The sequence below is a fragment of the Neomonachus schauinslandi genome, chromosome 3 (assembly GCF_002201575.2).
Source record: "Neomonachus schauinslandi chromosome 3, ASM220157v2, whole genome shotgun sequence".
NCBI classification, from domain to species: domain Eukaryota; kingdom Metazoa; phylum Chordata; class Mammalia; order Carnivora; family Phocidae; genus Neomonachus; species Neomonachus schauinslandi.
In genome coordinates, this window is record NC_058405.1 from 27598358 (window position 1) to 27670446 (window position 72089).

The 72089-nt window shown below is 38.6% G+C and overlaps 1 protein-coding gene across 4 annotated transcripts; it reads left to right on the top strand.

Moving 5' to 3' along the window:
• The first annotated feature begins 15885 nt into the window (after positions 1–15885).
• On the top strand, positions 15886–22509 carry SPRY2 (sprouty RTK signaling antagonist 2). 4 transcript variants are annotated; one of them, XM_021697901.2, is made up of 3 exons: positions 15886–16015; positions 17606–17902; positions 20706–22509. In XM_021697901.2, the coding sequence occupies exon 3, from the start codon at positions 20757–20759 to the stop codon at positions 21702–21704; it is 948 nt and encodes a 315-aa protein (XP_021553576.1). In that variant the 5' UTR covers positions 15886–16015; positions 17606–17902; positions 20706–20756; the 3' UTR covers positions 21705–22509. The 4 variants fall into 4 exon arrangements, with proteins under 4 accessions (XP_021553576.1, XP_044769085.1, XP_044769086.1 ...); XM_044913150.1 differs by lacking the exons at positions 15886–16015; positions 17606–17902 and adding an exon at positions 18087–18118; XM_044913151.1 differs by lacking the exons at positions 15886–16015; positions 17606–17902 and adding an exon at positions 18275–18321.
• Positions 22510–72089: the final 49580 nt, after the last annotated feature.

Below are 72089 nucleotides of genomic sequence, written 5' to 3' on the forward strand. Positions count from 1 at the left end.
GACTGTCTTTTTTCCATAGATTTTTAAACACTTTATCAAGATTGGCAAAACCCTTGTAAAATACAAATATGATTTGTGACTGCTAAATTTTCTCTCTGTTTTTATTAAATCAGTATTGAAACATTTTCTTTATTAATGTTTTATTTAAGAAAGTAATACATTTTATACAAAGTGAAACAAACTTTAAAAAAGCTTAAAAAGTGAATAACCTCCTACCTCCCCTTCAGATCCTGTTTATAAACAGACTGGTATGTGTCTTTTCATATCCTTCTAATTAAAACAAGTAGAAAAAAAAAATATGTAGGAGTTCTTCACTTGCTTGGGTTTTTTGTTTTTTGTTTTGTTTTGTTTTGTTTTATGGGGTCCCACTAAAAAAACCCTTTCTGTAGGTAGCAAAATAGCATGAAACATCCATGAATATGCAGTGGATTCAAGAGGAAATATCAAATAAACACAATGTCAAGCCATATAGAAACCATGTGTGTACAGAGGGTCAAAGCATACAATACTGAAATGATATCACTGCCTTCCAAATGAAAAAAACCTAAACATGTCTGAATGAACGTGTGGATCTGGAAAAACAAATAAACACAAGCCAGAATGTGCAATGCCCTGCTTTGCCATGAGGAATACTAGGTGAATTAATTTCTGGCATACAATTTATATTATCAACCTCTTCACAAAACAAAAGGAAAATAAAATAACAGCAATACTTAAAAAAAAAAAGGAGAATGTATTAAAATGCATTTTTTTTTCAAATTCACAAGATTTCACATAATCCAATTGAATTAGGGGACCAAATCCTTTTCCATTCAAAGCGATATTCTATTCAGTTGCATAATTTAACTGAAAACGAAAGAGGGTGTAGCCATAGATGTGGCCAGAAGAGGCCCTCCATCCCATCCCATTGAGAGAATCCCTGGATTTTACATGGGTTCCTATCCTGATCCAACCTCATCTCTTTGCAAAGAGAACCTTCTGAATAAGTGGTTCCAGATCCCAGAGACCCATCTAGCCACCTGGTAACTGTTTCTGAAAGTTTATCTTTGTAAGCCCAGGAAATTTGCAGAAGCTTCCATAGCCCTGGCTGTCACTCCCCATCCAGTTTCCTCAAAGTGTCTTCCTTGTTTTCCTCTGTGTCTCTGAATACCCACATTGGACATAACCTACTAGAGGTGTCACCTCTGCCAATTCCTAGGCACCCTGATCTCATAGCAGGCTGCTATTAAGGAAGCATTGCAGGGGTGGAGGGAAAGGGAAAGAGAGCAATAAAAAGAGAGAGGGGAAGAGAAGGATAAAAAGAGCAAAAGAGGGGTGCCTGGGTGGCTCAGTCGGTTAAGTGTCTGCCTTTGACTCAGGTCATGATCCCGGGGTCCTGGGATCGAGCCCCGCATGGAGCTCCCTACTCAGCGAGGAGTCTGCTTCTCCCTCTTCCTCTGTCCTCACCCCACTTGTATGCTCTCTCTCTTTCTCTCTCTCAAATAAATAAATAAAAATCTTAAAAAAAAAAAAAAAAAGAGCAAAAGAAAAGGCTGAGGGCAAGCTGACAAGGATAGGAGGAGAAATTCCCTACATGGAGGATATTAGAGAGAATTCCTTCTGGGAGTGGGGAGTAATTAATCAGCTGTGGCTTCCTTTCCATCTCCCCAAAGCAGAAAAAGATCATTTTATCTGATCTATTTTTTCCCCTTTTGCTAAGGGATTTAGGGATATCAAAAATTTTTCAATAGCCACACCTTTGTGAGAAAATAAGAGAACACAGCGTACTGCTCCTCATTTGATAGAGGAGGAGAACTGAGGAATGGAGAGGTCAAAAGCCTGGCTCAAGGTCACAGGAAAGGCAGTTACCAAGTTAGGATAAGACCCTGGGTTCTTGACTCCAGCCCTTTACTTTATCCACAAAGTCAACACAAGCAGTCTAGATTTGTTATCTCGCCCCCTTCTTTCTCAAAGGCTGAGTGACAAAGAGTGCTTAGTGTGATACTGAGTGTAAATGACAGCACAGGAAGTCCATTCTCAGGGCAAGCTGTGAGACTGGCAGCTGATCGGGGAGCTAGAAAGCAAGTCTGTACAGAGCACTTTCAGTCTACACTCGCTATCTCGCCCCTACTGTGGCCAGAGTCCACCAGGGCCATGGGGAGGAGTTGTGAGGCTGGGGGGTGGGGGGGGGTGGGGGAAACACCAGCAGGTTCAAAATCCACCTAACTCATCAACTCCTGAGCATCTCTTAGCAAAGTGAAAGGCTGTGACTTAACATGGAGGAAACGAGTCATCTACAGAACTGGGTATTTCGTATCATTTTAAAAGTTATGTATATCATAATTCACATATGAATTATAAACTGTACTCTATAATCATTTATACGATCATGTATATATAATTATTGGGCAGATATTCGAGGAACATTGTTTTCCTACATGGTACTAACCTTAGAATTCAACTCTTTGAAACATAGTAATACAGTTCTCAAGGAAGTCTATCCAGTCACGTATCACATGTTTGAAGCTTAAAATGCTGAAAGTAGAGAAATGTTCCATCAAAACAGGTTCAGTATGAATATCAACCATATATGGAAGAAACATTTCACACCCACTGCTGCATTCACAGTTGTTTCAGCTAAGACATGGTGTAAAGTGTGTTGGTCTAGCTTATAGCACAAAGATGGGTTTATTTGTGCTGTTACAGCACTGTTATTTACTCGAAATACAAAGGAAAAGAAGTAGATGAAGAATAGAAATAGAAAAGAAGCCTATAGTGACTTAATTCTACTGTAAACTGAATTTCATTATTATCTTCCTGTAAACATACCTTTGATTACAAGTGTTTTATGACCAATGTATTAAAATGCATTTAGCATTTTAACAAAAAGCTAAATTATCTCTTTAACAAAATGAAGGAGAAAAATACACTTATTGAAGGACAGCATCCCAAAATATAATTTATAATTTCTCACCTAATGCTAAATTGTGACCACGAATTCTTTTTTAAATTTTTAAGTAGCAGTCAAAATATTGTATGAAAGGGACGTTTTACATAATCTTTATATCTAATCTTGACTGTTTAATTATATTTAATTGAAAGAGATGTCGTGTACCACGATCTTACAGATCCTCAAATACCCTTCTTTCTTAATTCTAAATTGTCCACAAGTTGTGAAAAGCTAATCTCTAACATGAACACTCTGACGGATCATAAAATATTTCCATATAGAATGGATCTGTTCAAAATATCAGTCATCTGTAAAATAAAATAAATATAAATAAAGATAATAGTAATCATCACAGACAGGAATTGTTTTACGTTACCTATTTATATTCAAATTTCTAATTATTCTTCAGGTCAAGAAGTTGGCAGATTTTTCCAGAATCTAGAGGGCAAACATAGTCAATGAGGGAGACACACACAGAGACACAAAGAGACAGAAAAAGTCCAAAATGTACTTTCTTAAAATACCAGACTACTTCAGTTACGACATATGTACTAGCTTGGGGTTTCTAAATCAACAGACTGAAGAAAAACTGCCTTGTCATCAGAACTCCAAAATATATGGATCTCACAAGAAACAAATATGTGAAGCTATAGATCTAAATCCAAACTCTCTCTGTGAAAGAAAACAAATTTTAGCCGTACAAGTTGAGCGACTTGACCAGTAACATTAGAAATTACACCGAAACTCTTCTGACAGGATAGTAAACTCGTTTTCCTTTCAAAAGTGAGGTGAGAACAGATAAGGGACACTCATGGAAGCAAACGGAATGCAAAACTGAAAAGCCTAAATAAAAAAGACTGATGAAAGCATAACATTAAAAAGAGAAGTGTTTAGCTGTTAAATCATCCAAATTGCTTTGCCAAATTTTGACATGCTTGATTTCCTATAGTAAAAAAAAAAACAAAAAAACCTCTTTTTTTTGGTCTTTGAAAAAAAAAAGTGGGGAAAAATAACCAGCTGTTCCTTGTATAGTTCAGGAAACAAGTTTGATTTATTACTTTAAGGTTATTTTTGAATGAGCTTCTTGTGGCGGCCAAAGTGCAAGAAAAGTCACTGAGGCTTGTCCACTTGAAGGGCTCAAACTGTTTCCTGAACAGTCCTTCTTGACTCTGCACCTCCGACGGCTATTATTGACAACGTGTGACTGGGGCCTTCCAGGATTTTAAAACAGCAGGGGTCCCGGCCAAACAATCAGCCTGTCAATTACCTTTTCCCCTGTTGTGAAAAAGGGACCCAAGACAATGCAACTTCTCAGCAGGGAGGTGCGCAGCTCCGAGTCTGTAACCCACTCCGGCACCGGGCTGCATTCAAACCTGAGTAAATGGTTGGTGCCTTCACTTTTGTCTTCGTGCGTCAGCTCAGACCAGAATGACTGCAAGGTAGATGTCTCCATGGAAGGATTTTTACCTTCTTGCTAGGGCAAAATTGACTCTGTCTGTTGTTGTCTCTGCCTCTTATGGACACTTTTTTTCCTGAGATCCGAACAGACACAAAGACTACCCCGCTCCCAGCCCGCTTCTGCAGGCTTGTCCTCCGGGAACGCCCAACTCTCTCTACCTATATTGTGGCTTTAAAAACTTCCTGTGGGCATTGATGACTTGCTGTGAGGACTGTCCATCATCCCGCCCCTTTGTCTGGCAATCACTTCCATTCGAATTTGACTGACTGAGGAAGCCTGAGTTATTTGTAAAGAACAACAAGGCTTTTCATTCATAATTTTAGTAGGGGGACAGGGTGCTAATGACTGAGCTTGAATAACTAGGGAATGTGGTATTCAAGGCAGGAAGAAGCCCAACTGGCTGCCAAATGAGGGAAAGAGGGGATGTAGGTGAAAAGTGCCTGGGTAAAAAGCCAAACAATGACAGGAGGATCGCACGTCTATACAAATACAAATCAAGTTTTTAAAAGGTGAGACAATCAAAAAGGTGGAAGCAGGAAGGAGGACAGGGAAAATCTAACAGGATTTCATTAGCTTTGGGGTCAAGTTACATGGCAGAGTTTACAGAATCCGAAACCCATAAAGTGTCTACGGAGGAAGTGATCTTTTCTTCCACTGCTGGTTCTCCTACAAAAACAAAAAGCTAAAAAAAAAAAAAAAAAAAGTAAAACTGGTTTTCACTCTCTTTTGGTACCTTTCATATGTTCAGACAAAGAGAGTTTGTTTTCCAAGGGTATTCAGCCTGGCAATCAAGTCTGGGTTCCAAAGAGCTTACTTTCGGGGGTTTCTACTCATTTTTATGTGCATGCAGCATAAACACAATATGTAATAATTTTACATACCTGCTGCTTTCCAGGAGGAGAAATTATAAAAATGTAAATTTCGAGTTGAATTTAACTGTGTAACTAAGTATTATGAGATTTATTTTTCTTACTACAATAATAACATTGTGGTTTGAGTTTTTTTATTAAGAAACTTAAAAAGTATCACATTGACATTTTTATATGCATGATTTTATACATGGATTCATAGGAAATAATCCAAAATAACAATGTTGCACATTTTAAATCTATTACGAAGTAGCAGAATGATGCAAGCTACTTTTTTCAAAACCAGTATAATTTCCTAAGTGAAGAATGTTTCAGTCATTATTAGAAAATGTTTACTATGTCTCTTTTGTTAAAGCAAGTCAAATAAAGGTAAAATTGAACAATAACAAATGCTGATTTATGTGGAAGTCAGCACAAATAGATTTTCAGGCAGGGAGACGCTTTAGGTCTCTCTAGCTCTACTGAGTCTCTTAGGACTAGCGGTCTTAAGGAGTACTAAGGCCAGAAGACAAAGCTGAGACTCTGGGCTGGGTTCCTAACTTACCCTAAGTTCATAGGTCACAAACTGACCCAACAAATATTCTTTAAAACTGAGGTGCTAACTACAACCACCATGCGGTTATAACCCATTATCTCATTTCATTCTGACAACCAGCCTGTTCTGATCAATAAGGAAACTGAGGCGCATAGACATTCCAGTACTTTCCAATACTTTCCAACTATTTTCACTTGAGTACCCAACAAAGGCAAAGGACTGTAAACATGCTCCTGGAGCGTTCCAAAACTAGCCTCACGTAGGGCTCAAGTGGGATTTCATCGTCATCGGGTCCTCCTCATCGTTGTCACCATTGTCATTGTCATCCTTGTCATCATCATTATTAGCTGCTGTGTCTTAAGAATCTAAGGGAATTGAAACAAGGGCACCATGTTTATCTTGTGGCTTCCTGTGCCCCTGGTATATCCTGCAAATCCTTAGTGTTTTTTTCCCCCAGTTTTATTGAGGTATAATTGAAAAATTGTAATATATTTAAAGTATACAACGTGATGCTTTGATATATGTATCCATTGTGAAATGATTCCCATGGTTTCTGGTTTTTTTGTTTTTTTTTTTGGTGAAAACACTTAAGATTTACTCTCTTAGCAAATTTCAAGTATACCGTACACTCTTATTAACTATAGTCATCATGCTCTATATTCGATCCTGAGAACTTATTCATCCTATAAATGAAAGTTTCTACCCTTTGACCAATGTTTTCCCATTTTCTCCATCCCCCAGCCCTCTGGAAACCACCATTCTTCTCTTCGTTTATACGAGTTCAAATCCTTAGGTTTTTGAGAACAGGTTTAAATAATTTACCTCAAAACTCAGAATTAATGATTAATTAAGAGTTCAATCATATTCTAATGATTCTAGATTCAAAACCAGGCAAAGATCACCATTGTCTTTGATTTACCACCCCTTGGGACCCAAAGCTTGGACCGTCGGACCATGAATGACAGATGCCATGATTGGCCAGGACCATTTCCAGGCCAAATCATGAAGCTTGTATATTTTGTTTCTCACTCCAGACTTCCTTGTCAACTGTGTTGGCCCCCTCATGTGGATATAAATGTTAATAACTAAATCTCTGGGGTACAAAAAAGAAAAGAAAATCTTGATTTTAGCATTTGGAGATTTCTGTGTTGTAACTATATCCACGTTGGCTGATTTTCAAACCTAATGTCACTAAGTGTAGAGATGAGAAGAGATATCCATGATCAGCTCTTGCAAGCAGGTATGAACCTGTTCTAGCATCTTCATCTATCTATGCTTTGTTTGATGTCTATTCCATTTTCCGTTCTTGTTCTCAGTGAGCTATGAATCTCCATAATGGTTTCATTATAATAATATAATGACTTTCATTTATTGAAGAGTTATTATAAGTCAGACTTCTTCTAACACTCTACATGCATTATTCATTTAATCCTCACAATGATGCTTGGACATAGGAATATTTTTATCCCCACTTTTTATTACCACTATGGGGAAGGAAACTAAGGCAGTAGAAGATTGGAAAATTTATAAAAGTCCTCTCTCTGAAATCAACCTGAATCAGGCTCTATGTAAAAGATCTTATCATCTGATTTTTTTTTTTTTTTTAATCTCCCAGTAGAATTCTAATATGCAGCCAGGGCTGAAAACCACTGATTTTGAAAAAAAAAAAAAACAAGGACCCTTACTACTTGAAAAAATATATATAACAACTTCCCAATTGAATGTGGCTAATTATATGTTAGGTCTTGGATAAAGCTTAATTCACACTTCTATAAAGAATTTTTAAAATAAATATTCATCAGCTATTAAACATAAGTGGGATTTGATGAAAAGTGGTCATCAAAATATACTAGAGATTTTGGGTAAAATCTCCACTCTATTACTGAAGTCCACTCAGTCCTTCCCAATCCCAGCTGATTTGATTTATACTACTTGCTGAGCTGTAATGCTAGATGATCACTACTGAGACATGGAAAAGACATGGAAGATGTCTTTTGCCCCTTAAGTACCATGGGCTCAGGATATTTGGTATTATCTTAAATTTCAGAAGTATCATGATCCACTCATAATTGGAAAAGTAGTCAAGAAGGTAGGGCATAAAAACAACTTATTTTAACAATTCTATAAAGTTCTTGAGAAAAGCATGCCAAATACATGAAGAAAATCATTTTTTGCCAAAAACCTGGTCCTGCCTGAGTTTGAAATGCCCCTATGATGTCTTGAATATACTTACAGATTTCTTTAGTGCCATTAAAATATTTCACCTTCTATCTAGAACTGTCTTAGCTGAACTCTCCTATAAAGTTACAGTACTACAGACAAAAGGGCCTTTTTCACCCACACTCTCAGTATATATTCAGAGAAATGTTACTTCTTTTTTTTTTAAAGATTTTATTTATTCATTTGAAAGAGAGAGAGAGAGAGAGAGAGAGCACGAGCTGGGGGAGGGGCAGAGAGAGAAGCAGACTCCCCACTGAGCGGGGAGCCCAATGCAGGGCTCTATCCCAGGACCCTGAGATCATGACCTGAGCAGAAGTCACACACTTAACTGACAGAGCCACCTAAGTACCCTGAGAAATGTTACTTATTAATAAAACACATAAAATTTGTACTGCCAAAATAAGAAAACGACACACCTGTAACCTGGGGCCCAAAGAGATGGATTAGCCCACGGCCTTGCTCAGAGGCTGCCTCCTTCATGAACCTTCTTAGCATTACCTCCACTGGTCAATACACCCTCAAGCATCAAGAGCACCCAGTTGAAAACTGGCTTAGCAGATTCTCTCCAATGGCTCTCTGGTATCTTCATGGCTACCTGCCTCATCTCCTCATTTAGATTGTCAGCCCCTTGCTGTCAGAAACTAGCTGGTTCTCAGACATCTCAGACCCATTGAGCAAAGTGATAGAGCCAGCAGCTCCCGGGCCTAGGCCATGAAGACAGGAGTTCTGCTCCTAGAAGGCCACACCATGTTGATATTAAATAAGAGTACTTGATAGGTACTTGCTGATATTAAATAAGAGAGAATACTTGATATCTACTTGATTTCCCAGAATGCTGTAGACTAAGACTTATTACATAATGCAAGACTCTAAACCTAAGAATTACGTTTGATTGTTATTTTTTTTTAAAGATTTTATTTATTTATTTGACAGAAAGAAACATAGCGAGAGAGGGAACACAAGCAGGGGGAGTGGGAGAGGGAGAGCAGGGAGCTTCCTGAGGAGCAGGGAGCCCGATGAGGGGCTCGATCCCAGGACCCTGGGACCATGACTTGAGCCGAAAGCAGACGCTTAACGACTGAGCCACTGAGGCGCCCCATGTTTGATTGTTATTATTCTGGGCCATGTGTGAATTCATCTCTACATGATCACAACAATCTAAAGAATTTAGGACAGTGAAATATCATAGCATTCTAGTGTACAACAAATACCTCCTCTGCACATATCATTTAATGTATGTGAACATACAACTTCCTCCAAACAAGAGATGGAGCTTCAATACCATTTCAGACACAAGGCTCCATCCCCAAAATATACAGTTAAATTCAGTGTGGGACAAGAGCCCAAATGTTGAAGCCAATCTCAAATAAGAAGGAACTCACATTTCTCAAGCCTGCAGATTTCTTAAACAAGGAATTCAAAGAGTACACATTCCAGTCAGAAACAACCACATCAGCTAAATAGGTCCCTTCTTCCCTAAAGTGCTTTACCTACTTTGAAGAGGTCATACATGAAAACAAGAAATCAATGTAAGGTTAAGGCTTCTATTGAAGTACTATTAATAGCTGAATATAGCTAAATACAGTCATTAAAACTTGTTCTAAACCTGGATTCTTATTTCCACATAAGTACAAACAAATAAGATACATAAAATAAAGCAAATTGTGCTTATTTTAAAACTTTTTGAAAATATGAAGGCAAAACAACTAATTCTATCAAATAAACTACCAAACCCAAGTTAATTGAAATGATCATGGTGACTTACTGAGAGTGCCCCATATGGTAGGCTTTCTAGAGATACTTTATATCATCCAATCCTTCCAGCAACCCCTTTCCAGATGGGAACTAAAGTTAATTATCCCATTCATTCTTCATTCATTCACTCATTGCATTTAAAAATCATGTCTGAGTTCCTTAATTGTGCCAGGCCCTTTAGTGCTGTGGGTAAAATGGTAGGCAAAATCTGCTTGGATTCCAGACCTCATGGAGCTTAGAATATAGTGAAGGGAACAGTTATTAATCAATCGCCTAATCACATGTATGTTTGTAACAGAGACGGTCAGGAGAGGAAAAGGGAGATTTGACCCTACTCAGAGAGGTCAGAAAAGCTTCCCTGAGAACAAGACAACTGATATATGAAAAAGTACTAGGAATTAATATGGGAATGGCCAGAAAAGTGAAGGGAGGGGGAGGAATAGCATATACAAAGGTCCTGTGGCAGGAGAGATGTACTTTGGAGCAATTAAAAGGTAGTACTAGCTGTGTGGTGGACAGTAGATGAATGTGGTATACCAGGAGGCTGAGATGGGAAAGGGGCTGGATGGTAGGATCTTGAAGTTGGGTTAAGGACTTGGATCTTTATCCTAGGAGTAACAAGAAGCCAGGGTGGAATTTAAGCATTAGGGGAGAGTGATCAGAGTTACCCAAAGTAGCCTAGATCAAATCCAAATCCAGATCTCTTGAACTCCCAAAGCCTCCAGAACCTATTAGGATACTTCAGATTTCAACCTGCAGTATCATTTTCTTTTAGGAATTACAGTTTAAAAAAACAAAGATTAATAATTTTGAAGATTTCATTTCTAATTTTTCAAGTGCATGATTTTAGTACCTTTTAGGGTATAATGGAAGTATGTCTCTGCCTGGTGTCAAACCAGGGTGAGAAGAATATTTCTCAAAATGGCAAAGAGATTTTCACGTAGAACATGAAGGTCAGAATTGTTCACTAATTGGTGGCTTTCTTGCAACTGTGTTTAAAATGTGTTCTTGGGGGGCGCCTGGGTGGCTCAGTCGTTAAGCGTCTGCCTTCGGCTCAGGTCATGGTCCCAGGGTCCTGGGATCGAGTCCCACATCGGGCTCCCCTCAGCAGGAAGCCTGCTTCTCCCTCTCCCGCTCCCCCTGCTTGTGTTCCTGCTCTCGCTGTCTCTCTGTCAAATAAATAAATAAAATCTTTAAAAAAAAAAAATGTGTTCTTGGAAGTTAACAAAGTGCTAACTTCTTTTTTTTTTTAAGTTTGCATATTTATTTATTTTTATTTTTGTTTTAAGATTATTTATTTATTTGACAGAAAGAGAGCACAAGCAGGTGGAGGGGCAGAGGGATAGGGAGAAGCAGGCTCTCCGCTGAGCAGGGAGCCCAATGCGGGGCTGATCCCAGGACCCTGGGATCATGACCTGAGCCGAAGGCAGACGTTTAACCGACTGAGCTACCCAGGCGCCCCCGTATTTATTTATTTTTAAGTAATCTCAACACCCAACATGGCGCTCGAACTTACAACCCTGAGATCAAGAGTCATATGCCCTGCTGACTGAGCCAGCCCAGCACCCCAGTGCTTTTTTTTTTTAAGATTTTATTTATTTATTTGTCAGAGAGAGAGCACAAGCACAAGCAGGGGAAGCGGCAGGCAGAGGGAGAAGTAGGCTCCTTGCTGAGCAAGAAGCCTGATAATGGGACTCAACTCAATCCCAGGACCCTGGGATCATGACCTGAGCCGAAGGCAGACGCTCAACCGACTGAGCCATCCAGGCGTCCACCCAGTGCTAACTTCTTAACTTGAAACTACAGATTAGTACTTAATTTTAATTATTAATATAATAATACTTTTGCCAAATGCACTTTTCAAAGTAAAAATTTCGTAAGAGTTTACTTTCACCTATATTTTCTAACTACCCATCATCAGCCTGTTTACTAATTGCTTTATTAAATAGTTTAAGAATAGATGTTCCCTACAAGCTTCCTTCCTATTGCATAATACTTCCATAAAGACTTATTCTTTAACTTTATAATATTTACTATTTCAGTGATTAAAAGTCATGGCCTTAACAAACTTGTTTCAGTCACTTCCTGATAATTATGCAAAACACAATGATAATTCCCAGGCTAGTGCAATGACTCTTAAACTGTCATTAAAAAAATTCAAAAACTCTTAATTTGCTGTTACAAAATTAAGACAAAAGTATTTACTTATTTTAATTACATTCATTCATTGAAATGTACTATTGAGCGTCTAAGGTTTACAAAGATCTTTTAAGATTGAGAAGGTGAAGAATCTTTCTACTTTAGTTTCAGGCCCATAACAAGAAAAAAGTACATGGAAGCTCTGATACACACTCCCCAGATCCTTGGAATAGTCTATCCTTTTAAAGACTTACACTCAACACAGAGTGTGTATAGAAAAGCAGTTCTATATAACACCACAATAGTCTCAAATGATTCACAATTCCTTGTAACTTCAAAATACTTCCTGTCCAAAGAAACAAACAAATTAAATTTGCATGCACTCTTATTCCATTTAACAAATTAAACATTTTTAGATTTGACTTGTTAACTGAAATTAAGTCAGGGCTTGCTGGCATCCTCTATATTGTGGCATCTGGACCAACAGAATGACTTTAGTGGAATCTGTTTGACTCTATCTTCCTTAGAGAACAAGTTGAACTTCCTATGCTCTTTTGATCAAGTGTCCACATAATGAAAAATGTAAAACCCAAACCTCCTATTTGTTCAGAGTTTAAAATCTTCCTACTGCTATTAGGCTTGGCCAGTAATATCCAAATACTCATTTTAATTTATGGTTTTCACTTATAAGCTTATAACCCAAGCTTTAGCATTGGTTTTAAAAGATTCCCAAACAAATGGATCATATGTTAAAAACAAACAGAAAAACAAATAAACATCAGGCTATTCAAGTAAAGGCAAAGCAACAATGCAGTTTTTTCACTGATTAGAATTTCTTTGCATGCATCAGTCCTACAAAGGAAAAAGCTTAATCTTGAGTTCAAGGGACAAATATACTAGAAATATTGATGAAGGATAATTGGAAGGCAGGCAGGCAGGGACAAGGGGCCCCTGCCCTAAAAGGAAACCACCCTTAAAAAGATTTTACACCACCCTAGAAGGAGCCTGCCACCCTTTCCCATATGATAATTAGGTGACAAAAATCTGATTGGATGACAGGCACAGGGAAGATTAATCAGATTGAAATAGCCCGCCAACAAGCCCATAAAAACCCCTAGACTTAGAAACTCCCATGGCAACCCCTTCGGGTCCCCTCCTTCCTTGGGAGCTTTGTACTATCACTTCGCTATCTCTCAATAAACCTTGCTTTGCTGCCCACCACTCTGTCTGGTCTACCTCTTCATTCTTTGAAGTGGCATGACCAAGAACCACGGGCCCCGACAAAGGAAAAAAATCCTGCAACAATATAATGAGAAAAATCATGTTGGCCAGCAAAGAAATTCTGTTTTGCCTTGTTAGAGAACTTCAGTCCACATCTGACTTTGCATAAGTTGTAGTAGTAATGTGCATGGATATAGCAGGAAGATTGATTAACCAGTAGAAATCACCAGGTGGATTCAGGTTGAATGTAAGATCTCTGGAAAAAGGCAAGACTACAGGAGCTGGAGTCCAGTTCAAAGTCAACTCATCAAGACTCCACTCCTCGTACCCTGGGATAACTCCAGATCTTTGAGTTTGGTTAGGGATAAGGGACATCATCAAAGAAGGTTAGATGCAGAGATAAACTGTTTCCAGTTCTTCGGGCTATATAGATAAGAACTCTAGTGGTCTATTTTGAATTCCTTTGCAACTTTTAGTGTAGCTACTCCCAACCCCTCCTAGAGGCAGTATCAATAGAATTTGGAAAATCAAAGCAATTCAAAAAATGAATGACCACAACCAAGGTCACCAAATCAAAAGGTCCATTATTGCAAAGCCCTTTAATTTAGGAAGGTCCCTCCTAGAAGAAACCATGCATAAATTAAGTTTTCTATTACATTTGGGATGTAAGGAGAAATGATGGTTGAAAGACCTAAACTCTTGGAAGCAGTATACACTATTGTGTTCTGGGCCAGTTTTAAGTGTGAATACATAAATAAATTGCCTTGGTTATAAAACTAACAAAACAACCAAATAATCAATAACTATTAATTTTTCTTTGTCTCAAAAACACATCATATCACTGCAAGATTTCTCTTTGGTTATCAAAACTGGGTCTGAACCCAGTAAGGCCAAGTGGTTTGGTCACTCTCACAAAGAAACTGGAACTAGAGTTGTTTAAAGCTATGTTTTCCCATGACTATGACATGAAGCAGAAGCTTAGATGAGGAAATGCAACCTTGGAATTCTGACTTAACTCAGCCAACATTCCTACTGGTAAAGAAGCATGTCTACACTGTCTCTATTGATGCCTTCCACCAAAAATTAGAGGAGGCAAACTTCACAAAGCTTTATACACAGCCTCACTAAAAAAAGAAATTGAGGATATTATATTTGTAAAATGAAGTAAACCCAAATAAATGAATGCAGAAAATAAAATGAGTGCAGGGATGAGATCCTAACTGTATGACACACGGTCCTGTTCAATAGCTGGGACTCAGAAAGCATGTTACTTGGTGCAACCTGAGAACTTAGGAGTAAGTATGGGTGCAGCAAGAGTTTCCATGGATTCAGTATTTTTCAACATTCAGCAAATGGCAATGCCTGTTCATACATCAGGGCTCCCTCCCTAGAACTTTGCACAACACCTTTGAAAATGGGACTTCACTGTGAAGTTTTACATAATGTTTTTTTCATAATTCTGAAGTATCTTCCAAAATGAATCCCAGTTATAATTTTGGAATGCAATATGACAATTAATTTGGGTACGCGTTCCAAGAGCTGCACCAAACACTTCATTATGTGTCTATACACACATGCAGACACACAGACATCATTCCTCTCCGGGATTATAATTCACTAAGTACATTTTGGGCAACAATACATTGTTGCATACATTACATCTGAAAAAAAATAATTTCACTAAATAAAATAAATAATAAAAAGTAAGTTAGAAAGAATGCAACAGGTTCTTGTTTTTACCTTGTGCTTAAGTTATAGGTTAAATGTTTTTCCAGTCAATCAGGCTGGAGGCTGTGGGGGAAGGAGGGGAGAGTTGGATTACATGGGATTCTTTCTAGCTCATGAAAGATAAATATAAATTCCTAGATTCTTCCCTACTGACTCAATAAAAATATAAGGTGCTCTGACCAGCCAGAAGCTCCTAATTCAAATTCCAGTTTATGCTTTGATCCAGAACAGTGTGTCTTCGCAAAGGTCCTGCAGCGCTGGGAGAGTTGCATGGGCACAAGTGTCTCCTAAGGAGCAGCCATTGGGTGCAGGGGTTTGAGAAGACGAAGGGAAGGCGTGTCTTCCACCTGCTCTGCCAGAGACTTGCTGCCCTCAAAGGGGGAAGCGAGTTCCCCACCAGCCTTGCACAACTTGGCTTTGGCCCCCAACTCCTTCCCATTGGTAATAGCTGGAGTTCTTACGAACCTAGGTACCTCATCTCGTATTCCACACGTTAGGTGTCCCAGGAGATGGTAGGAAAAGCTGTTTTTTTATTCATTTTGAACCAGCCGGACTAATGCACATCTTAGACAGCAACCTCCCTCCCCTGCCCTCGTCCTGTACTGGGCAAGAAGACTGCACCAGCCCCCGCCGCAGGCCCGCGCCGGGCGGGCGCCCCCTGGTGGCCGGATGGGCCATAAGCGCAGCGGCGCCTGCGTTCACCCCGAGGCTCAAAGGACTCGGGCGCTGGGCGAGCTGCCCAGGCCGTGGAGGCCGGGTCGTCCTTTGCCCTCAGCCCCGGGGACACGGCGGAGCTGACCGAAGTAGCCTCGTCCACCCTCACCGAGGGGTGGAGGGTGGGGGACGTAGGCCAGCACCCGGAAATAACGCATGCCACTTCCCCTGCCATCTCTTTTTCCAAACCCAGGGCGAGTGGGGAGAGCCCTAGAGAAACATGGAGAAGGCAGGGCTAGAGCGCAGCGCGGCGGGGAGCGCGCCCGAGACATTCTAGAGCTCGAGCTCGAGAGGAGGCAGCGAGCGTCAGGGTAGTTGCAAACGGATGTGAGCTGGAGCTGGACGCGGGGAATCAAGCAACACGGTTTCCTAGCACTGTTTCAAGAACTCTAACCCCGCACAAGGGCAGGTGCTATTCGGGAGATTTGACCGTACTTCCCTGTGAAGTAAAAACATTCTGTAAATTATTAGAATCCAATATGAGGAGTGTGTGCGGGTGGGTGGGGAGGGTTAATTTCCCACCGGTGCTCCCACGTGCAAGCACGTTTCTTAGTAAATGAATGGCAATTAGAGCACTGCATATCTATGCATTTTCTAGCTTTATATTTCTACTTTTTTTGAGTGGGAAAATGCAGACCATCTTCAAAATGTACAATAGGATCTTCTTGGGAAATGTTCTAGGTGACAAGGAGAGTCAGAAATGAAGGATGACTTCTGGTTAAGTGAAGGAAATCTGCAGTGGAACAGTGAGCCCCCTACCATTTCTGAAGCCCGTCATGTCGACCTTGAGTTATCGTGTCTGTGTTATTAACTAATTTTAAAAAGGCTTAGACTGTAGAATTTCCTTCAGCTATTGTGTCAAACAAAACTGATCTTCAAAAAACCTCCATCTGTAGCTAACTCTCCTTGAAAAATATAAAATCTAATGTTAAACTAAAAACTACAGAGCGACACAATCAAAAGCAAATCTCGGTCAGAGCATAAAGTACTTGAAACCCGAATCTGCATTCCGTTCCTCTCCTACACGGCTCTGAGGTGGGGGAGGCGGTTTGTGCTGGTGCCTGGTGTATAATCGGGTTAATCCAGTAGACAAAGAATAAACCAATAGCCCTCCCACCTCACTTCCCGCTCCCCTTCCCCTCCCCCTCTCCTCTCCCCGTCGCCCCCTCGAGGGGGAACAGAAAAGGGGAGAGGTGGGCTTGGATGGATTCCGAATAAACTCTTAAAACCTGCAACTTGTTGTTCTAATGCTAACACTGCGTGTCCGGATTAGTTTTCAAGGTTCATTCCCTTTTCCTAATGGCAAGGAGAAAGTTCCATAAGTCAGTCCGAGCCTAAGGCTCGTCCACATGGCCTCTGGGGAAACCTTAAGGTCAGTGTTTCCTTGAAACTAGATAAACTGACCCCGCCGTGCCCAGCCCGGCCCCGCGGGCGCCCCGCGTGACGGCGCCCGGGCGGCAGGACCGGCCTGGGGACGCGCGGGGCGGCGCGGTTGCCCTTTTGAATGCCTCCTGCGGCTCGGAGCGCTGGCGGGCGCTGAAGTGTGAGTGAATGTAGCCCCGCGGAGCCAATGAGCTGGGACCGGATGCGATATATCCTCTGGGACAACAACTGCTCTGTTCCGCCTCGGATCCACATGACGCCATTTACTGCTGCCGCGGCCGCCGCAGAGCTCCCTGCCTCCGGAAAGGCGAGGGCGCAGGCCAACGGCGAGCCCCCCCCGCCCCCGGCCGGGCCCCAGACCCTCCTCCTCCTCCTCCTCCTCCTCCCTCACCTCCTCCTCCGCACCCACCGCCCCCGCCTCGGCCTCGCCGCCGCGCCTCCACAACGCCCAGTCTGCACCGTTGAGAGCCGCGCGGCGCAGCGCGAGCGGAGGAGAGGGGCCGGCGGAGCGCGCAGCGCCCAGGCCCCCGCGCCCGCCCGGCCCGGCCCGCGCCCCCGCGCCGCCTCAGCTGCGACGCGGCCGGAGGACTTGGCCATCTGGCTTTACATTCTCTCTGAGGCGGTTTTCTTTTTCTCCTTCGTTCATCTGCCAGGAAAAGAGACTAGCCGTTGGCGCTTCGGCCTCCAGTTCATTGAGAAAAAGGAAATACTCCGCGTGCGTTTCTAGAAGGGGGGTCGCCCCCAGCCCCGAACCCCGGAGTGTTAATCGGCTGGGGACTTGGCTCTGGATTTTCCTCTCCTTTTTTCCTCCCGCCGATTGCTCGGAACTTGGACTGAAGCAGAGTTTGGAAAGAAGGGACGAAAAGTTTGCATCGGGGCTGGATTTTATTTGCACATCGCAGGAAGACGAGAATCCAACGGAGAGGGGTTGGTGCAAAGCCGCGATCACGGTGAGGCACGTTTGGCTCTTCCCCTCCTGGCGCCTTGGCCGGCGCGTTGTGGGCAACATGGAGTAGGTGCAGCCGGACCAGGAGTGGGGTCTGTCTCTTCCTCAGGCCTCCCTTTCTCTAACCCCGCAGGTTCCCCGCGGGGATCCAGGGAACTGCCCGTGGAGCTGCCTTGCCCCGGGCTCGGCCTGCCTCGGCTGGGGCTGGAGTGCGCGCCGGGTACGGTGTCCCCAGCCCTAGGACCCCACGCGCCCGCGCTCTGGGGGGTTGGGGTGGCGGACTGCTCGTCGCGAGTCGGCTGCTGGCCCTGCATTGGCCGCGAATTCGGCGCTGAGAGCAGGAGAGGGAGGGGGAACACTTTTGTGTTTTCCAGGTCCGCGTTGTAGGCGCCCGCATTTCTAACCTGTTCTTCTCCGGGGAAGGCAAGTCCTGGGTGAGACTGTCCTGAGGCAGGGGCGCCAGCGGGACCGAGGGCGCGCGGGTCGCTCGCCTCACGGGGGCAGCGAGACCCCGCGGCTGAAAAATGGGCAGGGTGCCGGGTACAGAGGCGAGCCGGTGCGGGTGGAAGCGTCGCCCCACCGGGCGCCGCGTCTGCGGTTCGGAAGTGCGGCGCTCTCTTTTTTCCGTTCTCTGTGGTCGGCTTGGGTCACGCTTTTTTTATTTTTGGAAGATTGGGCTGACCTAGCACAGGAAGAAAGTCATCAAGCGGTCGCGATCCTTTTCCATTACCTGAAAATAGGTGGCAAAAGAGGCTAGTTTTTTTGTTGTTAATTTCCTTTGATGGGCTGATCTACTTGTTTGTTGCTACTGCCTTGAATTCGGAATCTTGTGCGTTTTTACAAAGCGGTTTCTGTTTGCCCCACCCTCGTGCTGAAGTCCTTTCCCCTTAATCCTTAGTCTGATCACAGGGTGTTCTTAATGGGGGTTTCTAAGCATTTTCCGGGTGGGGAATGGGGGAGCGTGGGGGGTGGGCGGCGGCAGCTGCAAAGGAGGCTAGGAATGGGCAGTAATCATTTTTGTTTAAAAAAAAAAAAAAAATTCTCCCCCTCCCCGCAAAGATGCTACTTTCCACTGCAAGCAAATCTTCGCGGAAAGTTTCCAGCCTAGGGATCTGCGTCCTGCACGCCTGGCTTGTGCAGTGGGGCCCTGGGAATTGCCCTTTCTAAGCAATTTTCCTTTCAGTTTTTCTCTCCATCCAAAAGGAGATGGGGTGTGCAGATTGCAGGCAGTGCCCCTTCGGTCAGTGCATGGTGGAGTCGACCAGTGTGCGTGGGTTAGACTCTGCCCTGGCAGGGTGTCGTCTAAGGCATGGCTTTCGGCGTCAGGGGCTTGAAACCTGTGCCCGGACATTCGAGGGCCTTTGCCAGAACGCCCCGCGGTGGGCTGCGTGACCTCTGCCTGGGGGTGGAGTGGCTCCCTCTTGGACTGGGAGGCAGTTCTCTGGGGTGGAGTATATTTTACCCGGGAGGTAGGGAGGGGGAAGTGTGAGCGTTTCAAGGCACGTCCCCTTCGGAGGAGCCCGCACCCCCGCCCCTCGCCTTCTAAGCAGTCTTGGGATTGTGTGCAGGGGGAGGGCTGCTTGGCCCCTGGGCTGTGTCAGTCTCCCCGGAGGAAAGTCCCCCGGGGCTCTGACTGTGTCCCACCTGCTGGGGACGGTGTTGGGACGCTGATAGAGCCGATAAACGGAGTGAAAGCAAAGATCAACGTCGTCTTGTCCGCCTTTTCTGTGGGAAGTGAGATCCGGTTTCCAGCTCTGCCTTGTTCCGAATTGGGAGGCGTGTGTCACCTGCCTGTGTCTCTTTTATAAAAATCGGAGACTGGATAAAGGTCCACTTTTTCCCGTTTTTGTTCATTGTAGACTTGGCAAAGGGGGTGATAGTTTTGAAATTTATAGAGGGTTTGCAGTTTAAGCAATTACATGTCAGAATGATAGATTTGAGACGTGACAGGAATTTTTGAAACACTTCCTGTTATCCCCAGTCAGTTTAGGTTCTGAACTATTAAGTTTTTGGAAACAGGCAAAGCAGTTAATATTTTTGACATAATTTATTTCTAAAACAGAACAGTCTTTTAGGTACAGAATTAAAGATGCTTTCTCAGGCTATCAAGCTGTAAAATATTTGAGCCACAAGTTGTTGAGAAGTTGAAAATAAGTTCCTGTCTTGTTGCTGGTTGTTCTTGTGTTCCTGGCACCTAATAGGATTTGAATGGATTTGTTTTTAATTTATAACTTTTGCTACTGTATAGTTAATAACGCATGACTGTTGTGAAATTTATAACATCCTTGGGGGGGCGAATATTTGCTTTTTCGCAAGTCACATTCATTCTATGGTATTCTAAAAAGTTGCAGGATACTGGCTAAAATATAGTTAAAGGTATTTGATGTAAAAGCAGACAAAGTAAGAACCAAGAATTTCTGGGCTGCATTTATTGATGTTTAAGGCAAAAATGACTACGACAAAGTTAAACCTATCTCGATTTTTAATCCTTTGGCAGCAGTGTTGTGTTCTAACGTTATTTTCTTTCAATCTTTACCTTGAACCTGAACCTTGCAGTTTTATGATTGAAACAAAGATTAGCTTTGTGTTACTATACATCGCAAGATTAAAGAATTGTCAGTACCCGGTCCTAATTTTTACTTTTTGGTATGGCATCGATCGTATGGCTATTCTAAAACCCTCCATGGCCACTGCATTTCAAATCCTGTTCCTCTGGGGGGAGTAGAAATCGAAGAGTTAATTCAGGTGGGCGGAGAGTGGGAAGTATCCTGGAGTGTAAACCAGCTCTTTCCTCTTGGTTTCTGCAGGAATTCAGATGTGTTCTAAGCCCGCTGGAGTGACCACACTTCCCAGACCTGATGGAGGCCAGAGCTCAGAGTGGCAGCGGGTCGCCGTCCTTGCTGCAGGCACCCCGTGACATTGGCAGGCAGCGTGGGGAGCCCGACCCCAGAGAAGCCCTCACCCAGCAGGTACACGTGTTGTCTCTGGATCAGATCAGAGCCATCCGAAACACCAATGAGTACACAGAGGGGCCTACTGTGGTCCCGAGACCTGGGCTCAAGCCGGCTCCTCGCCCCTCCGCTCAGCACAAACATGAGAGGCTCCACGGTCTGCCCGAGCACCGCCAGCCTCCCAGGCTCCAGCACCCACAGGTGCATTCTTCTGCACGAGCCCCTCTGTCCAGGTCCATCAGCACAGTCAGCTCGGGGTCTCGGAGCAGTACAAGGACAAGTACCAGCAGCAGTTCCTCTGAACAGAGACTGTTAGGACCATCTTTCTCCTCGGGGCCTGTTGCTGATGGGATAATCCGTGTGCAGCCCAAATCGGAGCTCAAGCCAGGTGAGCTTAAGCCCCTGAGCAAGGAAGATTTGGGCCTGCATGCCTACAGGTGTGAGGACTGTGGCAAGTGCAAGTGTAAGGAGTGCACCTACCCTAGGCCTCTGCCATCAGACTGGATCTGTGACAAGCAGTGCCTTTGCTCAGCCCAAAACGTGATTGACTATGGGACTTGTGTGTGCTGTGTGAAAGGTCTCTTCTATCACTGTTCTAATGATGATGAGGACAACTGTGCTGACAACCCGTGTTCTTGCAGCCAGTCTCACTGTTGTACACGTTGGTCTGCCATGGGCGTCATGTCTCTCTTTTTGCCTTGTTTATGGTGTTACCTTCCAGCCAAGGGTTGCCTTAAATTGTGCCAGGGGTGTTATGACCGGGTTAACAGGCCTGGATGCCGCTGTAAAAACTCAAACACAGTTTGCTGCAAAGTTCCCACTGTCCCACCCAGGAACTTTGAAAAACCAACATAGCACCATTAATCAGGAATAGGACAGTAATAAGGATTGTTCCCTTTTTTTTTTTTTTTTAACACATATGCAACCAACTAAACAGTTAGAATCTTGGCACTGTTAATAATAGAGGGTTGGGATATCCTTTGCTGTTTGCAGTGAAATGCTTTTTGTCCGTGTGCCATTTTAACTGATATGCTTGTTAGAACTCAGCTAATGGAGCTCAAAGTATGGGATACAGAACTTGGGGACCCATGTGTTGCATAAGCTAAAGCAACAGACACTCCTAGGCACAGTTTTTGTTTGTGAATAGTTACTTGCAAAATTTGTAAATTAGTAAATGACTTTTTTCCCATTGTTTTCTCCAGAGATAATGTGCTATATTTTTGTATATACAATAATATTTGCAACTGTGAAAAACAAGTTGTGCCATGCCATGTGGCACAGTCACAAAATATTATACTAATATGTTGTACATTCGGAAGAATGTGAACCAATCAGTATGTTTTTAGATTGTATTTTGCCTTACAGAAAGCCTTTATTGTAAGACTCTGATTTCCCTTTGGACTTCATGTATATTGTACAGTTACAGTAAAATTCAACCTTTATTTTCTAATTTTTCAACATATTGTTTAGTGTAAAGAATATTTATTTGAAGTTTTATTATTTTATAAAAAAGAATATTTATTTTAAGAGGCATCTTACAAATTTTGCCCCTTTTATGAGGATGTGCTAGTTGCTGCAAATGAGGGGTTACAGATGCATATGTTCAATATAAAATAGAAAATATATTAACGTTTGAAATTAAACGAACTGTTTTGTCTTATTTTACCTTTTCTTTGTTTTTGTTTTTTTTTTTGAAGTGAAAAAACCCACATTTTATGTGAAGACTAGCATTTCAATGAAATAGTTGCACTTATCTACAAGGTTCTTTAAAGGGGAGATTCAGTGATTTCTTTTTTTTTTTTTCTCCAGAACTAATTCTAGTAATTGGGAGGGAAATAACTGAGCATTTGACTCGGCTGTATTAATCCTGAGATCATTGTTCCTGTTCTTCCCTTTTACAGATCTGTTGGCTTTCCTTTGTTTTGCATGTTTAAAAAAAAAAAGTCTTAAACTAATTCATTCTGGAGACTTCCCTAAAAGATTAACAATTAGGTTTTTTTCTTTACATACGGAATTAAGTATTAAGAATAGCCAGCCATGAGGTTAATTCAAGACCAGAAAAACGAGTTTAGTTCAACATTTATTGAATGTCCTCAGTGTCAGGTATGCGGTATACACAGATCAATGCTTGTAACTGAGGCAAAAATGTTTTCTTGACAGCTGATTATGGCTATGTGTTTTCCAGCCTATATGGTTTTAGACTTAATTTATCACCGTGATACCGGAAGTTTGTTATGTTAGAAAAGACAGGAAAATTATAACTTGGTTTGATTCAGGTGTTGGGTATCATAAAATCTCATCCTATATTGGCCTAATAATTGAAGCCCAAGGAAGCCAATTGAGAGACCTGGTCTTATTTAATCAAATTATCCAGAAAATTGTTAAATTCCACTTTGGGAAAAAGACGCAATACCCCAAAAAGCCAGTGTGTTTGCATTTGTCTTTTGGGAGCAAATACACGCTAAGCTGCTACAGCCCAGCTCGACAAATAACTAGGTTTTCTTACTTGTAATAAGTCACTTAATCCATTAGTTTGTGGGTGATGATTTTTTTCTTCTGAAGCACAACCTCTTGCTGCCAAGAATCACCGGAAGTCTAGAAAATGATTTACCTATCATTGTTTAATCTTGTTTCCTGTTCTGAGGCTCCTTCTCTTAAGAGGTCTTATCCTAGTACAGATCATCTTCTGTTTTGTTTTTTAAAATTAGCTTTCAAGGAAATATACAGCCTCTTAAACCAAGGCATTGCTCTAAGGACCTTGGGAGTCCTCTAAACTTTCTCCAAAAAACACAAGGTTAAATTAAGTTAGACATTATTTACTCTAGTTTCAACTTTGGGATACTGAGCATTGCAATTCTAATACTCTTAGATTTAACCCTGATGATCTACGAGAAATTAATGTTGGAAAACAAGGCAGGGCTTCTTATTCATTGTACCGTTGTCAGGATTTGTAAAGCACAAACATTTTGACTAATTAGCTTTATTCCTCAACAACTGCCCTATGCACTGATAGGACTTCTTTAGTATAGAAATTGCAAGTCGTTTTTTTCAACATACAAACAGCTTTCCAAGTGTTCTATAGACACATTGCATCAAATGCAATCGGGTGTTTATTGAAGAACTAGATTAAGAGCCCTTCCCCGTGGTTATTCAGAGTTGTATGGTGTGGCCTAGGAATTTGTATTTTTAAAAAATCACTCCACTAGTCAAGCGTAGTTTGAGAACTACTGACTTAGGAATTGATTCCTAATTTAGCACTTTTTTTTTAATGGGATAGATGTAAAGCATAATTCCCTAGTTTGAATGTAGAACGTAGTAATAAGCCACTGAAGTTAGAAGATTTGTGTAAGTATATATTAAGTCCTGATGAAAATTACTTAAAGATAAATAGGAATATTGGATTCCTCAAGAAGCTTCCAATGAAACTACTAAATGTTCAGTATTTATATATACTGTATAAAATTCATTTTCAGAATATGGAAAATTAAGTGTTTATATCTAAACAGACTGAAAACAGCTGGTACCCATAACTTGAGTGTGTGAAAGATTTTTTAAATGTTGCAGGTCATCTCATTGAGATGGAGGAATAACCAGTTCAGGTTTTTAATCTCTGTAAAGTTCATGGAGATTCATATATAAATACCATGAGTTTATAATCCAATGGCCATTATTTTGATATCATGATAGGTTAAAAGTAGAATGATAGAGCAAACATGTCAATTGATTGCTATGCATTTAGGGAGATCTTAGCTATGTTTTCTGGTTTCTTCCCTCCCCCCATTTTTTTTTTTTAAGAAACCTGTACATTCTCTATATTGAGATTGATTTAAGAATGACAACATGATCGTTGTTAGTTAAAACATCCATTTATGTGTATTGAAGAGGAGATTTTTTTTAAGGCCCTGTCAGATTTCTACCATGTTGGAGCATGCTCTGGGAATTGTCAGTGAAAGAAAGCCAAAACCAAGTGCAGGTACTCCCAACCAAACTTTTGGCATAGCTTCTTTCTCCAACACACTTTTGTCTCAAATATCACTTGTCTCCAGGATGTATAAGTTAAGACATTGATGATGCCAGATAAAAGAATTTGATCTTTGCACAGTGTTGTGAGGTAACTGATGAGCAGTTGATGGGTTTAATGTAATTTATTAACTCGAGCAGATAGGTCACTCTTTTCAAAGGTTTAATGGGTCTAGAGTTTCACTTGCATTTATATCCACAATTGGCCATTTGCCTCCCTCTCTTAAATGTGCACACGGACCAGATAATACGTGCAAAAGTCCCAACTTTGAAAACTGGTTAAGCTGTAGATCAAAAACAGTTTGTCATCTTGTGCAGTGTAGTTCCTGCTATTTTAGTAAAGAAAAATAAAAATAGGGCATTAACTTGTTACATCAATATTGTATCAACATTGGTTTTTGATATTCATTATGGCAAAAGTTATGCTAATTTCTATTTTAATTAAGACAGTTGCCTTATTTCTCTGTGACATACCAAGGGTGGGTCTCCATCCATTGAAGACCAGAGCAGAATTTTATAAACAAAGCCTAACTGATCAGAGCGAAGTTATACATCTGGAATATTTCATCACTGGTTTGGTCATTCATGGGAGGATAAAGCTGGCAGACTATATTCATCCTACACTTCTGATCTTATTTGGGTGCCACACCACCGCCCTCCATACATCATGAGACAACCATGTGAATAATGAGAGACAAAATGTGAACACCACTAAGGGTACTGTCCCTCTAGTCAAAACTAAACTTGAAATACTCAGGTCAAAAAAGAATAAAGAAGATAGAAATACAGCAAATAAGAAAAGATTAGCATTGAAATTTACCTGTGGCTAGAAAATGTTTCACATTTTTATCTAAAACTGCATTTTGATTTACCTGAAGAATTTTTAAGAGTCAGGCTTATTTGGCAACTAACTTCTTCTTTCTTTTTTTTAAATAAGCTGCTAAAGGAAATTAGAATGAAGCCTGTCACCTAGGCCTCTGGTTTGGCTAGAGGAGGCAAGTAAGACTTCAGCATACCTTAAAGGAGTTTATTTCTCAAAACAATTCTAATGCACAGAGAAGAATAAATAATTTGGCTTAATACAAGGACCCACTTGGAATGGAATTTGGGCACCAAAATAATTTGGCATTTCAATTCATTTGAATGTCTACTCTTCACAAATCACAGGACTAGTTGATGCGATACAAAAGGAAAGTGTTAGCGACTTTAATGTGAGACAGGACTTTCGTAGCCAAGGCAAGAGCAAGGCACTATGAGAGTAGAGAAATTGGAAAAGCACTGATGGGTTCTCATTAGTGGGTTTGGTCTCCAGATCTTTGCAATGGTTACAGCTACTGAAATGCCAGTTTTGCTAAGAGAGATGCAACAGAATTGGTGTTACTCATTATTCAAAACTATGTTCACCAAGCTTATATACCAAATCCTAAGTGAAACGTAGCGATACTTGATTAATATTTAAACAGCTATATCTTGCTATGTTTCTTCTTAATTTTAAGATTCATGATTCACTAAAACCCTTCCCTAAAAAAAAAAAGATAAAAAATACATTTTTAAGATCTACAACTAAGAAATAGGTTGAAACGACTTTTCTTCCAGTGTTTGCTGAAATTTACCTCTTGTCATTAACCTGTATTTTTAGCTTGCTTTGGTACCTAGAGAAGGATAAGTACTTCTGAAGAACAAATTGGGGATAATCAAGCAGAGAAAAAAAAAAAAAAATAGTGTGAAGGGAAGTGGTTGAGCTTTGGAGCAATTCTGCCTTTGCTAAAACACAATCTCTGAGACCTGGCTGCTCAGGTTCACGTGACTCTCAAAGCCTAGATGACCATCTCTAGCACTCAAGTTAATACAACTTACATATTTTGAAATGGCTTTCTGCTCCAAATACCATCTGGTTTATTGACTTGCATCAATAGGTCTTACAGTCAAGCAGGGCTCTGATAAATACCACATTTGCGTGAAACTAGAGTAACCACATTACTCCCAAGTTCTTCATAGGCTCAAGGCACTCTTTGTAGCCCAAATCTGGTTTTCCTGCTCAAAAGTAGGTACAAAGTAGCCCTAATATCTAGCTGCTCATACCAGAAAACTGGTACTGAGACTCGTTTTGGAAAGTCATCTTTATAAGTTCAGAACAGCATTTAAGGATGCGTATCTGTTGGTCACTGTGAACATTATGAAGCCTAGTGACCAAGAGGCCTAGCACGCATCAAGCAGTAACACATACAGAGCCTTGAGACACATCTAGTACCCGCTACGTTGGCAAGCTAATGGTTAGGATATCCCAAGGGATGTCTGTCTCTGACCTGGCACTCTGCTAGTGAGGAACTGTCCAGGGGCAGGAGGGACCACACAGCCAACATCTGCATTCAGGTCTAGATGTCACCTGGATTCTGACCTATACAATTAGGATATGGCCTCATTGATTTAGTTCCAAACATTCATCAACACTATACCTTTAAGCTTGAACTTTGGAAATGGATTCTTTTACAGGCTATTGGTCTGATTGTAGTCATCTGTGAAAAGTCACAAGAACCCAACAGTGTGCCTTCTGGGCCTCTGCCCTGCCACCTGAACAATCAAAACTATAGGCCCAGCGTGCAATTACTTGTTTCTGAGTTAATGTCTATTGTGTATCTTTAGCGTAAAGGATGTTACAGTAAGTGGGGGAGAAAAGCATTCACTAGGTCTGTGACTGTGAACTAGTGAATTAAGAATGATGCTTATAAGCCCTTTGGATGCTAATAATGTAGGACTTAAGATTCTAAGTCATAGCAAATGACTGGTAGCATTACTGACTTGCTGTCCTGGGCAGTTCAGTCCCTCAAGGGGCATTTGGCAAGGTCTAGAGACATTTTTGGTTTTCACTACTGGGGGTGGAAGGGAGGATCTATTGGCGTCCTGCAGGTAGAGGCCCGGGGATGCTACTACACAATTAACAATGCCCATGACAGGCCCCCATCACAAAGAATTATTTAGCCCCAAATGCCAATAATGCTGAGTTTGAGAAATCCAGCTCTAGTGGAAGCTGGGGAACTAGTGGAAGAATGTAATATATCCTCTGACCCATGGCAAGGAAAGCTGTCAGCTGTGGGAGGGAGGGTGAGGTCAAAGGACATGGGGAGATGGCTGGGACCAAAACTTTGGAATTTCCATTCTGAGTGGTAAGCCTCTGAAATTCTTCTAATGGAAAAATGCCCTGCATTTGTAAATATCTATATATGCCCAATATACCTACTTTTCTGTAATGCTTGAATTTCCTGAGCTTTGGAGATAAGCCCCTATGCAAATGCCCTCCTCTGTTACTTATTAGCTGTGCAGCTACAGGCAAGTTACTTAACTTCCCTAAGCCTAATGTCTTCTCTGAGAGATAGTAACTCTTGACCCAAAGGTTGTTGCGAAGGTTGAAGAGATATGTGTAAAATATTAACCCTTGAGATTGGTGCAAAGTAAGTACTAAAGAAGTATTTACTATTATTTTGTATTTCAGTTGATTTGTTTTTTTAACCTCAGGCACAATGTTAAATCCTGGAGATATAAGACAATATCTCCTGCCCTCTAGAACTTGTCTGTAGGACAACTAAACAAATATTTACTATAGAGTTTAATACATGTGATAACAGACTGAAAATACACATGTGGAGGAAGTGATTAACTCTCTCTTGGATGTGGTATGTGGGAATCAGGAAATTTTGCCAGAGGCAGTAATGTCTGCAAAGGAACTTGAATGATTCTCTAAAACTGAGGGGCTGGGTAAGGAGTCCATAGACAGCCGGGTGTGAAAGAGGAAGGGACTCCTTCTTTAAAAGTAAAAGAAGAAAAAAGAATTGACATGAAGCCAAATGGATTGATAAATTTCAGATAAATGTTTCTTTATAAGAGATTTTAGTCCTGAAAATTAGCTTCTAATAAATATGTATGTATATACATATATGTGTATATATACATGTACTCAAGAGATGCACATCTTTAGATTGTATTGATGTTGTAATTGTTTCTGGCATGTCTTAATGGACATAAATTTGTTTCAAGTAGCAAACTTAGTTAACTGTCCCATAAAATTCACAAGATCCCTTTGTCGCCAAAAAAACACACCAAATGAAAACCCTACTTTAGGATGATTCTGTAAATGAAATCATTAGTTATCCTACTCCAGTTTTAATTAATTTGTGGTATGAATACTATCTTTTATCGTAAGCTATTTGAAAGCTCCTGGAGAAAAAGGTAGATTATCAATCATTTTAACTAATATGCTAGTTTAAAAGAGATGTTGGGTTGTTAAGATTAAAGATCTTTTCAGAAGCCCCTTCTTTCTAGACATATCTTTGATTGTTAGTAGGTACTACCATGTTGTTTTCTTCCCACCTACCTATGTAGTTGACAAATTGAAGTATACGTTTAAAATAAACTTCTACTGGAAAAAGACACAGGTAAGTCCCTTTGTAAAGCAATGAAAGTTTTCTTATAACAAATTACTCTAATAATCAAGCTAGAAGTCTGAAAATGAAAGTGTATGAAACTATTATTGTTAGATATTAGCCACCTCTAAGATATTAAAAGTGTAAATTTCATATGGCTTAATAGGAGGGACATTGGCCATGTATCTTGGGCAAGTTGCTTAACCTCTCTGTGACTCAGTTTCTTCCCTGCAAATAGTAGGTGATAATACATACTTCATGAGTGATCTGACAGTGAAATGAGATACTACCCTTTTAAATAAAATACCTTGTTAACAGGGAACTGTTAAATAGATATTGTTAGTAATGTAGTTATGTGTTCAATATACTATAACTTCTCCATAGAGAATGTATGCATGCATATATGTGTGTATATATGTGTCCATGTGTTTGTGTGCACATATAGACTTTTGCAGTATTTCTACTAAAACAAATAGCTATGTCAACAGATTTATATGCTTTAGTTTTATCCAATGTTAATTTACTTTGAGAGCGCTATCAGAAAGAAGAATTTTAGGAATTCATTCATAGTCCCAAGTACTATATCTTTACATCGACAACCTCATAATTGGATTTATGGCAATGTTACCAATTTAGGTGTTGTTTTGGGGGGAATGGGGTAAAAGAGGTGAGGCTAGTGGTAGTTGTCCATTTGGGGAGAGCCCAGCCCTGGCATATAAGAGATACTCAATGAAGACTGTTGATGAGTGAATGACTAAATGAATGAACTCAATGGAAAATAAAGGTATACTGAAGCTGTCTAAGAAAGAGAAGGTATGAATAATAATACATGGTAAAATGTAAGTATCAATTGAATGGTCTAGATATAATATAGCTCTTCAATTCTATGATGAACATTTGTATGCTCATTCATGCATCTCTGAAACCAGGATGCATCTTACAATGAATGATGTTTTACTGTTGTCATTGGCTAGGCAGCAGTCATGACATACTTATCATTCACCGCTTGCAATACTTAACCTTGATCATTGCTATTGATATTAGTCCACTCTAACTGAGTTAATATGCATTGTTGATTCTACACATGTTAAGTTTGTTGTTTAAAATATCTTCATGAAACAGCATAGAAATGAAAAGTTATCATGTACCCAGAAAGCAAGGATATTAAGTATCGTGTTATTGGGCTTAAATTTTATAGCAAGGAAAAAAATATTTGTTATTGGAGAAATTATTGTGGATCAAACTTTTCTTGCAAAAAACAAGTAAGTGCTTTATAGGACCTTAGAAATGGAGAGACCACAAATACATGAATAGATGAGAGAAATTTCAAAGCAATGCTAAGCTAATATGACCAATTTATGTATCTCTCAGTCTAACTGAATTGTCATGAATTTTTCAGTAGTACATTTACTTTTTTCATGGTTCAAAAATATTGGTGTCTGTTACAATTCATGGTCTCTTAAATTTTCAATCTGATAGCAATTTGAGATCCGAAATGAGCAATGTTCAACCAGGGTACTGAGGACAGATGACATTTTGCCTGGCTCTTGAAACAAATATGTGGTGAAGAGGTGTTCTGGAAAGCCAAAAATCAGGATTGAGCAAATCCTGTTCAGGGGAGAGAGAGAATGGATGGGTCTGGATGAAATGCACATTCATGTAAGGGAGAAGTGATAATGAAGACTGGAAACAGATTTGGCCTCAACTCTGAGGAATCTGAATGTCAAACTAAAGAACCTGGATTTTATCCTAACATGTCTTCCAAAATCTATTTTTGGCCATTCCATAACATTTTCCAATTGACAGTAAAAATGATCCTTCAAAAGCGTGTTGTAAACATTTTGATCCCTCTTTAAACAGATGTGATGACTTCCTTTTGCTCTTTGAACAAAGTTCCAGTTCTTTCAAGACCCTGAACGATCTGGTTCTTCCCACTCTGATACCTATCCCTCTGTTCCTTTCTGCCCTACCCACCAGGGTTCACCTTCTCTCTTTTTTCTGACATCAGTTTCTTTCCTTCCCTCCACAGACCTTTCACAAATAGTATTCCCTTTACATGGAATCTTCTCTGTCCTTAAGCCTTATCCTACATCCATTCACCTGGGAAACTCTTACTCTTCCTTTAAGATTTACTGAAAATGATACCCCCCAGGGAAGCTCCTTCTAACCCCTAATCTAGATAATATTCCCTTATAATTTGCTGTCATATTATTCAGTCTTTTTCTTTCACAGAACATAATGCAAATGTAGCTATATGATTATCTATGCGATTATTTGTTGAATATTTCTCTCCATTAGACCTTTTTTATTTGGTTTACAGCTAGGTTTCCAGGGCTGAGCCCAGCACCTGGTACATAGGAAGTGCTCAATAAGTATTTGTTGAGAAATGAATCAATGAATTCAGTAGAGAGTAAAGACATACTGATGGTTTCTAAGAAAGGAAAGGTATGAATAAGTCGTCATTTTGGAAAACTCAGCTGATTATTTTAGGTGGAATAAATTACAAGAGTAAGAATTTAGTTGAAGAAAAACTTAGGACTTCCTCCTTTCATTTGTGGGGACAGCTATACTCAGTTACTGCTCTTTCTTATTTACACAACTGTCCCCTCTACTGAACTCATTGTCAGGTTTTTAAAGACAGAAATGAGGGGAGGAGTGGGTAGAGCATGTGGACTTTTAACCTCAGGGTCGTAAGTTGAAGCCCCATGTTGGGCACACAGCCTACTTAAAAAAAAAAAAAAAGACAGAAATGAAAACTCCTTTCTGTCTCCTGTGCTTATCACATGCCTGGCACAAAATAGGTGCACTCTAAATATCATTCAAATGAATTTTTTTTAAGTTTATTTTTTTTAGTTATCTCTACACCCAAGGTGGGGCTCAAACCCATGACCAGAGATCAAGAGTCATCTGCTCTTCTGACTGAGCAGGCCAGGAGCCCCCTGAAGGGGATTTCATTAACACAATCCAACCATTATAGAGATGAATCTATTGTGATTTTATATGTATACATTTCTTATCATAGATGCTCATGACTCTTCAAAATATTTTTTTTTTCCTTTAGCTGAGCAGCTTCTGCATCTATTTCATGAACCCAAACAGAAATATGGACTAGGCTTTCCTAGTGACAGTGAGTTAGATTACAGAATTGGAAAGAGTTTTAGAACCAGCAACAATTTCCCTCATTAACCCCTTCCCTGCTCCAGAGCATTTAACTAGCCTGAAGTGAAAGGACCCTCAAATGCCATAAAGACACACGCCAAGTCTAACAGAAATATACTTATAAACATAAAAAGAAAAGGAAAAAAGAAAAAAAAAAAAAAAAAGCATTTTGAATTTCTGATCATCCTGGGTAGGACTTCTCTAACTTAACTGTGTACACTAATCACCTGGAGATGCTGTTAAAATGCAGATTCCAAACAACAGATCAAGGGAGGGATGGGAGATTCTACATTCTAACAAACTCCCAGTGATGCTTGTTGTACAGATCCTCCAGGTCTGCTCATCACCCTGTGGACACTGTATTAGTCAGGGTTGTCCAGAGAAACAGAATCAATAGGATATACACACCCACACACACAGACACACACAGATTAAGATTTATTTTAAGGAACTCACTAGTGAATATGGAGCCTGGCAAGTCCAAAATCTGCAAGATGGGTCAGCTGGCTGGAGACCAAGGGAAGAGCCAATAGTACCGTCCAAAGTCAAAGGCATCTGCTACTAGAATTCCTTCTTTTTTTTTGGAGGAGGTCAGCCTATTGAGACCATTCACTGATTAGATGAGGCTCACCCACATTATGGAGGGCAAACTACTTCACTCAAAATCTGATGATTTGAATGTTAATCTCATCCAAATAACAACCTCCTAAAACACCCCAAATAATGTTTGACCAAATATCTGGGTGCCATGGCCCAGACAAGATGACATGTAAAATTAACCATCACAAGCAACAAGGATCTAGGAAAACACTTGGTTCTTAATTAAGATAGTTATGTCTGATTGGCTTTGCCTTTAGGCCTTTAGCAATACATCATATATTCACTGCCTGATGACAAAAAAGTGGGGCTTTAAAAAATGGGACCCTAAGCCTGTTGTATTAAGCAGAAAGTCATATTAAAGAATGTAAAATATATTTCTCTTCTGAAAACTGATATTTCAAATATCCCTATGTACATAAATAACTTTACAAAAGAAGAATTTTTTAAAAGATTTGTTTATTTTAGAGAGAAAGAAAGAGCACACAGGGGGAGGGGCAGAGGGAGAGGGAGAGAGAATCCTCAAGCAGACTCCCCGCTGAGCTTGAAGCCCAAGGCGGGGGCTCAATCCCAGGACCTCAAGATCATGACCTGAGTCAAAAGCAAGAGCCAGCCACTTACCCGACTGAACCACTCAGGTGCCCCACAAAAGAACAATTTAATGTCTAAACCACCTATGAGAGCTTTAGTGAGTCTCCAAGGAAACGCCAAAAAAATTATTTTGATGCAATATAAATGTGACAGTCAAAATCACTGACTTTGGAACTTGATAGTTGGCATCTCACGTTGGTGCCTCCACTTGCTGGCTGGATGGCCGTGGGGCGGTTACTTTACATCTCTGAGCATCAATTTACTCATATAAAGAAGGATTAAGACTATCCCTTTGTGAATTGTTTCATTATTAAAACTATGCTATACCACCACTGTCTTCTTTAAGTTTCTTGAAGTTGGACAGGGCAAGGGATATTGTATCCCCGTATCTAGCATGTGCCTTAGATTTGCAGCATTTGCAGTATGAACACATGCCAATAAACAAAGCACTTGATAAATGAAAGCTTTGGTCATTAGGGAGCCACGTCACTTCCTTTGCAGGGTTAAGTAGGATACAAATAAAACCATTTAAAGTTAAATATCCTTATGTACCAATGTACCCTACCTTTGTTTTTTTTCCCTTGAGTTCTAGACCCAAACCTTAATATGGAAATTAAGGCCACATCTGTGCAAAACATTGAATAGAACCCTACTGTTGACGTGTTGCTTTCACATACAGTATCTCATTTTGATCTTTGATCCTCACAGCTAACCCCGAGATGCTTGTAGAACAGATATTCATAGTCCTATTCTACATAAGAAGAAATTGGAGTTTCTGCAGATAAGAGAATTGTTCCAAATCATACTAAGCAAGTGAAAACATCTTTAAGCCCAAATTTTGATTCCAAGTCTCATGTTTTGATCGCATCATAATTCTTTCTTCCTATCAATGCTTTCAGAGAAACATCTTTTAGATGCATTCTAGGGGTACCTGGGTGGCTCAGTCGTTCGATTTGATTTCGGCTCAGATCATGATCTCAGGATCATGGGATCGAGCCCTGAGGTGGGCTCGGTGTTCAGCATGGAGCTTGCTTGGGAGTCTCTCTTCCTCTCTCTCTCTGCCCCTCTCCTCACTCTCTCTTTCTCTCTAAAAAAAAAAAATGCATTCAGCACTGATGATATTTTTGTTTTGGTGTCTTCATATGTAGGTAACAAATTATCTTTTAAAATTTGGCTATTAGAAACTGTATTCTTACATGGTGTCTAATATTATTTTTATTCTAATTGCCATCACCACTGCTACTGTTCCTTCAGTGATTAGTGATAGATTTGGAAACATATCTAAAGAGAAAGCCACGAAAATATATTTTCTATCCTCTCTATGTATTATATTTTAATGAACCAGAATTGAGAAAGTTGTTGAAAAATATAAAAGAATTTTCTCATGGTCCTTGAATTTAAGAATAATTTATGTAATAGTTTACTCAAAATTTGCCACTCAATTCACTGGTTAGTTATCATTTGGAAACATACCATTTTATTTTAATTGATTTTCTTAGTCCTAATAACTACAGAATACAATTGTGACTGTTCTAATCAGACTCATCTAAGAATGGAGAAAGTGCTATGAATTTAAAAATGAAAACACTAAATTTCATACTCTGTTTGAATTTGGTAGAAATGCTAAATAAAGTTTGCCCAAGGAATGTACTGGAGTTATAACTGGAGGCTTCCAAAATTCTAGGATGGTTACTACTTTAGTTATTTTTTTCCCGTCCCTGTAGGAAATGAAAAGATGTTGACCTACTGAGTGTGGAAGATCCATTTTTATTGTTTTTATTTATTATCAGTCTCATACATTTTTAAACTCTAAGATTCAGATCTTCAAATGTGCTTATTCAAAAGAACAGAAGAATCTAAACTTTTTCCAAGTTCAACAGATTTGCAGGTACATTTAGATACATATAATTATCTGCTCGTCTTGTCACCCCCATCCGCCCAAAAAACGTCTTTCCTAGGACTTCAAGTTTATTTTTTTATAAGAAAAGTCCTTGTGCATACATTGAAGGCAGAGATGAGGCAAGGATCTGGCTTAAAAGGGGCAAACCTTCCCTTAGTTACCTGACGAAATCCTTGCCACCAAGCCTAAACTTTAAGTAGCAATTTGAATAGTAAATAAGTTCTGCTAATGGTTATTAGAATGCTGGCTGGAGAGGTTCGTAGAGGAAGTAATTCTAATTAAACAGAGAACACTGAAGAAAGTTGAAACATTTCAAGAGCAGATTTTATCTCCCATGCCTCATTAGGATTATAAAATCAGCTTCTAAAATGAGGACAACCTTTCAAAAGACTGCTCTTTTTCTGTAAAGAGGTTGTATAACCTTCATTTTCAAATTTTGTATTCCTTTTTCAGCAGCAAAGGGTATTTTTATGGCCCAAATCCAATTAAAACTATGCTAAATCACCACGTCCTATTTTAAGTTAACAATAACTTATCTCCCACTTAGATACATAAAAAGGCTGACTTCAGCCACTGTAGCAGAAAGTGAGAATTCCCAGTGGTTCTTATATGGGGCTTGGGGGAGTGGGCGTCCAGCTAATTCACCTCACCTTCTGTACCCAGAGCTCACGCACCTTGTAGCCCACTAAGTGTAATTCGTAAACAAAAGTAGATGAAAATGGTGGTAGAGTCACTAAGTAATTGATTTGGTCTGCCTGATGGTCAGTCTTATCAACTGGAAGTTTAATTGCATAAGACATGGAGTTAAAACAAATGGGTGAGGTGCTGGGCTGGCTCAGTGGATTGAGTGTCAGACTCTTGGTTTGGCTCAGGTCATGATCTCAGGGTTGTGGGATCGAGCCCTGGGTTGGGCTCTACGCTCAGCATGGAGTCTGCTTGTCTTTCTCCCTCTGCTCCTCCCCTTGCTCAGGTGTGCTCTCTCTCTCAAAAATAAATAAATAAAATCTTAAAAAATGGGTGACTGAGTTTTGTGATCATAATAAACTATGAAAGTTTACAGATAAAAACTGTGTACTTACATTTGTTGTGTCCTTTTCTCCACTAATATAAGTGAGTTAGCACTAGCTGGATAGCCCTACCTAGGTTCTTTAACCTGTGTTTGTTCTGCAGGTGTTAAAAGCATGAGAGCATTTAATACAGGAGAGACTGTAGTATATCCATTTTTTAATGGAGTATAATCATGATCATTGAAAAGAAAAGCTTAGATATCGAGGACGAAACCACTTTCAAATTTTCGAACTAGCTTGCTAGGGGATCTCTCTGAGCATGGAAGATACAGGAAAAACCCCTGTGTTACTCTCTGCTCTGAGTGTCAGGTAATGATCCTACGAAGTATCACAGCCAGGAGGACCAAGTGCCTAGTTCTATCACCCTCACGCTTTCACTCAGTTATTCCCCACTCTGGTTGCTCCATATGGAACAAGAACAAATTATACTACAGTTTTGTCATGGATTTTGTTAACATCATCAAGGTAGGTTGATCCATTGCAGGGAATACACGTGCTGCTGGTAGCAAGCACACCTGTAGCTAAGACTCCTGTGAGTCATCTTATTTATTAGTTTATTTGCTTATTTTACCAAGGGAGTAATTTGCTACAAAAATAAATAGTTCAATTTATTTATTTATTTTACTTATTCATTGGTACAGTGTCCCAGAAAGAGCATGAGCTTTTGAGTGTGCAGTACCCTAATTTGATCCCTGCTCTACCAGAAGAAAACCATGTAACCTTGGGTATCTTAACCTCTCTGAGTTTCCTCATCCTTATTGAGGAAAAAACCTCTCACGTTTTATAAGAACTTATGATAAGGTTTGTGCATTTCTAAGCACAGCACCTAGCTTATGTGGGTGGTAGGTAAGTGTTAGTTCCTTTTTATCTCCAATTCTCTTTATATCTCCCAAACATATCAGTCTCTGATGTGTCAGCCATGTCTCTCCTGTTAACCATAGTTTTCATGTTTCAGCTTTAGATTTGTAGTTAAGCAAGACCCCCAGGCTGAATAGTGTGAATAATTCTCTTTCTACAATAGTGCCCTTCTCATCCTGCTCACAAGAAAGGAATGCAATGATAGTCAATCCCCTTTTGAGGAGTCACGTTGTTTCTCTCTTTCCCAGGGTGACCAGCATTCCCGGGAGTTGCTCATGTGTCAGGGAGGCATCCCCACTCAACTCTGGGTGTATTCCTGGATGCTGCTTTTGAGACACTAGGATGTAGGCATTATCTGAGGCATAATCACGTGGTAAAGATTCTCCAAGTTCAACCAGCCCTAAGGTCCTGCATAGTCTCTACCAAATACAATTGATGGGAGCCCTTCCCTTTTGTAATTACAGTATTTTATGCCCTTAGGGACAATACACCTACACCAAGTGTCAGGACCTTATCTTGGACTGTGAAAAGGAGTTCTGGGGATCTAGCACAATCAGATCGACTTGCCATACATACAAAGCAAGGGCAGTGTGGGGTCCTGAACCAGCAGGTGGACGTAATTCATCTTATAGCCAAACTGAAAATGAAGGTGCAGTAACTGCACTAGCTTTCTCTGTTTCCTTACACACTCCCTACGCTTTGCTTCCACTGCCATGAATGTGGTCTACCAAAATAACAGGAGCAAAGGGAGTAACTACATAACATGTCCTAGAGTGCGTCCTATCCCGAAATCATTCCATGGCTTGTATTATCCCAGATTTGCTTCCCCGCACCCTCACTCTTTTTATCACCCATAGGAGTTTAAAGCTTGTGAGTATAAATTGCTCATTGAAAGACAATGATAAGGATGCTGTATGTCATGGAAACTTGGAGTTCCATGAAGTAGTTCAGCAGAGATGTCTTACAGACAAAATTCCAGGACAACAAAAGCCACATCAAGGAAAAGTGCCTATAAAACAGAACTATTTTTTAATTGCTTGATTGCCCAAAGAAAGGCTTTGTTCATCTGTATAATGCAGTAAATTACTGGCAGTAAATATTCTGTGCAAGTGCTTTACACCTTGGTTGTGAAGCTATCGCTCTACAAAAGGCATTTGTAGTATATTCAGAAAATGTGGAGTGGGGGCACCTGGGTGGCTCAGTCTTTAAGTGTCTGCCTTCGGCTCAGGTCATGCGCTCAGGGTTCTGGGACTGAGCCCCATGTCGGGCTTCCTGCTCAGCGGCAAGCCTGCTTCTCCCTCTCCCACTCCCCCTGCTTGTGTTCCCTCTCTTGCTATGTCTCTCTCTGTCAAATAAATAAAGAAAATCTTTAAAAAAAAAAAAAAAAGAAAAGAAAATGTGGAGTGAATGGAGCAAGAGTGAGGAGAACTGGATTGTCATCCTGATTCTGTCACTAACTGTGTAACAACAGACTAGTCACTCAATTCATTTTTGCCTCCTGTGAGGTAGGAGGACTGGATTTAGGTTACCAAAATCCTTTACCGAAATAATCGGAAATATAGAAATCGGGAATAGCCAAACTCTTGCATTGTTTTCCTATCTAGTCACCAAGAAGCAATTTGCCTTCAATTGCTTTAAACACTCATAGCATCCCCAACATGTACTCTCAACCCTCCATGTTATCCCAAAACAAACTAAACTAAATTTTCAACACAGAATAAATGGATGTCCTATAGAGTGCATTACACTGGATTTATATATGCCATAAATAATAAAAATAAAGGCAGACTGTCATTTTAAAGGACATTTGCTCAAATGAATAGCTGTTGCTTAGAGAATAGAGTTCTTTTGAATAAAATGATACTCTACAGCTTAAAAGTGGCAATCTTTAAGAGGTAACAAAATTGTTTCTCTCAGTTTTAAGTGGTTTCTTGTTTTTGTTTTGTTTTTGCTTTTATTGAAACTAATATTTCTGGCCAGATTTCTTCTTTTAGCCTGAAAGGCTAGAATAGTCTCTAAAGTGGGGTGGGAGCTCCTCAGGTGTGTACAATGAACCACTGGTGTGTGTGTGTGTGTGTTTTTTTACTTTAAAAATACTAAAATTAGGGCACCTGGGTGGCTCAGTTGGTTAAGCGACTGCCTTCGGCTCAGGTCATGATCCTGGAGTCCCTGGATCGAGTCCTGCATTGGGCTCCCTGCTCGGCGGGGAGTCTGCTTCTCCCTCTGACCCTCCCCCCTCTCATGTGCTCTCTCTCATTCTCTCTCTCTCAAATAAATAAATAAAATCTTTAAAAAAATACTAAAATTAATCTTTCTTAATATTTAATATAGGGATGCACACTAGTGACTTGAAAACTCTCATCCAAGTGTCAGACATCACTCCAGCGTGGTGAGCAGGATCCTGAGGGAGAGTGGAACCACTGGTACTTGCTTTTAGCATGCACTGACATATGACAGTCATGTGCTCTAGGTTAAGTGCACTTGCCCATTATGTTACCCAGTTTAAACTGACATAACTGAACACTCAAAACCTAAGCAAAGGCTTAAAAATTTAATTCAAATAATGCAAGCACAAGTAAGCAGTAAGGAAATGACATAGCGGCTTTTTTTTACAGCAAGTCCAAATTTTTCATTGGTCAAGATACACAGAAAAAACAGTGACAGCCTGCAAGGCAATTGGGAGGAAAAAAAAGAGTGTGTGAAATATGGACTTAGATTCACTGGTATTAGCAATGAAACACACCTTAAGTGTTTACTTTATATAATAGTACTTTGTGACATGTCTTTTTCCCAACATGTCCAACTGCCAAACCAATTATCAATATTAACTGAACCTAACTCAGAATTAAATTTTTAAATTGCTGTATCACAAAACATTAATTAATTTTAAAATTAAATATATATTCAGTGAAGGTGGCTTTATTATTTGTAGTAAGAATAAATTTATTTTTGCACTATCAATAATACAATAATTATTTTAAAACATGCCTCATCCTATTTTTATTATATCCTTTTTCATTTTGACTTTTGTTATATTTTATTATGGACACAACACATTAATATAAAAAATATTCCCCTGGAATATTTATAAGCTATGACATAGTGCAATCCAAACATTTACCGGTGGGTTCATGAACAAATATATTTGGTTATCACTGAGTTAGAGAAAAATTGACAGCATGATTTGGAGGAGGCCTTTTATTATCTATGGGACTTTGGGAAAGTGTCTCAGGTATCTTATCTGTACATTGGGGATGATAATAGTACCTGATACATATAATTTTTATATTAAATGTGTGTGTATTTGTGTGTGAGTGCCCTTTAAAAAGTGTTTGGCAAATAGTATGCACAATGTTAATGTGTTAGACATTCATTCATTCATTCATTCATTCATTCATGTTGTTATTGCAACATTTCCCAAACTTTGTTCCAATATACTTTTCTGGAAAAGTGTCTGTATAAATTTGAGCAATGCTGCATACTCATCTTTTCTAGGATATTTGCAGAACAAATTACTATGTTAATAGTTTTGAGACTTCCTGAAGTAAAAGACTCTGTTTGATTTTATTTAATTCTTCATTTTTCAAATGCCCCAGAAACCATTTTTTTTTTTTAAGGAGCATATGACTTTATCTCAAAATACAGTTTGGAAAAACTGCCTTTCTGATTATTTATGTCTTGTCTTAATACTGTTCTGCTACCTCTATGTCATGAATATTAAAGTTCAAATTGGTTGACACTAACCCTCAGTGTCTAAGATCCATGCCCAGTGGAAACTCATGTACATGAGCTCTGATTCTGATCATAGCATCTCTCCTTATGGTAGTGGTTCACAGAAATCAAAAAGATATCAGGACAATTCACTCAAATAATAGCACAATGGATACCCTAATGAAAGAAAGAAAGAAAGAAAGAAAGAAAGAAAGAAAGAAAGAAAGAAAGAAAGAAGAAAGAAAAGAAAGAGAAGGGAGGGGAGGGAAGGGAACGAGAGGGACAGGAAGGAGAGGGAAGGAAGGAGGAAGGAAGGGAAGGAGGAAGGAAGGGAAGGAGAAAGGAAAGGGAAGGAAGAAGAAAGGAAAGGGAAGGAAGGAGAAAGGAAAGGAAAGGAAGGAGAAAGGAAAGGGAAGGAAGGAGAAAGAAAAGGAAAGGAGAAAGGAAAGGAAAGGCAAAAGGGGAAAGAAAGGAAAGGAAAGGAAAAAGGAAAGGAGAAAGGAAAGGAAAGGAGAGGAAAGGAAAGGAAGGAGAAAGGAAAGGGAAGGAGAAAGGAAAGGAAAGGAGAAAGGGGAAGGAAAGGAAAGGAAAAGATAGGAAAGGAAAGGAAAAAGGAAAGGAGAGAGGAGAGGAGAGGAGAGGAGAGGAGAGGAGAGGAGAGGAGAGGAGAGGAAAGGAAAGGAAAGGAAAGGAAAGGAAAGGAAAGGAACCAAAATAATAATAATGATGATGATGATAGTAGTAGTAATAGTGGTAGCAACACAGTGGCTTTATTTGGGAGGTGAGGGGGGATTCTAATCTCATTGGACTCAAATTCTTAGGCTGTTAAAATAAACGAACTTAAACATCCCTTGACCTCTCTTTTATAGAGCATGAATCAGGTATGAACATTGCTGAGTACAAATTTAGCAACAGTCTCTCCAGGGAGAGTTTGCAAAGTACAGTACACCGCTGTTAACTCCCTCTGAAGAATGAATTTCCATTTCCGTCTCTGGTGCTTAAAGTTAAAGTCAGCCCAGTAGAATCCTCATTCCCCTTCCCTCACGGGAAAGTCACATTTCCTTCCAATCTCCTGTAAAAACTTTTCTAAACAACTGTCGACATTAGTTAGTGAAACTTCTAAACCTTCGGGCAAATAGCAGAGGACATGGGGAAGCTTTCGAACATCCTTATTTAAAATGTCACTGGAATCTTTCCCAGTTCTTTCTATTCTTTTTTTGTGTGTTTCTTTGATAACATTCCCCTGGAAATTCACAATGAAAAGCATTTTAATATTAGTGTTTCTGAAAAAAAAATGTGTAATATTTGATGTGAAAAACACAATATAATGGAAGAACTTCTTTAAACTGCTTTAAGAAAACTTAATAGCATTAAATAAACAGAACTATTTCCAGGAGTAACAACAATTCTTAGATGGTTTTTTTTCCCCTTTTTAAAAAATAAAATAAAGCATAAAGCTGTGTTTCATAAATCACCAAGATGTGTAAATAAAAGAAGCTATGTAACTTCCTGGATTAGAAAAAAAAGTCTTTTAAAAAAATTTATCTATTTGTAAGGATAAATATAGCATACCTGAAGTATAAATAATTATAAAGTCACAATTTATTCCTCAGATTGGCAATTTCCAAATTTTGAACAATTTCCAAATTTTCAACATTGTAAATAATATATAATTGAAGACTCTTTTCTTTAAGTTACAGGGATGATGAAAGGCATTTTTCTTCTGAAATGCTGTCATAACTAGTTTATAAATTTGAAGTTAAAAGCCAGAGATCTCATAATTAGATGATTAATGAGTTTGTTTCTTTAGTTCATGGGTCAGATAGGGGTCTGAGTTAAAGATTTCCTAGGGATTATGAAAAAGAAAATTCATCCTTCCACCTCCTTTTCTGCCTAAGAAAACCTAAGACACCCCTCCCTGTTTCCCAAACACAGCGGTCATTTGGAGATCTGGATTGGAAAAGGTCAGAGCCTCTTATTTTCCCATAAAGAACTTTCTACAAGCTTCCTTCCTGAAACTCAGAACTGATCACATAACTTTCCAGCTCAAATTCAGCCACACCAATATAACCTCTACAATCTCTACAAGTTGGCCCTTTCCGTATTCAGCTACTACACAACATCTCTCCTTCCTCCCGCCATCCCCCCCACCCTGCCCCATTGTCCTGACTTTACCCTTTCCAAGTACATTCCAAGTTCCTAAACTGACGTTCATCAACTACTATTCAAAACTGTTTTCTAAGCCTGGAATTCCCATCTTACCTTATGCTCCTTAGCTGCACCTTAAATTCCACTGTGAATCCCTTGCCCTCTAAGATGCCTTTGGTGATGCCCTTAGTCAGAATTAAACTCTGCTTTCCTTAAACTCTCATAGCACCTGTTTGACCACTGGTATACCTTGGATTTTCCCAGGATTCTAGGCTGTTTCATTACCTCCTCTTACCACAGACTCTCTCTGTGAGTCAAGTCCATCCATCCCCATGGTATTAGCTACTATTGAAATAAAACTGATTCCAAAAATTACATTTTCAGCTCCAAACACTCCTCTTAGCATCCCAGTTAAAAGCTGCTCCTTGGGGACACCTGGCTGGCTCAGTAGTAGAATGTGCTACTCTTGATCTTGGGGTTGTGGGTTCAAGTCCCATGATGCATGTACAGATTACTTTAGAAAAATAAAATCTTTTAAAAAACAAGAGCAACAAATCCTGCTCCTTGGTCTGCATGCCCTGTATTGAATGTTATTATCTGCCTAGTCACTGGAACTATACTCAAAATCACTTTGACTTATGCCACTTCCTTATCCTTCCCATCCAATGGGTGTCCAAATCTGGTCAATTTAATCTCACAAATGGCTCCAGTATCTGTTCCCTTTACTCCATTCCCATGGTCAGACACCAGACTTTGTTCATTTCTTGCCTGGAATATTGCACCGAGCTCCTGGATTGTTTTCTCTTTCCAGTTAGCTCGTGTCTGTTTTGCCTTTCACTTATTGTTAGTTATCTTTCTGAAACAACAATATCACTGAGAAGGTCATTTCAAAGATGGGTAGAATTCAAGACCTGGATATGCAAGTAAGGATTTGCAACTAAGTGTATAGCCTTGGGAGAGAGAGATATATCTTTTTAAGCTTCAGTTTCTTCAAGGGCCAATGGAATAAAAATGGTACCCATCTCATAGGATTTTTGTAATAACAGAGCAGTATAATGCACATAAAGTTTTCAAAATAAAATTCATTCTACAAAAATACTCTGCCAAAATCCTTCAAATATGAGCTCCTATTATATTATTATCATCATTATCCTCACTATCATACTGGCTAAACTCCTTAGTGTTGAAAAGGTGAATTATTAACCATCATTAAATAAAAAAAGATCTTTATTAAATAAAAAAACTAATAAGAAGCAGGTTGATTGCAAGTCAATGCTTGCAATTTGGAACATTTGCTCTTAGAACTCATAGTTGAAACTACTATTTATTCCTCTGTCCACAGTATTTTCATTTGTTGTTAGTTCTCTCCCAATGGGCTACACACAAGCCTCTTTTAGCTGTACTGATGGTGCTCCTTTGACATCCAAAGTAAATTCAACACATGTCAAGAACTTTATGTTTTAAGGCCCATCAATCCAAATATAAATTCCAAATTTGATAAAGTAAATTCAACTCTTTGGCTATGGTGAGGTAAGGGGCACTCAGAGCATTTAATGTATATTACTCTGCTGCCTTAAAAATCTAAGTTCTTCATTACCATATTCAAAAAGTTAAGACACTTCATGATTTGGCTTCATTGTACGTGTCCAGGGTTATCTCTCTCCACTACCCCAATTCTCCTGCCCAGTGCAAACACACTTTAACATGTCAGCTATACTTGTAAGATCTTATGTTTTCTTAACTTAATGTCTTGCCTTATGAGCCTTATGAGCCCAGAATCCTCTTCTTCCCTTGCTTTGCCTAGTAACACATTGTCTTATTCTCCTAGATCCATCTTAAATGTTCATTCTACAATAAAACCATTCCCATGACTGATTTCCCTACCCACCTACAACTTTCTTTTGGACTCCCACGCACCATTTTATTCATCACAAACATGAATAAATCACATCACAGCATAGTTAACTTTATGTATCTGAGTGTCCCCTTGGTAGATCATTAGCTTCTTGAGGATCACTAATCTTTGTGCAAATAACGTCTAGGATAGCACCTGGTATATAGATATTAACTGGATGTTTGTTGAATGGAATAAATACTGTAGTGATATTTAGTACCTCTTTTATAAATTGACTTGAAGCTACTTCCAACCAAGTTTTCCCAACTAGATTGTCAGTTCCTAGATGGCAAAGACCATGTCTTATTCTTCTTTGTATTTCTCAGTGGGCCTATAGTATTTTCACCATAGTAGGTGTTCAACTTATTTGGATTAGTGGCTTAATAGCAATTGTTTTGACAATTTGGGGATGTTTAATTGTCAAGGATTTGAACAGATAAATGGGTATACCCAAGGTGGGTGGTACAGGAAAGGTAAAGAAGATAAACAAAATACCTGGTTTCACAATCCACTAACCTGTACAGAAAATGAGGAAACTCTTGGCCCCATTTGGCAGAGTCAGTATATTCCCTTTTTGAGCATTCAAAACATCTAACTCATGTGCTAGGTCCAGTGGAGGAAATAGGCATAATCTTCCCTTCCTACTCCCCCACCCCAGTAAGATACCTTCAAAGACCTTAGCACTTCTATTTCTTCATCAGATACACAAGTTAGCAATTCAATTTTGTTATACACAGGTAATTTCAAAGTACTTTAACTCAATTTAATATAGATGGGGAAACCAATGATGCTGCAAGCAAAGAATGTAATTTTTACTGAGGTGGGGTTAATTATTAAGCAATCTGAAGATCTGGATAAAATTAATGCTCTTCTAAGAAAATATGAATTAGCAAGATTTATTCAAGGAGAGTGAAATATGAATAAATGGGCAACCATACAGGCAATTGGAAAAGGTTGCTAAAGATTTATCCCTGAAAGAATGTCAGGTACCAGTAATGTATAGGCTATTTTATCTATACCATAATTATAAGAAATTGTCATTCCTATGTTACTGAAACTATTCCAGGGCACATGAAGTGTTCTGGGGAGTAAAAGAATGAAGTTTCTCAATTAATTTTATGAAGATAGCAAAGATGTCTCACAAAATAAAAACATAGATCAAACCCATTTATAGAGATAAATGCAAAAATCTTCAAAATAATATTAGAGAATTAAATGAGGTAACTGATTAAACCAAATGAATCATTACCACACAAGTTTTCTGCCCAGAACTCAAGAATAGGTCAACATATTTTAAAGGACTAGAGCATGTGATTATTTTGATATTTATGAAAAAGGGATTTAGTAAAATTTAATACCCATTTATAATAACAAATTTAAGTTAATTGAGAGTCAAAAGAAATTTCCTTAATAAAGAGTATATATCTAAACAGATGATAAGCATCAGAATGAAAAAATGGAATCTTAGAAAATTTCCACAGAATCAGAAACATATCAAGGATACCTTCTACATCCATTTGTTCTTTCAGTGATTATAGCCCACTATGTGGCTAGCTCTGGGGTGAACTGAAAACCTCTGCCTTCATGGAGCTTACATTCTAGAGACGAAGACAACAAATAAGATAATTAAATACAATGTATATTAGAAAAAATATATATTAGACAGTGATAAGTACTCAGAAGAAAGATAAAGCCATGAAGGGTTGCAGGAAGTGCTGGAAGGTATAATGGTTATAGTTTTAGAGGGGTAAGACAAAGGCCTTGCAGAGAAGATAGTATTGAAGTAAAGATGTGTAGGAAGTGAGGAAAAAGATCATAGATATTTGGAGGAAGAAGTCCTAAGAAGAGTGAAGAAAGGCCACGAAGAGGAGCAGAGAGGTTGAAGCAGGATGAACTACAGGAGGAGTCGAAAGAGACTGGGCTAGGGAGAAAGTGAGGACAGATCATACAGTGAGTGCCTTGTAATTCATGGAGTGGACTTTGAGGGGAGCTTTTGCAGGGTTTTGAGTAGAGAAGTGACAAGAAAGGAAGAGAAGCATTCATGTGTTGTACACAGACCACACAGGGTCAAGGTCATAAGAAATTAGACCAGCTGGAAGGCTACTGCAATAAGGCAGGGAAGAGATGGAAGTGATTTGAACTTAGGGTGGTCACAGTGGAAGTAAGTGATCCAATTCTACCTTAGAGTTTAAGCTGACAGGATTTCCTGATGGACTGGATGTGTGGTATGAGAGAAAGAGAGGAGTGAAGAACCTTCTTCAGATTTTTGGCCATAGCAACCAAAAGAATAGAGGTACCCTAAAAAAGGAAGAAGAAGGAGGAAGAGGAGAATACAGGTACTCTGAGATAGAAAAGAATGAAAGAGAACCAGAATTGGGAGGAAATACTCAATGTTTAGTTTTGGACATACTAAGATTGAGATATCTATTAGATTCCAGGGGGGAGATATTGAGAATGCAGTTGAGTATAGGATTAGGTGGCTTAGAGGAAAAGTCTCTGTTAGACATATACTTGGGGTCATTGGCATGAAGACAGTATTTAGTCATGAGACTGGATGACTGACTGAAACTAAATAGTACTGGGAGGCATTATGTTGTTTATTGGTGATAAGGGGAAGGAACAAGCAAAAGAGACAGAGAAGGAGCAGCCAGTGATAGAGGAAGAAAACTAGGACAGTGTGGTGTTTTGTAAACCTAGGAAAGAAATTATTTCAAGGAGCTAAGGAATAATCTATAGGGTCAAACGTTGCAGATGGGACAAAGAAGATGGAGTCTGGGAACTGACCATTGGATTCAACAATGTGTTGGTTACTAATGTTGACTGGAGCCATTTGTGGTAAAATGTTGGATTTAAAGAGAAAAATGGGAATAAAGACATTGGAAGCTGTGGGCATAAATAAAAGAAGCTTGCTTAAAAGGGAAGGAAAGAAACAAGTTGGTAACTAGAAGGAGAATTGGGGTCCAGAAAGGTTTTGTTTTAATATATGAGAAATGATAGTTTAATATGGGAGAAATTTTACTGACAATGATCCAGTTGAGGGGAGAAGTTGTTGAGGCATGGCAAAGGACTTCTAGATCATTGCTCATAAGCAGTGAAAGGGATTTAGAGAATAAGAAAAGATGCTGACCCTAGCTGGGAACAGGGACAGATTATTCAAAGAACTGGGAGAGAAGGTAAAGAATGATGGTGCCAGACACAGGTGTGTAGTTTATAGAAATTTATAGAACTTCTCCCCTGATTACTTCTCTTTTTTCAATGAAATATGAAGAAAATTACCAGCTGAGAGTGAGGATGGGGAAGTAGTTTTTGTTAAAGTTTGAGGAGAAGGAAAAGTTATGAAAGAATCATCTTTCCTAGGTAATACAGAGTGAACATTGCTGGGCAGCCTTAAGAGTCTACTACATGTTAGTGATCATGCATTTTGTGAGACTAGGCAACAGGGATATATGTTTTTCTCCAGTTCTGTCCAGATGTGCTGGTGCAAAAAAAAAAAAAGAGGAGGTGGAGGGCTGTATTTAACCATGTTTATGGTTTAGCTGGATGAGCACAAAAACTGAGAAGGGGGCAAAGGAATTGAAGTTGTATGCAATTGTAACAGTTGACCAGGATTTAAGCTGAGTAAGAAGGAAAGCGAATACTAGAAGGACATAGATGTGCTGAATTAAAGTTGGCTACAAATTCTTTGCTACTCTGTCTTTTGAGCAGTGGAATTAAGCCCCTCCCTCTACCATATTGAACCTGAGCTGGCACGAGTGGTAGAAGTGGAATCCTAGGACTCACGACAGTCCCAGGGAAACTTCCAACCTGTAGTCAGCAACAACTGACTTGGATGTCCAACCCAGTCGAGTGTAAGATGATCATGGCCCTAGTCTCCTTACATTTGCAACTGAATCCAAGACCACAAGTGAGAACTGCCCAGCTGAGCCAAATCCAATCAAAGAATTATGAGAGTAAAATTTTGTTTTAGGCCAAAAAATTAGGTATAGTGAGAAGGTGGTGGGATCAATGGATTGTTTATCCCTGTGAGGGTGGAAGGATTGCTGAGGTTGGAGTACTAGAGGAAAAAAATTGGAAAGGTTATGGCTTGGTAGTTGAATTTATGAAACTGACATTATAGAGGGTTTCAGTTATTGGAAATGACAAGGTCTAGAGAGCACCAACCATAGAAATGTAGAAATGTAATACTAGTCACAAATGAAATATAAAATGTTCTAGGGGCCACATTTCAAAAAGTAAAAAAATATATTTATATTTACCCTTATAACATACTTTAATTTGGACTAGCCACATTTCAAGTATTTAATAGCCACATGTGGCTAGTGACTACTATGTTGCACAGTGTAGGTCTAGAGTAAGACCTTGGGGACCAGGTGGCTGAGTAGGGTGAAAGCAATAGATAGGATAAGTCAACAATTATGAAAAAAGTAACTTTGGAGAGAATGGGATATAAATATCCTATTAACAACTGCAAGAAAAATTGGTCATTAACTTAAAAAATATATAAAATATGTATGAAGAAAACTATAAAAGAGTATTAAAATATTCTAAAATTGGATTTTTTTAGGAAATGAAAAAAGCTACCATATTTATGAATGAGAAGCCTAAATATTTTTAGAAGTCCAATGCACTATCCATTGCACCACGGAGCCACCTGAGAAGCCTAAATATTTTTAAACATGTTTTCTTCATGAAATATTCGTCAATTTCTTTCTGTTCTGATAAAAATGTCATTTTGTTAGAGTTCTGTGCATTAATCCTAATAAGTACACAAAATTAGCAAAAAAGTTTTGAAACAGCATATAATGAGAGGAATTTGCTTTGCCAGATATAAATTATGGCATATAAGTAAGGTAATTGATTCTGCTGATACTAGTGCAGTAATAAAGACAAGGCCAACAAAGCAGAAGACAATACAAAAATAGGCCATGCATGTATGAGTATTTATACTATATGTGGGGGAGAAAAACAACAACGACAAAAAGCCCCTCTTACTCTATCCTCTTATGTTCAGTAACTAGAGCCTGTAAATTAAACTGACAAATGATAGATGAAGAGGGGGAAAAGTATACAGATTTTATTTGGTGGTAATATTTTAATTATTACATTTATGGAGGACTTCATAGGAAAGAAGTGAAGACCCAAAGAGGCTTATATGGAGAAGATAAAGGAAAGGGGGTTTGGGCTTCTAGGGTTGGTAAATTATGGGAAGGTAAACTCACGGGGGGAACTGATAGAGGATAAGGGTTATTTCAGGAAAGTTTATTTGTGCAGACCCATCTCAGTGCTTACTTTCTATCTCCAGTGATAATGGTTGTGTTACCTCCTCCTGGTGTGGGAAAGAGCAGGGGGTAACCTGTGCCCTATTTTTAGGCATATACAGTCAGAGCTCATTTTTATTGCACTTCACAGATATGGTGTGGTTTTTTTTGTTTTGTTTTGTTTTTTACCAATTGAAGGTTTGTGGCAATTATGCATTGAGCAAGTCTATTGGTGCCATTTTCCAACAGTGTTTGTACATTTTATAACTATGGATCACATTTGGTAATTCTCACAATATTTCAACATTTTCATTATTATGTTTATTATGGTGAACTGTGATCAGTGACCTTTAATTCTACCATTGTAGTTGTTTTAGGATGCCATGAACCACACTGTGTAAGACAGCGCACCTAATCGATAAAGGTTGTGTATATTCTGTTTCACCAACTTGCCATCCCCCCATCTCTCTCCCTCTCCTCAAGCCTCCCCATTCCCTGAGACACAACAATATTGAAATTAGGCCAGTTAATAACAGTACAATGGCTTTTAAGTGTTCAAGTGAAAGGAAGAATCACACATCTCCCACTTTAAATCCAAAGCTAGAAATGATTAAATTTAGTGAAAAGGGCACGTTGAAAGCTGAGATAGGCCAAAAGCTAGGGCTCTTTTGCCGAATAGTTAGCCGAGTTATAAACACAGAAGAAACATTCTTAAAGGAAATTAAAAGTGCTACTCCAATGAACACATAAATGATACTAGAGCAAAACAGCCTTATTGCTGATATGGAGAAAGCTTTAGTGGTCTGGACAGATCAAAAGAGCCACAACATTTCCTTAAACCAAAGCAATAGCCTTTATCTACACAAAACAAGGCAAACAAACATGCACACCTTAACATACCAGCGGCAACCAAGAAATGTTACTGTGGCCTATTGACCGAAGGCTGTGTGCACTGTCAGCAAGATCCAGAGTAGATTAAACCAGCAGAGTCCAGTAAATGGGGATAGCAAACTGGAACAGGGAAAAAGGATTCCAAACGTCTGGGGAATTTCAGACTGAACCAAAAGCGAGGGACTCGAGCTCCAGATGGAACTGTCTACCAGTTCAAGCTGACCTACTAAGCCCTGAGCTGGAAAGCCAATTAGATCAGGAGCTCAACCCAAAAGCAACAGAGCTCAGAACTGAAAGAGAACTTACCCACAGCCCTTGGAAGAAAGACAGTGAACTCAAAGGGTTTTCAGGGTATCACGCCTCTGTTTCTCACATCCTGGAAGCCATCAGAAGTCTCCTCAGTCCCGCTGTTGCCACCAAATCTATTAAACAACAAACATTTAACTGAGTAAATTTAGAGCTCCAATTGGCTTTATTCAACAATTTATGAATTGGGCAGCATCCCGTCTAGTAATAGAAAAGAGCTCTGCCAAGTTGTAGAAAAGGAAAGGTTTTTAAAGGAAAGGGGGTGGAAAAAGAATGTGTTGTTTCAGGCAAAGTCATCTTCCTAAGAGGCATGGAAGGTCTCTATCAGGCAGGTTAGCTCACTAGAGCTGATCAGGTAATTCCATGTGCACCGGTTAAACGTTATATTCCTGTGGGTTTGAAAATACAGTTAGACTAGGGATTATGTCTTAGTTTGCTGACATGGGGTTTCGCACAAGTGACTCTATTTTGGATCTGCTGTCTCCTTTTTAACACGTGATATTCTTAAACTGCTAAATATTTGTTTAAGCCCTGATACTGTAAACGGTACTATTCAAGACACCAAGAAAGGGAAACCATTTTTGTCCTCAAAAATTGCATCTATCTTGAGAAATAAGAGGAAAAGAGGAACCCAAGGTCATGCATTGGCTTTACTTAGGGGTGTCATAAAACAAAACAAACTGTCAAAATGTTCTGTGGTCCCACTTCCCCTTCTATGCAATGGAAACATCGTGGATATAATTCCACAATACATGTAATGAATCATTCCATGCATGCCCACCTACAAATGTGTCCATCTCCTAGGCACCCCCACTCAGTACCGTCATATAAATGCCCACTTTGGATATAAATGACCATTTTGGATTTACAAACTGTCTCTCTGCTTTAAGGACATCTTCTGCAATTATAACTTGTTTGTCTAAACTAGTCTGACCCAAAACTGAAGAGATGAGCACGTGTCTGGTTGCAGGGCACACAACACAAATTGAAGGCATTTAATAAATAATTATAGTACAAGATTTATGATCTTTATCAGCATTAAAGCAAAGATTGGTCTCTCCAAATTAGGAAATGCACTCTTAAATAAAACAAATAAAAATTAGCTCTAAGTGATAATGTGCTGTTGTAGAGCCCTCAGTTTTATTTGCTAAGCTGTACACTTACTTCGGTGTCCCTTGGTTGGTTTCTTTTTTTCTTTCAAGAATTTATTTATTTATTAGAGAGAGAGAGACAGCGAGAGAGGGAACACAAGCAGGGGGATTGGGAGAGGGAGAAGCAGGCTTCCTGCGAGCAGGGAGCCCCATGCGGGGCTCGATTCCAGGACCCCAGGATCATGACATGAGCCAAATGCAGATGCTTAGCGACTGAGCCACCCAGGCACCCCACCTTGGTTTTCTAATAAGACTCTAAGACAGCTTCCAACTCTCTAGTTCTGCTTCTAACCGCTGAGGTAGCATCATGCTTAAACACTTAGATTTTAGTTTGAGAATGTGTATGCACATTGCTGCTTGCTTCGCTTACAGTATTGATTTCGGGATATACACATTTCGGGTATCCGAAGCTTCTGCAATCTAGGAAAAGACGTGCTCCGTCATCGATCTCATAATTATTACAAAAAGCTGTGGCAAGTCTCCACCGTTGATTGCTAGATAAGGTAGAGCTAATTAGAAAATAAGATTCAAGCTTCCAGCCAAACTCACCTCCCAAGTCAAAACCCAGCCAAGTGTAAATGCAGTAAAACATGATTTGCATTGAGCTGGAAGTAGTGACCATGATGGGGGGTGGGTGGGGAGGAAATGCACTGTCAGCTAATGTGGACCTCTTCTTTTTTAAAAAAATAAAAATAAAAAATCGGTTACTAAATTTTTCAACGTCACAGGCTCTCTACCGTTTTGTTTTTGTTTTGTTTTTTTGTCAGACATAGGCCCTAGTGAAACCAATATCTAATTTTACCATTATACCTTATAAAAGGAAACTTGATACCTTTTTTTTTTTTTTACCCGGGAACTCTTGATTGCAAAGCTCTATTATTTGGTGAGGGGTAGTTTCTAGAAGGCAAAGAGTTAAAGACGTCACTTTAAATGACAAAAGCTAAACACTTTACCCCACTTTCAGTCTCTCATCTATTCATCCTTTTCATTGTGAACGATTTCAGCTTTCTAAGCTCTTCAACTACCTGCCCCTAATTTGTATTCCTAGGGAGAGGCCTGGCTGGTTATTTTGCATTTGTGTGCTAATGTTGATGAGCTTCCTTCTCTGGGGGAGGGGAGAGGAGGAAACCACAGAGCTGGATGGGGGTGGGAGTGAAGGTGCAGGCTTTGCCCAGAGAGTCATGCTGAATTTTAACCTTGAATGCCTCTTACAGAGCTTCTAACAAAGTCTTCCCGATTTTGAGAAATAGTACACCCTATTCAACTCCTGTGTATACACACATTTGAACCAAATGTTAGCCAAGAGTGAAATATGGATTTAGAAAAATTATGTGGTTATTATAATAATAACTAAAGGATAATAATATGCAAGCCCTTTCAAGCAAGATGCTTCAATGCTTCAGGGGAGCTCTTATAAGTCACGAAAGAGATAGACCTTACTGTTTTTGGTGGGAAAAAAAGGAAAGAAAGAGAATGGTAAATATTTTTTCAAAATAAAGGCAGAGCATTTTTTTCTGCATTGTTAATAGACTATGGAATACAAAAGGTTCACAGAAAATCATTTTAATTAAAGTGATCATATCAGACATCTTTGGAGTTTACAAATATTAATGCCCTAATTTATTTCAACCCACTGTTTCATTGTGTTTCTGAGGGCACATCCATCAGACTAAATGAATTAAATACTTCTGATCTGCTATTTGTAAAGTGAAATAACAGTGTACTCTCATATTTATAATGGAGTAAATAACAGTGCAAAGAAGACAGCTCCACAATGAATAATTAGTACCTGTATTCTAGCTTTTAATTTACTCAAGGGGGTGCCGAAACACCCACTGGAGGAGTGGCTGTGACCCATGATGGAGGTGTACTCACTAACCAGCAAGTTAGGGGAAAATTTGATTTTTCTACCAGCTTTATCCAAATTCAGAATTCTAGTAAGGGCATAGAGTATCACTGCCTTTGCCCGGATCAGTATTGTTAGAGGTCGTTTTGTGTACCCTTTTTGAAAAAGAGAATAAATCATATCATTCGACATAGAAAACAAAATTTAAGATGCAATCCTGACAATGTTATCTGAGGGAAAGTGCAAAAGAATCTCGGGGGGAAGGGGGGAGACATTAGTTATAGGATATCACAAATTAGTGAACAGAATTCTGGAGTACAGATCAGAAACCAGAGATCAATGTTCAAACTTTGCATCTAATAGAGGATCCTCAAATAATCCTTTGACTCTGTGACTTGGCATGTCCTTGAACTCTCTGTCTCAGTGCTTTTATTTCTCAAATTAGGCCAACTGTAAAAGGCAGACTAACAAAAATGTTTTTAAAAGATTTAAATAGCTTTAAAAATATCAAAAAGGGGATTATTGTCTTTCTTCTACTAGTGCAAATAATTATTGGTTGATTTACTCCCATTTCCTCTATAGTTTTACTAATTTAACATAGTAATATTTGCCCTCCATGCTGTGTTTATTTTCATCCTGGGAACATGCTTAATGGACTCATCTTGCAATCCCAGCAAGCTACACACAACAAATACAGTAATTCACAATAAATGAAAACAAATAACGTTTAGGTCTCAAGTCTCTGGTTAACCTGACATAGTCATCAAAAATACAAGAAAGAAATGTGCTTCTTATCTGATCAGCCTAGCGTGCCCTGGGATGAGAGTCTAGGCAAAACTCTAAAATGGATCTTCCCGGTCAGATCAAGCCAAGTGTCTGGCATGTGGTCCTTTCCTCCATTGAATGAACTAAAAACTGACCATCCTCTTCATTCGTTATTTATTCCATTATTTATTCAATAAATATTTGTTAATAAAATTTTGCCAGATAGTATGTCGCGAAGATCTATACTTTCATGGCATTGCGAACAAGTAGAAGAGGCACATATGTCATACTGTTACAGACTACGTAATAAGCAAACCAGCAGGTGTGTGCCCAAGAAACTATGGAAGTTTACAGGATAGATAAGAAAAGAGCAAAAACAAAACAAAGCAAGACTCTGGAGGTGACAGAAAAAGTTTGACAGAAAACATTCTGAAGCTAGCAGCCCAGACATTCCAATATGGAAATTTTGATTCCTGGGCACATACAATCTCCCAAGAATAAAGATATTAGAGAAGCAAGCAAGGATAGAGAATAACTGCTTTCATTGGCATAACTGTTAGATTTGTGAGTGACCATCTGAGAAACAGTTTGCATCATTTGAAGTGCTTTCACGAAAATGAGCTATTTCCTAAGACCTCTCTTGGTCAGCATTGAACCAACACAACAAAGTTTGTTCCCATGTACCTTTAAAGCCTCATCCTCGAGGGAATACGGCTATCAGAGAGTGTTTATGGTAAATATCATGGGTCCATGCGTTGAAGTTACTGTCCTTTAATGAGGAGGAAAACACGTATTTTAAATTACAATTCGAGGTATATTAATAAACAGAACAACCATGTCCAGTGTTTCTGCCTACTTTTATATCCCCATAGCGAGGTTCCATCTTACATTAACTTTGCTACACAAATTATGGTGACCTTTCAAATATATTCCCACTTCTTTTCTCTTTCCCACTATAGTCTATTCTTCTCCTGCTACCTGCACTATCTTTAAAAATAACAAATACAATACTCTCCTCTTCCCAGACCTCAGTGGGATCTCTGCTTTCTAGAAAATCAATCCCCAATCCCTTTACATTGATTAGCCTTCCCAGCCTCAACCCACCTGTCCCCCAGCCTCATCTCCTGAACCTCGCCACCAACTGCAAATTCAAGTCCTGTCCTCACTTATAATCCCTTTTCTTTCAGGACCTGCGACTTGAACAAGTGCTTTTCTTCACTGAAAATGCAGCTGCATTTTCCCCCCATCACATCACGTCTATGAGGCTTTCCCTAACTCTCTTGCCCTAGTTAGTCATGATTTCCTCATACTTCAAACATGACTCTATCAGAAAATTAATTTACAGGATAGCCAATAATGCTTGCTTACGTGTAAGATTAAAAACAACAAAAACCCAAAACCATTATCCGGTCTTTGTTCAGGTTCCAGGCACAGAGATTTAAAAACTCTTGGAATTTTATGAGTCTAGGAATGACTTTTGTTATTCATAAGGAGCCCCCTTTGCCATATCTGAGTTTATGCTAATGAAGAGACTCAAGGTGGGTCTTTAGTTTTAAGGGAGGGGCTGATCACAACACAAAGACCAAGTAGGTGATTCAAAGCCTACAACTTGCAGTCTTATTTTGAACTCCAGGGAGAGTGGAGGGAATGGAGGTTGCATTCAATCTCGTGGCTGGTGACTTCATTAATCACACCTAATGAAACCTTGATAAAAACCCTGGGCATCCAAACTTAGTAGAGCTTCTTGCTTGGTGAACACATGGACGTGCTATGAGAGTACCATGATCCTGTCACACTGTTTACCATAGCAGCTGCTCTATTTCATGTTCCCACTAGCAACATGCATGCTCCAATTGCTGCGCATCTTTGCCAAGACTTGTTGTTGTTGTTGTTATTTTAATCCTAGCCATTCTAATAGGTGTGAAAGGTATTTCATCGTAGTTTGATTTGCATTTCCCTAATGATTAATGATGTCGATCATCCTTCCATGTGCTCATTGGCCCTTTGTATATCTTCTTTGGAAATTGCCTATTCAAATTATTTGCCCATTTTTAAATTGAGTTGTCTTTCTGTTATTGAATTGTGGGAATTCTTTATAGAGTCTAGATATGAATCCCTTATCAGTTATATGGTTGACAAATATTTTCTACCTTTCCATGGGTAGAAACTCTTCTAAGAGTTTTGCAGTTTTAGTTCTTAAATTTGTTTCTAATTCATTTTGAGTTCATTTTTTATATGTTATAAAGATCCAACTTCTTTTTAAATTTTTTTTCAGGTGGATATCCAGTTTTCCCAGCACCATTTGTTGAAAAGATTGTTCTTTCCCCCATTAAGTTGTCATCATTGTTGAAAATCAATTGGTAATTGAAATGAAGGTTAATTTCTGGGCTCTCATTCTATTCCATTGGTCTCTGTTTATCCTTATGCCATTACCATACTGTTTTGATTACTATAGTTCGTAGTAAGTTTAAAAATTGAGAAGTGTGAGCTCTTCAACTTTGTTATTTGTTTTCAAGATTGTTTTGGTTATTCTGAGTCTGTTGAAATCCCACATGAATTTTAGGATGGATTTTTCCATTTCTGCAAAAACAGTCTGGGGATTTTGATAGGTATTGTACTGAATTTGTATATCTCCTTGGATAATATACCCATCTTAACAATACTAAGCCTTCCAATCCATTAAACACGAGATCTCTTTCCATTTATGAATATTCGCTTTAATTTCTTTCAGTAATGTTTTATAGTTTTCAGTGTACTAATCTTGAACCTTCTTGGTTAAATTTATTCCTGAGTATTTTATTCTTTTTTGATGCTATTGTATATGGAATGTTTTAAAATTTTTCCTTTTGGATTGTTCACTGCTGGTGTAGAGAAATGCAAATGATTTTTCATTTGATTTTGTATCCTTTAACTTTGCTGAATTTATTAGCTTTCACTTTTTTTGGTGTGTGGATTCTGTGGGTTTTCCACATGTAAGATTAAGTCATCTACGCACAAAAATAGTTTTACTCCCTTTCCAATTTGCGGGACTTTCATTTATTTTTCTTGGGGTATTGCTCTGGTAGGTGTATAATTTTAAGAATAATTGTTATATCTTCTTGATGGCTTGTATCTTTTATCAGTATATAATGTCATTCTTTGTCTCTTAAGTTTTTTTTTTTTTTAAGTAATCTCTACACACATTGTGGGGCTCCAACTTACAACCCTGAGATCAAGAGTTGCATGCTCTACCAACTGAGGCAGCCAGTACCCCATTTGTCTCATAATCTTTTTGATTTAAAGTCTGTTTTGCCTGATAATAATATAGCCACTCCTACTCTGCTTTGGTTAATATATGCATGGAATATTTTTTTCAATTCTTTTCTTTTTTTCAATTTTTTTTTTGTATTTAAAAAATTTTTAAGTAAGCTCTATGCCCAAAGTGGGGCTTGAACTCATGACCCTGAGATCGAGAGTCCCATGCTCCACTGAGTGAGTCAGCCAGGCGCCCCTCCATTCTTTTACTTTCAAACTCTTTGTGTCGTTGTATCTAAAGCAAGTCTCTTAGAAATAGAAAAATCTTTTTTAAATGAAATATCTATTCTGCCAATTTCTGTCTTTTAATTGGAGAGTTTAATATGTATGTCTAAAGTAATTTGCTGATAAGGAAGGGCTTACTTCAACCAGTTATCCATCTTCGGTATGTCTTACATATTTTTTTAATTCAATTCCTCTATTAATGACTTTTTTATGGTTAATATTTTGAAATGTGCAATTTTAGTTACTTTCCTTTGCTTTCTGTTTTGTTGTTGTCGTTTTCTTAATGATTACCTTGGGAATTACAATTAACATCTTAAATTTATAACAATCTATTTAGACTAATACCAATTTAGTTTCAATAGTATGAAACACTCTAACCTTACATGTCTCTGCCCACTCCCTTTATGTTATTGTTGTAACAGATTACATGTTACTATGTTGTATGGCTGTTAACATACATTTATAATCATTGTTTTACACATTTGCCTTTTAAGTCATAAAAGAAAAAAAGAAAAGTCACAAAAGTAAAATAATATAGGGTTTAATATTTATCCATCTAGCTATCTTTAACACTGTTCTATATTTTGTCACATGGCTTCTAATTATTGTCTGCTATCCTTTCATTTCAGTCTGAAGGACTCCCTTTAGCATTTCTTTTAGGGCAGTCCATTGGTAACACACTCCTTTAATTTGTTTATCTGAGAATGTCTTAATTTCCCTTTATTCTTGAAGGATAGTATTGCCAGATACAGAATTCTTGGTTAACAGTTTATTTTCTTTCAGTAGTTTAAGTGGTATTATTCCATTGTCTTATGGCTTCCATGATTTCTGATGGAAAATCAGCTGCTAATTTTATTTATGATCCCTTGTATGTGACAAGTCCCTTCTCTCTTGCCACTTTCAGGATTCTCTTTTTGGCTTTGTCTTTTAACAATTTGGCTATAATCGATGTCTTGATATGGATCTCTTTGACTTTAATCCTGTTCAGAGTTTGTTCAGTTTTTTGAATGCATAGATTAATGTCTTGCATCACATTTGAGAAATTTCACCCTTTATTTCTTCAAATATTTTTTCTCCCCCTTTTCTCTCTTTTCTCCTTCTGAGACTTCCATGATGCATATGTTGGCATATTTGATTGTGTCCTACAGGTTTTGTTCATTTTTCTTTATTCTTTTTTCTTTCTGACTCCTCAGACTGGGTAATTTCAATTTCCTTATCTTCAAGTTTACTAATTCTTCTGCTTGTTCATATCTACTTTCAAACCCCTCTAGTGGATTTTTTATTTCAGCTATTACACTTTTCTGCTCCAGAAGATCTATTTCATTTCATCTTATGATTTTTATCTCTTCATTGACATTCTCCATTTGTTTAATTATTGTCATCCTGATTTTGTGTAGTTCTTTGTTCATGGTTTCCTTTAAATTAAGCATATTTAAGACAGTTGACTAGTCTTTGACTAGTAATTCCAATGTCTGAGCTTTCTCAAGAATAGTTTTGTCAAATTATATTATTATTATTATTATTATTGTGAATGAGCCATGTTTTCTTGTTTCTTTGTACACACTGATTTTATGTTGAGGACTGGACAGATTGAGTATTAAAATGCAGTTAAGTCTGGAAATTGGATTATCTCCTCCTCAGAGATTACTTTTGTTCATTGTTGAGGGCTATGGTTGTCCATTTGTACAGTGGCTTTTCTTATTTTTGCAAGATTTCTATTCCTTGTTATATGTGACCACAAAACATTTTGTTCCATTATCTCCGTAGTCAGCCTATGACCTATTTCCTTAAATATATATATATATATATATATAAAGGGTATATGTGGCTAAATCTTCCAGTAGAATCAGTTGCCAAGAACTTCACTGCAGTCTGAGAGGGACAAAACATATTTAAGTATCTGAACTTGTTCCCCTGGGGAACTTCCAGATTTTCCAAAACATACAATCCTAAATATGTGAAAGATAATGTCCTTACTGCCCACTTTAGAATTGGTCAGTTGCTCTAGTATGGGCTGCCATCCCCTTGTCTGAGTGGTGCTGAAGAATGAGGTAGTTAGCTGGTTCATACAAGTCACTCTCTACCAAAGTTCAACAGCCTCTCCCTTTATCAAGTACTCCTCTGGTTATTGTAATGTCTGATCATGTTCCCAAGTTCCAAAATAAGTGATCCTGATGGGGTTTTTCCAGTCTAACTTATTATGCTTTTGGTGAAAGGATTAACTTTGGGGGCTTCCTGGTTTGCTATTTTTCATGACATTGCTCAATATATAGCATCTTAGATGTACATTTTACCATAATCTTAGGGTCAGTAAATCAATTTAATTGGTGTACACGGTGTGTTTTTGTGTATGTGTTTCTGTGTGTGTATTTCCCCAAATACCTTACCTTTTAAATTTCCAAAACTTTTATTAAAAGCTATTTTTAAGTAACCTCTACACCCATCATGGGGCTTGAACTCACAACCCCAAGATCAAAAGTCACATGCTCTACTGACTGAGCCAGCCAGGCACCCCTTTAACACTTTTTATAGACCAATTCAACTAAGAATCTTCAAATCTGTAAGTTTTAGTAAAATTTACAATAAATTCTTCTTGTAAACCCTAAGTGTTATTAATTTGCCTAACCATTAAGTGAAAGAGGTCACTTAACTGGATAGTATAGATATATTTCCTTTTATAAATCTTTCTTCATAAATAGAAGCAATAAGCTTTGTCTTGGTTTTAGTTTGGTTATACTGTGGTTTGAATCAGTCAAATGTTAATGCAGTTAAAATATATGTCAATCTTCATACCGATGCAGGCTAAATGATTTTCTGTTTAGCACTCATTAACTATGCAGATCGTATCATCAATCTGCAAGATTTATTAATTTCTAGATAGCTATAAACAGATTTATTTGATTTAGAACTGTATATGTGTATTGAAAGCATATAAGAGATTTTGATAGTTTGGGAGCTAGAGTTAGCAAATCTTTATTCAGTACTGTTTGTGTGTTAAAGCAAAAATATGCCAATGTTTGGCTTATTGTGCCCTTAAACCTTGGGGAGATGATCTTATATGCTTTAATGTGTGATGTGGAAGGAACAGAGGCAGATATGAAGGAAAACTCTGTCTTATAATCATAAACAGGATTAGGCTCAGGTGTTTTAGCAAATGAGAAAGAAGTGGCTTTGAAGTTATAATGACTCACATGTCACCCTGGTTCTTTCATAAAGAATCTGAGAATTCTTATCCCTCATAGCAGCATGTGTTGGAGGACAAAATAGGATATATATATTTACATGTAAACCAATAGTTTGGTAATAAAGCCCGTATTATTTGTTTGTACTATGATAAGGATTGAAAGAAGTTTCATTTTATAGCTCCTGCTGTTCACTCATTTACTCAATTATTCAATCATTCATTAAAAATTTATTAAGAGCCTATTGTGTTTCAGGCATTAGGGATACAAAGATGAATACAATATGGTCCTTGAAACTTCTAAATTAGTTGGGAGCACAAAGTGGCACAAATGAAACAATTAGCTAATATGATAGTATTGAAGGGTGACTTAGAAGTGGTGCCTTTTTATGTATGAGAGCTTAACACCAAAGGAATCTATCCATTATGTAGGCAAAGTCTGAGCTATTTATAAGAGACTAAAAGAGGTGAATGCTTCAGCATTTTCTGGAAAAAAAATAAAATGAAATCTGTCTTGCTCATTAAGCCTAAATTTGCCTGATGCCTTATAGAGGCTACTTAAAGAGAAAGGTCCTGGAAAAGAGAGGTGACTGAACAGGATGGAGTCACTGGGAACAGAATTCTCTAACTTGGTTATTTTCATTATGGTATCTCTGAAATCAAAGGGAAATGAATTACCTAATCCTCTCTGTCTTTTCCTGGGCAGGTAGATTCAGTAGCAGCTGTTACTCATCATGCCAGGTGCAAATACTTATAAATGAAATTATTATACAAGTGTCATGGCTTCATTCTTCTCCTTGCTCATGTGAGTGCATAAGAACCAGACTTGGTGTGAAGAAGGCTTCCCAAAGGAGAAACGCCTGATGAGGATAATGGGAAACCAAGTAGGGTGGGCGAGGTATTCACCTGTGTGGTGGCCTGGTATCAGTGTCACTGCCCAGGAAGGGTTTCAAGTTGGGCTAGCCAACTTGTTTAGCCCCAGTAGGGTGAGGATAGCACCTACATGGTGATGGTGGTTGGGTGGGGGTGAGGGGTGCGAGTGGGGAAGATTGTCAGCTTGGTGTAAGGTGTAGAGTCCAAGCAAAGTAATGAAGTTTTCCATATGGAGAAAAGGCCTGATGCTGGTTTTGGAGCTGAAGCAGGTGAGGAGGGCTTCTACATGTGGGGGTGTCCCAGAGGGGGTATTATACCCTGATAAGAGGGATTATAGTGGTGATAGGATTTTTGTTCCATACAGTGTGATTGTTCAAATACATAAACATATGGCTAAAGTGAGATAGGCTCTTACTTTCTGAAAAGGAAGTTATAAATAATGAAAGGGGAAAATTACAATTAATTCTGTGATGTTGGATTGGAAGAGGAGGTATTGGTGTGGACTCATGGATTTCAATGTAGAGAGACATATATAGAAATAAAAATGGATGTTAATGTGTATGTGTATCCATACATACATATATTCCCTACTTCTGTGAAAGGACCTGAGGATAATACCCCACAAGCAATGAATACATCTAGCACCCAAATCTGGGCTTCTAAATATCACTCTCTACACAAAGAAACCAGAGAGCCTTGAAGAAATAGCTGATTCTAGGACTTTTTTTCCAGAAAGCAATTGTACCAGAAGGTAAGGAAGTGACAAAAGAAAAATAATGTTAATATGTCAAATGAATGGATACAGAAGCCAGCCTTCATGGCCTCCCATTGGCCAAAATAAAGATAAAAATACGTGATGATAGTAATGGATTATAAGTCATTGAACAAAGTAGAAATCTATGAGATGATACTGATATAATAAATGAGTAAACTGAAAATTTAATGAGGAATAGGATATTTCCTACCTTCAAATAGTCTTTTTAATACTTTTAATTGCAAAGGAACAAAAATAACTTTATAGCAGGAAAATCTGTCAGATACCATCTTGATCAAGAGATTAAAGTGAACATCACTGTATGCTACTAGATAAGGTGCAATGAGAAATCAGAATTATTTTGTGATATGCCCATCAAAAATGCATAACTTGAATATAATGAAGAAGAAACAACAGCAAAACAGAAATTGAGGGCTATTCTGCAAAATAAGTGGCCTAGAATTTTCAAAAGTCTTGACAATTAAGTAAAAACTGAGGAACTCTTCCAGAATGAAGATGAAAGAGAAATGACATGTAAGTGAAATGTGTAATTCTGAACCGGATCCATTCTCATAAAGGAGATTATTGGGTCAGTTGACAAATTGAGGATTAGATGGTGCTAATGTACCAAGGTTAACTTCTTAATTTGGATGACTGTATTGTGCTTATGTGAGAAAATGTCTTATTTGTATGAAATATACACCCAGCATTTGGTGGTGATGGGATAGCAGATCAGCTACTAATTCTCAAAAAGTTCAGGAAAAAAATTCTCTGTTTTGTACCTGCAACTCTTAAATATGTTTGAAATTCAAAATTAAATCATATTTTACTTTATTAAAAATAAGATCTGGGACTTTGTTGTCAAATTACCTTGTTTCATATCCCAGCTTCTGCTGTATGAGCTTGGTTAAATCCTGTAAACTCTCTGAGCTGTTGTTGCTTCCTCTGGGAAAGGGGTATCGTAATAGTAACTTCTTAAAAGGGTCATTTTAGGGCGCCTGGGTGGCTCAGTTGGTTAAGCGACTGCCTTCGGCTCAGGTCATGATCCTGGAGTCCCGGGATCGAGTCCTGCATCGGGCTCCCTGCTTGGCAGGGAGCCTGCTTCTCCCTCTGACCCTCCCCCCTCTCGTGTGCTCTCTGTCTCTCTCATTCTCTCTGTCTCAAATAAATAAATAAAATCTTAAAAAAAAAAAAGAGTATAGAATTTCTTTAAAAAAAAAAAAGGGTCATTTTAAAATTTCAATGAAAAAGGACTTCACATAGTTTCTGGTTCTTAGGAATTATTTTTCTTCATTAGAGGTTGTTTTCCTTACTCAGTTTTTTGTTGTTGTTGTTGTTTTTAAGATTTTATTTATTTGACAGAGAGAGAAACAGCGAGTGAGGGAACACAAGCAGGGGGAGTGGGAGAGGGAGAAGCAGGCTTCCCGCGGAGCAGGGAGCCGGATGCGGGGCTTGATCCCAGGACCCCGGGATCATGACCTGAGCCGAAGGCAGACGCTTAACGACTGAGCCACCCAGGTGCCCCTCCTTACTCAGTTTTATGGAATAAATTAAAGGGCTTAATTGGTTCATGTATAATTCACTACAAATTAGAACACATGTAGAGTTCAATTTTTCAAATTAAAGGGTGAAGCATTATGCATTCTTTAGTCACTTAATAAAGAATCTTATCTTTCACCTTCAATTTTGGATCCAAGATATGTTTTGGTTAGAATCCATCAGATGAATAATATAATTTAGTTTAACCATAATATAGTTTCATGTACTTTTAATGCCTCTATAATAACAATGTTGGATGCCACCAAGTTCACACACACATTTAGTGTCAGAAATATTCAAGCATTATGGATGTCACAGTGGCAGAAACTATGTTCAAATCAACAACAATAGATGACAAAATAAATTTTCATATTTATAAGTTTACATTTGCAATTGAGAAAATTCAACATACTGAAGAAGAGGAAAGATGTCTTTGGGTTTTGTTTTTGTTTTTGTTTTGCTGCCCTGACAAATTACCACAAACCTGGCCTTATCTCACAGTGCTATAGATACAGATTTGGGCTTGTATCAATGGGCTTGGCTCGATTCTTTGCTCAGGGTATCATAAGGCTGAAATCACAGTTTTCTCCTGTACTGGATCCTGATTTGGAGGCTCTGGGGGAAAATTCCCTTCTAAGCTTGTTTAGATTGTTGGTGAAATCTGGTTCCTAGCGAATATAGATAGGACTGAGGTTCCTGTTTCCTTGATGGCTATTGTCTGGAAATCACCCTGAGCTCCTCTGGACCACCCACGTCCCTTCTTATGAAGCTCCTTCCATCTTCAAACAAACCTTGGTGGGTCAAGTCCTTTACACTTGGAATCTCTCTTATTTTCTCTTCTGCCACATCTAAAGAAAGTCCTTCCCTTTTAAAGGACTTCTATGGTTAGATCAGGCCAACCTGGATAATCCTTTTTTTTTTTTTAGGCCAATGGTGCCATATAACATAACACAATCATGGAAGTGACATAGCATCACATTGACAGGATCCAGCGACTATGGTGTGGAATCTTGAGGACCATCCCTAGAAATTCAGCCTACTGACAGAATTTATTCTGATTAAGGTCTACATACATGGGGGAAAACAAATAATGCATTATTCTGTAAGATGATACTTAATTTTTTACCGGCAATTTAGAGGCATATATTCTTGACATGTTGGCAGCATAGGTATATATACATAAACGATAAGTGGAAAAAATTGAACCAGATAGGAAGAGAATCTTCCTCAACGTTATTTCTCTTGTATATCAGTACGACATAAGTAATTTCGAGGACATTTGAAATTATACACTCTGCATATATGTATATATGCTTCTACAGACAATACAAAATTATTTCAATTTTAACTTAGAAATTTAGGTTTAGTTAAAACAGAACTACACAGTATTAAATATTTAATGTATTTATTTCACATCTTCTCTGGTTCCCATTCTTAACTGTCAAATTGGCTAATTATTACCTATATGGATATAAAAGTCAGTGGAGGAAAAGAAAGATGGTTTACTGGAAGAGGCTTTTAGATGATTCTAGAGTTACTATCATCACAGTTGTCCATACCAAATTTGTCTTTGTTGCCACAGTGACTAATGTTTCAAAATATTTCAGAGAATTGTATATTAGAAAGAGGAAAATGGTAACTCAACCAGGCAATTACAGATGCATGAAGCAGCATAAGCAGTGGTCCTTAATATAAACAATAACCAGCATGTCTAGGGGCTTTCATGCACATACCCCCAGGAGTGCCTGAACCTGGCCAGCCCCTCCCCCATGGTACTATAGCTCAGAGGCTTGGCTTAGGTGGGGTTGGAAATGCCCTAGAACGGCTCTTTGTTGATTTTCCCTCGTGCTAGAGCCTAGTGTTGCTGTGAAGCAAAGTGCTATTGAATTTGCTCACTCAGGCAGAACACTCAACAGGAAGGAAGGAAGCAGCCATTCTTTCTGGTCCTATTGTCTGACCACCCGGCTTAAGCAATCAAACAGCTCTGTGGCCATAGCTGGCTGCTTGCAAGCCTGTCTTGGTTTTTTTTTTTCTTTTACCCCTGGTGGGCACTGGGGAAGGGGGGCAGGGATGGATAGGAACTGGCTCTTTATGGTTTTCACTTATTTTTGATGATTTGATGACATCTTTTCATGACTCACTCTCAGGTACCCATTTTCTAACAGCAAAGTTTGAAAAGAGAGTAGATTAGTGTATGTTTTGGAAGTGGAGTAAAGATAGCAATATAATGGGCTTTCTCTACGGATGTATTCTGAAAATGGGAAGAAGTAAACATTTTACATCACTAATATATTTTGAGATTAGTCATCTTTTTTTTGAGATTAGTCATCATTTTTGAATAAGTTTTCAATGTGCTGCCAACTTTATGTCTTTAGACAAGTCATTTGTCCTCTGTACTTCAGTTTTGTTTTCCTTTTTAATTAATAGAATAAGGATAACAACCTAACCTTGCTTATTTCACAAGGATAGTATAATAATCAAATGTGTGAAGAACTGCTTAGAAATATATTGCATTATCCTAAAATACAACATTAGGATTCTCCTGAAGAAAAGAATGCTGCAATTAAAATAAATAACCAAGATGAGGAAGAAAACTTAATAACTTAAGAGCAACTGAATAAAAATAATAAATTTTGTCATTGACATATCTGTTTCGAAATTGACAGTTACTTTTAAAGTTTGAAAAGTTTCTCCCAAAACTGATAGCCTTGGGATTACCATAAGGAAGTGGTTAGTAGAAATCTACACTTGGCAGCATACTTCTATGCATAATTCTCAATTTCTAAGTGCAGTTTTAAAATGCATTAGAAGGCCAAAACTTCATATGATTATTCTTCTTTTACATATGAATTTTAGGGGAAATGAAAATTTAAAAATCAAATACAATTTGAAGAGTAATTATAGTTAAATTTCGTGAGGGAAATGGTGCCTTCATTAACATGAGCTTTAAATTTAATTTCTTTTTTTTTTTAATAAGAATCCTAAGTAACTATAATGATTATAGTTATTCAGAAGTCATGAAGAGTTTAAATTACCCTGGGTTATTTGGGGACTTTCTGATAGTTTCTGAGGAAACCATTCCATAATCTCTCAGAAGTAATCACTTTTAACATTAAATGGGGAGAATAGCAGTGGCTTTTGAGGAGTGAGGCAGTCATCAAGACTGGATGATATCCTCTAAGGAACACAGTTGAGGAAATATTCTCATTTGATTTGAATGGATTTTTCCCTTTTAGGGGCCAAATGTCAGGGGAAATCTGTGGCTAGCTTGTTTGTCTAGAATCGGAGGGTCTAGAGCAGAGTTCAGAAGGGAACAGTGAGATAGCACCTGCTGATTTCGATACCTCGCCTCTTTGATTTGCCACTTCTATAGGATGGCAATGATGCCAGGCTTTCTTGGCTATGCCCACTATTCTTTACATTATCAATTCAGTATTTGGCACCATCCATGTAATTTTCCCAAGTAGAAGTCAAAGGCAGGTGTTTAGGAAAAAAACGGAGAACCCTTGAGTGGAGAATCTGTTTTACCTGCTCCTTAAGGATATCTGGGCTATCAGAACAGTGAAGGGAGCTCATTGAAACTGACAGTGTTACAGAGATTAAAAGAGACTATTAATTCCTCAAATATAGGTTAGGCTTAGATATTCCCTTGTGCTATGATTTATAAAGGGGCTTGGAGAACATCCAACTCTCCAGAACCTATTTACCCAGTTAACCCAGTGTCAAAACTTGATCATTTTGAGGTTATTCACTTGGGTTATCATTCCTCTGGGTTAGGGTCACTTCTTTTTTTAGAATGAATTTGTTTTCCAGGCTCTCTTTCTTAGGGGTGAGTTGATATGAAAACACCAAAGCCTGCAGAGTAGTGAAAGAAAGTTGTACTGAAAAAGGAGAAAAGTTACCAGAGAGAAGAGAGAGGCATTGAAAAAGAGATTTTTTTTAAAGTAGGGTCCACGCCAGATGTGGGGCTCAAACTTACCACCCCGAAATCAAGAGTCACATGCTCTACTGACCAAACCCACTATGCACTGCAAGAGGTTTCTTTAAGATGCATTACAATGTACCTGGAGAGGCACAAACCGATTCTAAGTAACTTGCCCACCAGAACAAAGTGTAATATATTTTTTAAAAATATTTTATTTATTTATTTTGACAGAGAGAGAGAGACAGCGAGAGAGGGAACACAAGCAGGGGGAGTGGGAGAGGGAGAAGCAGGCCTCCCGCTGAGCAGGGAGCCGGATGTGGGGCTCGATCCCAGAACCCTGGGATCATGACCTGAGCCGAAGGCAGACGCTTAATGACTGAGCCACCCAGGCACCCCCAAAGCATAATATTTTTTAAAGGAAATAAAAAAGCTACCATATAAAATTCACAATATCCAGAATTCAACATCAACCACAAAAATTACTATGCATACAAAGAAGTAGACAAATGTGACCTACAGCCAGGAAAAAAAATGGGCAATAGAAAGAGACCCCAAATGGCAGACATAGAAGAATTAACAAAGGATATTAAAGTGGCTCAAGGATTAGAAAGGAAAGCACAAGCATAATAGCTGAGTAATATTGCATTATCTCTCTATCTATCTATCTATCTTTGTCCATTCATCTATCCATAGACACCCGGGTGGCTTCCACAGTTTGGCTATTGTAATGTTGCAGAAAACACAGGCGTGCATGTATCCCTTTGAGTTAGAGTTTTTGTATTTTTTGGGTAAATACCCAGTAGTGTGATTACTGGGTAGTAGCATAGTCCTATTTTTAGTTTTTGAGGATCCTCTATACTGTTTTCCCCAGTAGCTGCACCAGTTTGCATTCCTATCAATAGTACATAAGCATTCCTTTTTCTCCATATCCTTACCAACACTTGTTGTTTTCTTGTGTTTTTGATTATAGCCATTCTGAGAGATGTGAGGTAATATCTCATTGTGGTTTTGATTTGCATTTCCCTGACAAATGTGATATTGAGCATATTTTCATGTCTGTTGGCCATCTGTATGTCTTCTTTGGAGAAATGTCTGCTCATATTTTCTGCCCATTTTTAATTGGATTATCTGTTTATCTTCCAGTATTGACTTGTATAAGTTCTTTATATATCTTGGATACTAACCCTTTATTGAATATGTCATTTGCAAACATATTCTCCCATTCCGTAGGTAGTGTTTTAGTTTTGTGGACTGTTTCCTTTGCTGTGTAGAAGCTTTTTTTTTTTTTTTTTTTTTAAATGTAGCCTCAATAGTTTATTTTTGCTTTTGTTTCCCTTGCCTCAGGAGACATATCTAGAAAAATGTTATTATGGCCAATGTTGGTGCTCTCTTCTAGGATTTTTATAGTTTCAGGTCTCACATTTGGGTCCTTAATCCATTTTGAGTTTATTTTTGGGTATGGTGATGAAAGTGGTCCAGTTTCATTCTTTTGCTTACAGCTGTCCAGTTTTCCCAATACCATTTGTTAAAGAGATTTTTTTCCCATTGCATATTCTTGTCTTCTTGTCTTCTCATGGGTTTATTTCTGGTCTCTCTATTCTGTTCTATTGATCTATGTGTCTATTTTTGTGCCAGTACCATACTGTTTTCATTACTGCAGCTTTGTAGTATAACTTGAAATTTGGGATTGGGATACCTCCAGGTTTGTTCTTCTTTTTCAAGATTGCTTTGGCTATTTAGGGTCTTTTGTGGTTCCATATAAATTTTAGGATTGTTTGTTCCAGTTCTGTCAAAGATGCTATTTGTATTTTGATGGGCATTACATTTAAATCTGTAGATTGCTTGTAATATGGACATTTTAAAAATATTTGTTCTTCCAATCCATGAGAATGAAATATCTTTCCATTTGTTTGTGTCATCTTCAATTTCTTTGATCAGTGTTTTATATTTTTCAGAGTACGGGTCTTTCACCTCTTTGGTTAAGTCTATTCCTAGGTATTATATTATTTTTGGTGCAATTGTAAATGGGATTGTTTTCTTAATTTCTTTTTCTGTTACTTCATTATTAATGTATAGGAATTCAACAGATTTCTGTATATTGATTTTGTATCCTGCAACCTTACTGAATTCATTTATCAGGTCTTGTAATTTTCTTGGTGGGGTCTTTAGAGTTTTCTATATATAGTATCATGTCATCTGTAAATAGTAAAAGCTTTACTTCTTCTTTACCAACCTGGATGCCTTTTATTTCTTTCTCTTGTCTGATTGCTGTGGCTAGGACTTCCAGTACTATGTTGAATAAAAGTGGTGAGAGTGGATATTCTTGTCTTGTTCCTGATCTTAGGGGAAAGTCTCTCAGTTTTTCACCAATGAGTATGATGTTAACTGTGGGTTTTTCATATATGGCCTTTATTATACTGAGGTATGTTCCCTCTAAACCTACTTTGTTGAGGTTTTGTTTTTTTTTTTATCATGAATAGACGTTATACTTTGTCAAATGATTTTTCTGTATCTATTGAAATGATCATATGTTTTTTATCTTTTCTCTTGTTGATGTGATGTATCATGTTGATTGATATATGAATATTGAGCCACACTTGCATCTCAGGAATAAATCCCACTTGATCGTGGTGAATGATTTCTTTAGTGTATTGTTGGATTCAGTTTGCTAATATTTTGCTGAGGGTTTTTGCATCTATGTTCATCAGAGATATCGGCCTGCAGTTCTCTTATTCTGGAGTGTCTTTATCTTGTTTTTGTATCAGGGTCATGCTGGCCTCATAGAATGAATTCAGAAGCTTTCCTTCCTCTTCTATTTTTTTTTTTTAATAGTTTGAGAAGAATAGGTATTAGCTCCTCTTTAAATGTT

Excerpts from the sequence above, each read along its gene's own strand:
- SPRY2 (XM_021697901.2), top strand. The coding sequence starts at position 20,757 with ATGGAGGCCAGAGCTCAGAGTGGCAGCGGGTCGCCGTCCTTGCTGCAG.